This window comes from Clarias gariepinus, chromosome 7, assembly GCF_024256425.1.
Source record: "Clarias gariepinus isolate MV-2021 ecotype Netherlands chromosome 7, CGAR_prim_01v2, whole genome shotgun sequence".
Lineage (NCBI taxonomy): Eukaryota > Metazoa > Chordata > Actinopteri > Siluriformes > Clariidae > Clarias > Clarias gariepinus.
Genome location: NC_071106.1, coordinates 6,302,157 through 6,363,104, shown reverse-complemented (window position 1 = coordinate 6,363,104; position 60,948 = coordinate 6,302,157). Strand labels below are relative to the sequence as shown.

General features: G+C 40.0%; 3 protein-coding genes across 3 annotated transcripts; all 3 read left to right on the top strand.

The window, feature by feature from the left end:
- The first annotated feature begins 18,899 nt into the window (after positions 1–18,899).
- LOC128528310 (extracellular calcium-sensing receptor-like) lies at positions 18,900–22,627 on the top strand. Its single transcript, XM_053501101.1, has 5 exons — positions 18,900–19,184; positions 19,576–20,388; positions 20,461–20,688; positions 21,468–21,591; positions 21,720–22,627. The coding sequence occupies exons 1-5, from the start codon at positions 18,927–18,929 to the stop codon at positions 22,625–22,627; spliced, it is 2,331 nt and encodes a 776-aa protein (XP_053357076.1). The 5' UTR covers positions 18,900–18,926.
- A 5,199-nt stretch (positions 22,628–27,826) lies between these two features.
- LOC128528161 (extracellular calcium-sensing receptor-like) lies at positions 27,827–30,618 on the top strand. The gene is made up of 4 exons (XM_053500916.1): positions 27,827–28,084; positions 29,145–29,372; positions 29,466–29,589; positions 29,711–30,618. The coding sequence occupies exons 1-4, from the start codon at positions 27,827–27,829 to the stop codon at positions 30,616–30,618; spliced, it is 1,518 nt and encodes a 505-aa protein (XP_053356891.1).
- A 23,751-nt stretch (positions 30,619–54,369) lies between these two features.
- On the top strand, positions 54,370–57,307 carry LOC128528160 (extracellular calcium-sensing receptor-like). Its single transcript, XM_053500915.1, has 5 exons — positions 54,370–54,378; positions 54,773–54,862; positions 55,863–56,090; positions 56,166–56,289; positions 56,400–57,307. Exons 1-5 carry the CDS (start codon positions 54,370–54,372, stop codon positions 57,305–57,307), a joined length of 1,359 nt encoding a protein of 452 aa, XP_053356890.1.
- The last annotated feature ends 3,641 nt before the right edge of the window (positions 57,308–60,948 follow it).

Below are 60,948 nucleotides of genomic sequence, written 5' to 3'. Positions count from 1 at the left end.
TGAATACACACACGCTGTGTGTGTGTGTAATGTGCGCGCACACACTTACACACATGCTGTGTGTGTGTGTGTGTGTGTGTAATGTGCGTGCGTGCGCGCACACACATTAATGGAGAGACCATTTTTAAAACCGTTAAAAAATTAGCAAGGAACATCGCTAGTCACACTCGCGTGAGCGCATACTAACAGGATCACTACTGTAAAATAAAACAACAACAACAACAACAAAAAATTAAACAGCTCCTCACCTTTGAAAACAGTCGCGACAGAGAAGAGTTTGTGTGTTTATTTGGCAACCTGAGAGGAGGGGAGCTGTAAAGCCGAGACCTATCGTCTCCCCTGCTGGGTCTTAGTGCTTGGAGTGTTTTTGTGTCTGTATAAGGCAGAGAGTTTGTGTGTTTGTTTGGCAACCTGAGAGAAGGGGGCTGTAAACGCGAGAGAGCCCACCTTCTCTCAGGTTGCCAAATAAACACACAAACTCCTCTCTGTCGCGATTGTTTTCAAAGGTGAGGAGCTGTTTAATTTGCTTTTTGTTGTTGTTTTTGTTGTTGAAGTTTTACAGTAGTGATCCCGTTAGTATGCGCTCACGCACTCAAGCGTTTTTTAAACGCTTTTAAAAACGGTCTCTCTGTTAATGTGTGTGTGTGTGTGTGTGTGTGGGCGCGCGCACGCACATTACACACACACACCCTGCGTGCACAAATGGAAACACTTATCTGTCGGGATTTATTTTTACATTTTTTAAAATACTTTTAAAGTAAAGTACAGGTTAATTTGTTTTATTTTTACTTTATATTTTGTATTAATAATTTTTATGTATTTATTTTTTTGGGCTGTAGAACAAATTATTTAAGTTTCTATTATTTCCTATGGGACAATTGAATTTGGTTTACGAGTGTTTTGGAATACGAGCCCACTTCCGGAACGAATTATGCTCGTAATCCGAGGTTACACTGTACCTAGTTAGAGTACTTTTCCACTGCAGAAAATGAAAACTCATTTGTGATTCCTTATGCATGTTGTTTTAGTCGAGACCTTTATAATTATTCTACCATCATTACTCAGAAAAGTTTCATCCATAATCTGTTACCTACTAATAGCAGGAATAACAGAGGGGGGCGGGTTATCGGTGGCAGGGCTTGTAGGAGAACTTTCACACACTTACACACAAACACACACACACACACACACACTGCTGTCTTATATATATATATATATACGCCAAAGGGCAATTTGTAAACAACGAAACAGTCCGTAAACAACTATTCAGCTGTCTGTGTTAGTGTCTTGGTCCCACTTCACCAAAACTAAAAATCTGTGAGGGAGGGGAAGGTCACATGGACAGTTTCTGGACGCTGATTGGCTCAGATGAACTGGTCTCTTTTGTGTCATGAGCCTCATCATAAAGAAACACAGAATTAAAGGGAAAGGTTAGAAAAACACACCATAACTGCTGCCTTTTTTATAGCCACCACCAGATTTATGTAAGGAGATCTCCAGAAGGCTTCAATTCAAATGTGGGGCTTAAAATGACTTAATCAGAAATTGCAGGTAATTTTATAAGGTATATGACAGGTCAGGTGTAAGTTTTGTCACCCACCTGAACTTTGGCTGTTCTCACTTTGGTGTCTCAGAGGTATACTATTGACATTTTGCCCACGGGCCAGAGAGCTCTAGGTAGCTGCCGGTCAACGATCAGCACTGCAGTGCCAAACTGAATGTCTTTTTGGTGACTTTGAAGGCCAGAAAGATAGAATTTGAGGTAGTGTCTCCAGAACTGGTCCGCCAGGATCTGGCTGTGGCGCCATATGCGTCTACTGAGTAACTCTCAGTATACTAGGGGTATACCATCAGGGGGAGTTAACCATCTGGCCGCCCAATTAGGAAACATTTTGGAATAATGGGGTCACGACTGGATGCATCAGATGCTGTAAATACAAGTGGTTTGGAATTCAGAATTCCTTCCATTTCTGCCAGCACCAATTGAAAGACCTCAAAGCACGGGTTGAGTTCTGAGAGTGACCATGAGGGCGTTCCTAAGGGAGCAAAGTGTGGTGAATCAGGAGAATTGAAATAAAATTCAATCTGCTGTCTGGCCAGCTGACACTGCAAATCTGGGGCAAGGGCTGTGAAGGCCTCTAGCGCTTCTCTGACGTTTGTGCCCTGATCTGACATGAGCTCATGTGGGTTCTCTTCTAGCTGTAAACTGCCTGAAGGCCATAAGGAAAGAATTTGCTTCCAACTATGAAGTATATCAATGTATAAAGCTCTGGTGGTGAGGCATTTTAAGATTATTCCCCATTTTTTTTTTTGTTATGCTGGCCCATTTTGACAACATAAGGAGCAAAGCAATCCATGCCAGTCAAGTAGATGGCAGGTTTAAAGAGTCTTGGTGATGGCAGATTCGTAATTTTAGGTACAGTAGAACCTTGGATTATGAGCATAATTAGTTTTGAAGCTGGTTCATATTTCAAAACACTCGTAAACCAAATTCTCCCATAAGGAATAATGGAAACTCAAATTATTCGTTCCACAGCCCCAAAAAATAAATACATAAAAATAAATAACGCAAAATACAAAGTAAAAATAAAACAAATTAACCTGCACTTCACCTTTAAAAAATAATTCCCGACAGATAAGTGTTTCCATTTGTGTGCTTAGTCTGTGTGTGTGTGTGTGTGGCACTAAGAGCAGACACAAAGAGCAGGCTGAACCTTAAGCAGAGACAGAAAATGGATGTTTAACCTCTCTAATGAGTTTTGGTTTTGCTTTACACATGTGCTGTACACACACACACACACACACACACACACACAGACACAAAATAAAATATGTTTTACGCACACAAACGTGGTCACAGTGTTATAGTAAACAGTACACGCGTGCACAGATGTTGATTATACTAGTAAGAGACGCGCACTGAGTCCTAGCAGGGGAGACGACTACCCACAATTCCGTAGCGCAAGAGAGGAAAAAAACGTTGGCTTAGTTATGATCATGTGATGTTCAGCGTCACACAAGAAGTGCATATGTGCTACATGATACTCTGTACTTGTGTTCCTTTTCCTAGTCAAAATTCATGAAAAATCTTTGCTTGTTATGGGAAACGCTCACAAACCGTGTTACTTGCAATCCAAGGTTTCACTGTACTTCCGGTTTCTTCCTCTTTTTTTAATAGTGTGTACACTGTCGCAAATGCTTGACTGCTTATTGTCCATGCAGAATCCAATATTTATGGCGGAGTTCTGCGAACACCCTCTCAGGACCTTGATGACAAAGTTTTGTTGTAAATGTCTGCCGACTCTAATTAAGTTAGATTCTGCATTGAATTCTGGGGCCAGGGCGCCTAGGCCCTTTGGTTTCAGCATGTCAATAGTCACTGTCTGTAGGCTTACCACTGAAGAGCTGTGGACTCAATTAGCACTTCCAGAGACTTAAACTGTCTAAGGTCAGATGATCAGATGATCAGACAAAAGCACAGGTACCAACTTTGCAAAGTTTGTCACTGTCGTGTTCCTCAGGACTGGGACTTAGGCCACCAATTGGGATTCTGGACTGAGGTCACCAAGACTTCTTCCTCGAGTAATTTCATCAGCTGGATTGCTTGCAGAGGGTACATATCACCACCTGTGTTGCTCTGTAAGGTCCTGGATCTTGGCTACTCAAGTACCAAGGAATACTTTAAATCAGCATAAGTCAGACTGTAACCATGTGAGTGCAGTGGTAGAGTTGGTCCACAAGGTCGTTTGGCAAATCGGCAGGTTCACCTCAGTTAGGAGTACTTTGGAGACTGGCCTCCTGTCAGTGCAGCACACAATTCCAGTTGAGGGATAGATTGTAGTTTTTTTTTCGGTGCAACATGGGATCTAGCAGTTAGAAAGGTTATCTTGGAGTCTTCTGTTCAAAGATATGCTACTGAGCCATAAGCACGTTCAGAGGCATCACAAAAGACGTGTATGGCTCATTTCTTTGTCTTTGTCGGAGCTACAGTAACATAGAGGAAAAACAATATTTTGTAGGTCTGGTAACTCCTCTTCCCACTCAGTCAAAGTTTGTAGCAGATCTATTGGCAAGTGTAGATCATTCCAATCCCGTTTTTTGTCCGACAGGCACTGTACAGTAGGTGGCCAACCAGAATGCCTAGTACCGTCGCACTCACCGCCGTCGGAAAACGGCAGCGGCCAAAATAAATCAGTTGCATTTTAAAGTCATTCGTGAAATGACCGCCAGGTGGCGCAAAGTGACATTTTTTACTCTACGCAGTTTAAAATATAATTAAGTCAATAAAAAAGTCATAACAATATGTTGTATAGAAGAAATACTACAGTGATGGTAATTTCCACATCTGAGAACTTTATACAACAAAAATGAAAAACCTGAACCAGATATATTGATATTTATTGTATAATAACAAGTAAAAAAAACAAACAAACATTGGTTAAATGTTGTTTTAACAGACGATCAAGTTCACTAGCTGATAATTTTATTTGTACAAAGAATGAACTGTTATATCTCTGTTTGTATCTGTTTATTGTTATGTTAAAAAATAAATTCAAAAATACATCAAACTTTAAATATAGAAATAACTAAAGGGCCAGGGGTAGCTCAGTGGTTAAGGCATTGGACTACGGTTCGGAAGATCCCAGGTTCAAACCCCACAACCACCAAGTTGCCACTGTTGGGCCCTTGAGCAAGGCCCTTAACCCTCAACTGCTCAGATGTATAATGAGATAATAATGTAAGTCGCTCTGGATAAGAGCGTCTGCCAAATGCCTAAATGTAAATGTAAATGTAACTGGTAAAATAGACTTTCAGAATAAAACATTACAACAACTAAAAATGCTGTGTTGTTTCTGTAAACACACCGTTGGGTGGTTTATGCTGGGTCAAAATTCTGGGTTATTTCGGGTACTTTAAACACATTGTTGTGTTGCTCATGTTGGGTCAGATGTAGTGAGTCATTTACAAATGAACACCTGGTTGGGTTATTTTGACCCAACAACTGGTTTATTCTTTATTCTCTGGTTTCTCCAAACGTCAGCCTGCAAAATGTTTGAAATATTACTGTTATTGTGTCACAGGTGTAGTTTTCGGAAATTTGAGCTTTAGTAGGCTACATCCCCCGGCACTCTGCACATAACACCGGTCCAACGCAGCCTTGTAAAGAATTTCTAAATGTGGGCTATTGTTGTTTACTTACAATATTTGTTAATTTAATTTGGTGGCAGTGGGCAGAGTGGCAGAACAGAGCACGCGGAGGCAGCCCGCCTGCACGGAGTGAAGGCGCCGCGAGAGCGCGAGGATCAAAGGGCGGACTTCCAGTGTCCTGTTTGAAGTCCCTGAACCGCGTCACATTGCCCCGCTCACATGCCACTCTGTCACTCTGAGTATGCAAGACCTCTCGACACCTCTCTCTCTCTCCCACACACACACACACACACACACACACAGCAGACACATTCAAATGCAAACAAATTACCCTCCCCAGGTGTGAATCAGCTGTTCTCACCTTTACACATTTGGAGAAACTACATAAAACAATATAAGGCTTGTTATGATAAGGAAACTTTCTATCTCTTCCATTCCAGTGATTAAAAAACGGTAAAAATATCAATTTTGGAATCCACAGACGCTTATGGTCCGAGCACAACGTAATAATGTTTGTATGATAAAATGACTCGTGGCATGAATCTACACGAAGCTGAACTCAAACAGCAAAGAGAACATGGCGCGCGTGCGCTCTTTCACGTCGAATTGAGAGATTTATAAGAGATTTCTCTTTCCCAGAAATACGACAAACACACATCTATACGTGTTAAATAAGCGCTGTCTTTGCGGAGCTGTGCAAAACGCACGCCGGTGTGAGCTGCTTTATTATATATTAACATATGTTTGCTTTGAAGTGGACCGCGCGCGCACAACCTCTCGCTGGCGAGCGTCTGAATACGACGTTTTAACGGGGGTGGGGATAAGAAAACACCACACTGGCAGAAGTAGACTAATTATTATGAATGCATCGGGGAAAATATCAAGGAAACTGACTGGCCATTTTAATAATTTATTGATAAGTTGACACACACAAACACACACTTACTCTCTCTCTCTCTCTCACTCACACACACACACAGCAGACCAAATCGTCATTAGCGCGTCCCTCCCGAAACAGCACAGCAATGAGAAACATGCATTTAAACAATTTATTCATACAGACGTACCTGTATGTGTATGTATGTGTGTGTATGTATGTGTATGTGATCCTACATCAGCGCGCGTAAAAGTTTTCCAGAGCGCACCGGCAGAAGTAGAGCAATGATTATGAATGCTTCGGGGAAAAACAGCAATGAAACTCACTTTGACCATTCTAATAATTAATTAATAAATTAGTGATTTCTTTGGTTTAATTTATTTCAGTTAATAAATCTACTACAAATTTAAAGAACACAAAATAAAAGATGACGCAAGACCCTACACGTGTAGCTTTTCTAATTACACATAAAATCTAAAGGCTTAGTGTGTTAACGTTTACGTTGGTTAAATTCAATCCTAAAAATATTTTTTAAGTAATTGTAATAAAAAATTTGTACTGTAATGTTAATACTGTGATTATGAATTCGTTTAATTACAATGGTTCACTTGATTTTATCTGCAACTACGTGCGACTATAGCCGAGCTGCGACTCATTCATCCTGGAGAGAACGAACTAAGGCCTGAGGAGTCAGTCTGTAGTTTCATAGCGCCACTCAGCGGTAAAAGCCAGCAAACGTGCGAACCCAAATGCAGTTGCCGTGCGCGACGACGGTAAAAGTCGCAGACTGCCTGGCCACCTACTGTATCTTGGCATGAGTGTCATAAGGGATGAGGTAGCCTAATGGATCATACTGTCTGGCCAGTACTCTATATATGCTGTGCATTGTAGTCTTACTACTGTCTTTGGTACGGTATTTGTAGAAGATTGTGTCTGACTGATGGTTCCAGAGGAGCCCCAATGTTGATTTCTAAATGTCCATTTGACCTTGTGAAAGCCATAGTTCTGCAATGTTTAATATGGACTCAGGTGACATATAGTTGAAGGGACATTGCTGAATCACTGCCTTAGATCAAAGTTTCCATCTGCCAGCAGTTTCCCGATTCTATTAATGAAACCTTTTGCTGCATCTGCTAAAGTGAAACTCTGGAGGTAGCTGTCTACATAAAAAAGATTTTAGCACAGAAATAAAGACATCATCACCAGGCTGGCTATGATCTAGAATGTGTTTCTGAAGTGCAAAGATAATGCAGCTCAGGCTGCAGTTGGTGGCGAAAGGGAGGACCCCTAGGAGGTCTCTCCAGGGGAAGCATAAAAGTGGTTTGTCTTCTGGGAGCAGGCTAACTTGGTGGAACATAACCTTAATATCGCTGCTGACTGCCATGGAGTGTTCCCTAAATCTGATTAACACAGCAAATAGGGATGGCCCCAACACTGGTCTTGGAAGCAAAAGGTTCAGTTTTTTTCCCCGATACTAGAACAAGCATTTGAAAACAATGCACTTTTTTTTATTGTGCTGGACAATAAGGTGCGGGATGTATCAGGAGCAGGACGTGTTGGTCACTTAACATTGTTCCAATTTTTTCCAAAAGACCTCTTTAGGTGCATTGAGTTCAGGCATATTCCTGACACCCAGGAGGGGGGTTGCATATTGCTTGACACCATCCGACTCCACCCTTATTGTCCTACTTTTCAAAAGTTCTACTGCCTTCTGATCCTGTCTGGATCTGATGCAATTCTTTTCATTCCGCCAAAGCAGTACATCTATCTACCATAAATTCTTTACTTGTTTGGGGAGATCCGATTCCGGGAAAGAGACTGAAGTAAGGTGGCAATGCTGTTCAGTCATGTCCTTTCAAAAGTGTTGCACTGGACTCTGTAATGTCTAACCAAGAGAGGTCTTTTTAGCGACTGGACCTCCGGTCTGACCTAGCTTAACTGGTTCCACTGAGTGTGAGTGTTCTGCCAAGCTTAGCTGTTGAGCAGTAAGGCACCTTTGACGTGAAATTGTTTGGCGGGCTGGGCAATTAGCGGGATCACAAATTAAACAAGCTGCCCCTTTTAGCACTTGTAACTCCTGTCTGATTGTTCGAAGTGGGAGGTCTTAAGGCTGACCTATGAGGCCCAACTGCTAAGCTTCACTTTGGAGGAGGATTGTTCTCTCAGATCCATTATCTTGGATCGCATATGCATTCATTTTTCTCCTTCCGTTAATCTGAGAATCACTTTACTGATTTTTAGAAAGTCCGTCCTGCTGGTGGGCAATTTATGAATCAGGAAAATTTAATTCATAGCGTTAAACAGACATGTGTTGGTATTGGCTGTTTCTTTTTTGACTAGCTTTAAATACTCAGGTTTCCCAGCACTGATGTCATGCAGAGTCATGAGGTGGCTTCATATTACAGTCTGCTGACTTATGGCTTTTACCGCAGTGCAAGCATCTGTTGTTATCCTTGACCCAGCTTTGCTTTTGGTCTTTTGTGAGTTGCTTAAAGTTACTGCAGCCAAGTCAAGTCCTCAAAAAACAGCTGTCAACACCAGTCGAGGCCAGAACTGTCTTTATGGTAGAGTGAAACCATCCCCAGACACCAGACGCATCCCAAAGAGACACACTAGGCATCCAAGCGACGAGATCTCCAACCAGAAGCGGGGCACCGGGATGGGTCAGACAGGTCTGGAGGGCAGAGGGAGTCTGGATCACTGGCAGCTCAGAAACGAAATGTGTAGTTGGCAGAGAGAGGGAAAAGAGAGAGGGGGAGATAGGGAAGAGAGAGAGGGGGATAGAGAGCAGAAGAGGAGAGATAACAGTTAGGTATGGTCGCAGTCACATAATGTATAATGTATAATGTGTTCAAGCGGCGGGGACGGAGATTCTGACCTATGTGGCCTTTGTGATATACAGTGGGTAGACAACCAGAATGCCAATTACCATCGCGCTCACCGCCGTGGGAAAACGGCAGCAGCCAAAATAAATCAGTTGCATTTTATAGGCACACAGCTGGCGAAATGTGGCGGTGGGCAGAGTGGCAGAACAGAGCATGCGGAAGCAGCGCGCCTGCACAGAATAAAGGCGCCACAGGAGCGCCTACAAAGTCTAATCAGCGCTCAACCATACGCGTAAAGTTTTCCCTGAGCGCGAAGGAATTTTGTTGTAATATTTTATAATATTTATGCCGTATAATCAGGGGCTCTTATTTCTATTTGTCCTGGGATGTTGTTTTTTTAGTGTTACTGTGTGTGCTTTACAATGGCATTCAGATAATACACATTATCTGAACATTCAGATAAACTGAAATGCACCCCTCCCCACTTTAAGACCTGGATTTTGAAAACCTGCAGTGATTCAGGCCTCTTTTTAAATTTCTGCAAATTTCATCTTCTGAATTCTAAATTCTAAAATTGACATAATTACTGTTTTACTGCAATAGAAGAAATGGAGATTTTCCTTATCATAACATAAATTGTATTGGTTGTAATCACTCTATACACAATCATTTTCTTTGGTATTTTTATAAAATATTAAAATTTAATATTTTATAAAAAAAAAAAAAGATTCCATTTTTATTTCTTACCTTTAAAATAGCATAAAAATCCCGGGGTGTGTATAGAGTGATTAAACAATACAAGGCATGTTTTGATAAGGAAACTTTCTATCTCTTCCGTTCCGTCATCTCCGCAGCAGTGAACGCGCCAACAATTCACTTTTCATATGAATTACATAATCTAATAATTAGTTTTTATTAGTTTATATAAAATCAGATATTTCGCGGTCAAGTTTAACACCTCAGAGCCCACCCTGAAAGAGGTCAAGGAAGCAGTAATGGCCTCCAGATCAAGCTCCTCTCCAGGACCCAGCGGAGTCTCATACAGAGTCTACAAGCAGTGCCCCAAGCTCCTCTTATGACTCTGGAGGATCATCAAGGTGATCTGGCGAAGGGGAAGGGTCGCTGCCCAATGGAGGTCAGCCAAAGGAGTCTGTATTCCCAAGAAAGAGGAGGCCAGTAACATCGAGCAGTTCCGCATCATCTCATTGTTGTCCGTCAAAGGGGAAATCTTTTTTAAAATTCTGTCCCAATGGCTAATGGAATTCCTCCTGAAAAACGGTTACATCGACACTTCAGTGCAGAAGGGGAAGTTCCAGGCAACCTGGCATGCCTGGAACACACTTGAGTGGTATCCCAGCTGATCAGGAAGGCAAGGGAAAACAGAGGAGGCTTGGCAACATTCTGGCTGGACCTCACAAATGCCTATGGATCCATTTCTCACAAGCTGGTCGAAACCGCACTGACAAGACATTATGTGCCAGAGAACATCACCAACCTCATTTTGGATTATTACAACAACTTCCAACTGAGGGTAACATCGGGATCGTTAACATCTGCCTGGCAACGCATTGAGAAGGGCATTATAACATTATACATGATTGTGAAATCAGCAGAGGTGGAGTGCAGAGGACCCTTATCAAAATCTGGCACTCGTCAACCCCCTATACGAGCCTTCATGGACGTCCTCACAGTGACTACAACCTCTGTTCCAGGCTGCAGATGGTTACTCAAGGGGCTAGAAAGACTCATCTCTTGGGCGAGGATGAGCTTTAAGCCTGTCAAATCCAGGTCTCTGGTCCTGAACAAAGGCAGAGTGGTTGACCGGTTCTGCTTTCCCATAGGAGGGACACCAATTCCATCGGTGATGGAAAAACCTGTCAAGAGCCTGGGCAAGGTTTTCAATAGCTCCCTAAGAGACACAGACGCACTACAGCTAACCAGGGCTGATCTGACAATATGGCTTGCAGCAATAGACAAGTCGGGACTACCAGGTAAATTTAAAACATGGATCTATCAACATGGAGTTCTGCCAAGGATTCTTTGGCCCTTACTTGTCTACGAGGTGCCCATGTCCATTGTGGAGATGATGGAACGTACCTTAGTCTTGGATGTGTGTTTAACCTATCTCTGTCAGTTATTACAGACCAAGATGCTTTTACTCACACAGCAGAGGCAGATCTCCTAGAAACCTCATCTACCCTCCAGTATTGTCTCATTGCCCTGCACTGGTGGTAGGTGGGCTCTGGAACTGCCAATCTGCTGTGAAAATAAGCAGATTTTGTCTTTGCCCTAGCCACCCTTTGCCCTAGTCTTTTGACTTTCTGGCACTAACTGAGACCTGGATATCTCCTTAGAACTCAGCTACACCGGCTGCCCTATCCTATGCCCTTGTATTCTCTCACTCTCCACGAGAAACTGGCAGAGGTGGTGTTACGGGACTCCTGTTGTCTAAGAGATGGTCCTTCTTGCCTATCCCCCTGTCTCATCTCAGTTTTTCATCATTTGAATGTCATGCAGTTAAGGTAACCTCTCCAAATAACCTCCACATCTTAGTTATTTACCGTCCTCCTGGCTCTCTAGGAAGCTTTCTAGATGAAATGGACATCTAATGGACAGCTTCTTAGTCTTTTTCCTTCTGCTAACACTTCTCTCACTGTTCTAGGAGATTTCAACCTTCCATCTAACAAACTTCAATCCTCTTTCCTTCTCCCTCTTCTTTACTCTTTCTCTTTAACTCTAAACAGCTGCCCTCCCACACACAAGGCAGGGAATTCTCTCGACCTCGTTTTTTGCCGCCCTTCCCCAGTCACAGATATTACTACTATTCCTCTTCATAAATCTGATCATTACCTGGTATCCTTCACCATAACCATTCCTATTCTATGTAAACCCAACGACTAAAATGTCTCTTTTACCCACAGAAACCTTCACTCTGTCTCCCCTTCCTCTGTGTCTTCATGCACCCTATTATCTCTTCCAGACCCAGACTCCTTTTCCTCTCTACCACTAGAGACTGCGACTGAAACTTTCCTCTCCTCTCTCTCCTTATCCATAGATTTCCTTTGCCCGCTGTCATCTAAACCAAGGAAGACGTCTTGTCCTGCTCCTTGGCTATCCGATGTACTACGCAACAACAGAAGAGAATTAAGAACTGCAGAGAGAAGATGGTAGAAATCGCAGCTTAATGCAGATCTCGTCTCTTATCAGACTTTTCTCTCCAAATTCTCATGTGATGTTCTGCCAAAACTTCCTTTTACAGAGAAAAGCTGGAAGCCTCTGCACATGATCCCAGCAAACTTTACAACATCTTCTCACTACTCAACTCCTGCCCCTTCCTCTCTGACAGATGATGATTTTGCCACATTCTACGATGGGAAAATTGCAGCAATCCGCCAGTCCTTCGCTCCCAACCAAACTCCTACAGCAGAACCTCAGGACCTCTTCCCTCCCTTAGCAGAATTCTCCAACCTGTCATCTGATGAGATTCAGCAGATCATCTCAACATTTTAGCCCACCACCTGTTCATTAGACCCAATCCCTTCCACAATGCTCAAGGCCCTCTCATGAGACCTCCTTCCCTTCACCACAACCATCATCAACCATTTCATATCATCTGGTCATGTTCCTGCTGCTTTTAAGAAGGCAAGGGTTATTTCCATCCTCAAACCCTGTCTGGACCCATCAGAAGTTAACAACTATCGTCCAGTATCACTTCTCTCTTTTATTTCCAAAATTCTTGAAAGAACTGTTTATAACCAAAATTCTCTTTATCTCTCACAGAACAACCTTAATGATCCCACCTAATCTGAATTCAAAGTGACACATTCCACAGAGACTGCCCTTCTATCAGTCATGGAGAAGCTCCATGCTGCTAGATCTGCTAAACTGTCATCTGCCCTCATCCTCCTGGACCTGTCAGCTGCATTTGACATGGTGAACCACAAGATTCTTACAAGTCTTGGAATTTGTGGAACAGCGTTGCAATGGTTTGCCTTTTTACCTAGAAGATGGGTCATATGATGTAACATGGAAGGGATCTACATCTGCCCCATGTGGACTCTCTACTGGTGTCCCGCAGGGCTCAGTACTTAGTTCTCTTCTGTTCTCCCTCTATACCTGTTCTCTTGGTGAGGTCATATCATCACATGGATTTTCATACCATTGTTATGCAGATGACACCCAACTTACTCTCTCCTTTCCTCCCTCTGACACTCAGGTTTCCACCCGGATCTCAGCATGTCTGGCAGACATCTCATTCTGGATGGCAGCTCATCAGCTGAAGCTCAATCCTAATAAAACTGAACTGTTGTTCATCCCTTGTGACTCATCCCCAGGTCAAGACCTTGTTGTTTCCCTGGACAACAACCAAATCACTCCTCCAGCCACCGCCCGCAATCTTGGGGTAACCGTGGACAATCATCTGTCATTTTCCTCACACATCACTAACCTTACTCGCACTTGTAGATTTATTCTTTACAATATCAGAAGAATCTGCCCATTTTTTTTTTCACAGGCTACTCAGGTGCTTGTTCAGCCCCTTGATATTTCAAAACTGGACTACTGCAACTTACTCCAGGCAGGCCTGCCTCTGTCCATGATTCATCCTCTGCAACTGATCCAGAATTCAGCAGCACGTCTTGTTTTTAACCTTCCTAAGTTTTCTCTCACCACCCCACTCCTCCGCTCCCTGCACTGGCTTCTGTGGCTACCCGCATCAAGTTCAAAATGCTGATGCTTGCCTACAAAGCTAAAATGGCCCAGCACCCACCTACCTCTCTGCTCTAATCACACTACGGTCTGCACCACGTTCCCTCCGATCCTCCAGCACTGCTCGCCTCATCCCAACATCTCCCAGGAATCGAGGGCGGCACTCATCCAGACTCTTTTCTGCCCCCCCAAAAGAAAAAAAAAAAAAACTCTTCCCAGTTGTTTGACTAATGGCACTCAGTTATTAACCTAGTTAATCCAGTGTAAGTATCTATCCAATTATGTAAACTTTAAAGCACTTTTAATAAGTCGCTCTGGATAAGAGCGTCTGCCAAATGCCTAAATGTAAATGTATTTCAGTTAATAACTCAAATCTACAAATTTAAAGAACACAAAATATAAGATGATGCAAGACCCTACACATGTAGTTTTTCTAATTACACATAAAATTTAAAAGCTTAGCATGTTAACATTTACGTTGCTTAAATTCAATCTCAAAAATATAAAATGTAATTTTAATTATAAATTTGCACTGTAATGTTACTACTGTGATTAGGAATTCATTTAATTACAATGTTTCACTTGATTTTATCTACAACTATGTGCGGCTCTAGATAAGCTGCGGCAGACAATAGCAGCCAATGGCAGACAATCCTGGAGACAACAACCTGATGCCTGAGGCATCAGTCTAAAGTTATATAGCACCATTTAGCGGTAAAAACCAGCAAATGCACAAACCCAAATGCTGTCGCCATATGCCACGACGGTAAAAGTTGAATACCGCTTGTCCACTTACTGTAGGATCTTGTATGTCCCAGTAGGATGAATTTGACATCTCACGTCTGCAGGAGTAATTTATGTATGAATTCTCATCTCTCTGTGGCACATGGTGATAGAAGGTTCATTCAGGCGGAGGGGGTGGAGTATTGCTGTATGACAGACTTCGAAGCTTGTCCCCTGTTCTATGCTGTGTTTGACATCTGAACCGTTAAGCTGGTATGGGCCTAGCACTCATTACACTAGGACAAGCCTGTGGCTGGACACAGGTGGTGGTGCAGGTACAGGACAAATAGAGCCATACTCTCTTGGTGGGGCGACAGGTTGTTGCGGCTAACTTACATGACTTTGCTGCTCCACCTGAATTTGTAGTTGTTGCATTTGGTGCTTAAGCTGATCTAGCTTCTTCGTATATTGATCATTTATGCTCTGAAATGTGTCCCTCTGATGCTACATCAGCTGCAGAGCGTTGCGGAGATCATTAGTCCTTCTCCTTATGATGTTAGAAAGAGACTTATCCTAATCATCAGACCACTGTAGTGGACTTCCAGCTTTATAACCAGCAGTGGACTTAAGCCAGTTGCACCTTTCTCTGCTCCATCGCCTTCAACCAGTCTAGTTGAATGAGTGAGTGGTGACATGGGTTGTGTTACAGGGAGGGTAAATTCAGTGAGATCATACTCATTGTAGTGTGCAGGAAGGACCGTCTTTCTTTGGACGCTTACAGCAGGCTCATTCTCCATCTGTTGTGACATCTATTTCTCTGGTAAATTCATTATCCGGCTTAAAGGACCATGAAAAAAATGTGAGTTTAGTAGCTCTTCACTGTATATAAAATTTGTTGGTTCAGGGTTCTGACCCACCAAACACTGTCTGAAAAGGGTGTAGGTGAACAACCCATTTATTGTCACCACTCAACAGACTGGTTTGTAGGATAGCAATGCATCAAGTTGTGTTTTTTCTTAAAATAAAAGCAAAGACATAAATATGAGTATACAGAATAATAATTGCAATAATCACAATAAAATATGCAGGCAATAGCATAACCCAATCATTAAAGCTTAATAATTTAAACACTCTGCAAGGGGTTGTAGGCAGCTTAAGGCAGGCTCAAATGTCAACATCACATGCATTGCATAGACGTAACATAACACCTTGTTAGCACGACAAAGAAGGTACATGAAAGTTGTTTACAACAGAAATACAACAAACTTGGTTCAAATGAGAACATAACATGAAATAATAACAGCAAACGTAACACTGACACTCACAATAACTTATGGGTTATAAGCATGCTTATTATGAATACAGGCACACGCATACATACACACACACATATATTATATATACAGTCCCTGACAAAAGTCTTGTCGCTTATCCATTTTGTAGAAACACCTGCTATCAACCTGACTTTTAATTAGTCTATTGGTTTCAGAAATAGCTCATATGAAAGCTAAAACCCTCCCAAATAATGTTCAATGCACTAAAATAAATTAGTTTCAATGAAAAAAAGATTTATCATTTAATGAATACAGAAAGGTAAAATTTTGGCTAGACAAAAGTTTTGCTGCCTACAGAGAGTAATGTGAAAATTGAACAAATAATTTACTACAAATACAAAAATGTGTTACATATCTTCAGCAAATTAAATTTAATATCTTGTATGACTTGCATGAGCTTAAAGGACTGCATCCATGCGGTTCATCAAGAATTCATACAATTTATTAATGAAGTCATCTGGAATAGCAAAAAAAGCAGTCTTGCATGCCTTCCAGAGTTCATCAACATTCTTTGGTTTTGTCTTCCATGCTTCCTCTTTCATTCTACCCCAGACATGCTGAATGATGTTCATGTCTGGTGACTGGGCTGGCCAATCCTTGAGCATCTTGATCCTTGAGGAACTTTGATATGGAGATGGAAGTATGCGATAGAGCACCATCCTGCTGCAAAATTTTGCCCCTTTTAAGGTTGGGAATATAAGAGGTAGCTAAGATTTCTTGATATTATAGACTATTGATGTTGCCTTTTACCCCGCAGATCCCTTGCACACCCCCATACTGGATGTAACCCCAGACCCCATTCACTGTTTTCTGGGTGAATCTTTGATCCATGTGGGCTCCAGTAGGTCTCCTGCAATATTTGCGGCGATTGTGATGTAATTCAAGGGAAGATTTATCTGAAAAATTCACCTTTTTCCACTTTTTCACCCTTTCCCATCCTTTTGGCAGGCTTTGGGCCTTGGCAAATGTCACACGTTTTTTTATTTGTCTTTTGTTGTGCTGGCTTCTGGGCACTGATTCGACCATGGAGGCCATTTCGTGACAGAATTCTACATAACTGTTCTGGTTGACACGAGGACTTCAGGTGATCAGGTCATGTGGAGCTCTGCTGCAGTGGAAAATGGGCTGGCCTTGGATTTTTGAGCCAACAAACGGTCCTCCCGAGCAGTTGTCTTGCGGAGTCTGCCTAACCTGGACTTGTCAAAAATGTCTCCGGTCTCTTCATATCTTTTTCTTATCCTCTGTACTTGACACTGAGACACATTGCAGGTGTCTGCCACATCAGCAATGGATCTGGTCTTCAGCCTCTTGATAGTCAACACTTTAGTTTTAGGGTGAATCTTAGGGATGTTGTTAGAGGTCTAGTTGCAGTTGATGTGAAGGTCTCTAGTGTACTGGGCTCTTTTTATACCCACCTGAAGCTTAATTGATCCATTATTAGTCTCAGGTGACAAGACTTATGTCTTGGCAAAAATTGACTCAATGGGCTTAACAAACTGTGAATATTAAAATACTTTTCAACAGTTTAGTTTTGCTCCAATTACAAAAGCTGCTCCATTACAAAAGCTGTTGGGATTAAAGTGAGCCATTTCTTGTAAAAAAAAAAAATATTAGTAATATATTTGAGGGGCACTTCAGGTCAATTTGTCCTATGCGTATATAAAACGCAACATCACGGGCATGATAACTTGTGACCAGAACAGATTAAATGACCATTGTTTATATCGGTAAAACTTACACACTTACTCTTGCATTCTCACACCACATTTGATCCAAAGGGCGATTTGTGAACAACTAAACCCCAGATTCACCAAAACTAAAATCTGTGAGAGAGGGGGAGGTCACATGGCCATTTTCTGGACATTGATTGGCTGAGATAAACTGCTTTCTTGTGTGTGCATGTGACTCATCATAAAGAAACAGAGATTTAAAGGAAAAGGTTAGAAAAACACACCATAACTCACTGCTTTTTTTTTTTTTTACATAAACGGTGAAAAAGCAGTATATTTTAGGACAAATATGATGAACCTTAACTGTAAAGGATTCAAAAACAGGAAGCTTTGTCAACAACTGAACCAGTGAAAGAAAGTGTTTTTTCTTTCTCACTTCTGGACTTCATTTTAAGTAGTTAATGTTGTATAAGAATTTAATTGCATAAAATAATATTTTTTTTATGTTATGGATGAATGGTATATATAAATTTTATGGTCAAAAGTATTGTGACAAAAGTAAAATTCAATGTTTTAACTTCATTATCTATTTTTTTATATGCTAATTGAGATAATATAAATAATTTATTATTTTATGCAATTAAATTGTGCTTGATTGGCCAGCCAACTGACCTGAATCCCGTACAAAATCTAAAAGGTGAAGGCTTCTGTCAAAGCAACTTCACTAATGCCACATATGACCATAAATTAACATACCACACAGAAGCTAGACATTTCTGTATTGTAAAACCTTTTTTCTTAGGCAATGTTGTAATGATGCTGATGGTTTTTTTTTTTTCCTTTTATGAACTGTAACATGTAATCATTGAAATAAAAAAATGCTTACATTTAGTATGTTACCTAAATTTAGTATTTTGGCTAAGTGTAATCGATACACTTTTCAAATTAAATTATGAAAAAATAATGTATTTTTACAGTGTTTAATATTTTGAATGCTTGGTAGAAAACAATAGCTCTATTGAGGGAGACTAATGAGAATATAGACTGTACAGTACATAGATTTACACAATAGCTGTATAGAATTAGAAAGGTGTCCCCCCTAGTAAGCAGTGGAAAATAATTAGATAATGCATGTCTTAAATACCAACCCAAGGGTCTGGCCAATTTGGGAGTTAAAGAGTTTTATAAAAGCCTTAAACAACAGCAACAAGAACATGGCATTTAGAGAAGTATAAGAATGAGGTTACTGTACATGTGTCTTTTATTTACTCAGGTGAGAACAGCTGATCTTCCTTGTAACTTATTAGGTCTGCATAATCCTCCACACCTCAGCAAAGATGGAGATATAATGATTGGTGGTATCTTTCCCTTACATGTCAAATCAGACCAGGCAACACATGTGTTTATGTCTGGGCCTTGGCAACCAAAATGTGCAAGGTGAGGGCACATTAGAAGAATTTCTTTTTTGTTGAATTTAATAACTGGACTTCTAAACTTCCGATCAGAAATATTTTTGTTTAGTAATTTGCATTATATAATACTACTTATCAACATGTTACTGTATTATTGCTGTTTAGGTTCAAAATGTGCTTTTTGTTGATCCTGTAGTCTAAGCCTCCGTGAATTTCAAAATGCACAAACAATGTTATTCGCTATTGAGGAAATAAACAACAGAACTGATATTCTTCCTGATATTAAACTTGGATATAAAATCTATGATTCCTGCGGAGCAGTAGATATAACTACAAGAGCCTCCTTGAACTTAGTTAATGACCATGGACCAAATATATCTCCAATGTCTTGCTTTAAACCTGATTCAGTGCAAGCAATCATAGGTGAAACATCTTCTAGTGCCTCTATTGCCATTGCTGCTACTGTGGGACCTTTAAAAATACCAGTGGTAAGAATTCTGAATACAAAAAAAAAAAACACTTTTTTAAAAATTTAAATAGTCCTATGTTTTTAATGGAAAAATAAAGAACATGCCTAAAAATTAAAAAGTAGATACAAATTAAATTACTTCTACTTCTTGTTGCTCTTGTTTGCACATTTGAACATGCACTTTATGTTGTCTGTAGGAAAAAAAAAATCTGTCTTGTCTCCGCTAGCCAGCTAACTAGGCCTCTTAGTTAGCTAGTTTAGTTTTTCTGTTCATTTATGTTGTGAATTTATGTTGCATGTAGCACCTTGGTCCTGGAGGAACGTTGTTTCGTTTCACTGTGTACTAACTGTATATGGTTGAAGTGACAATAAAGCCTACTTGAACTTAAACTTCAATCTATGCATTGCAGGTTAGTCACTTAGCAACATGTGCATGCTTAAGTGACAGGAAGAAATTTCCATCTTTCTTCAGAACTGTTCCCAGTGATTACTACCAGAGCAGAGCTTTGGCTAAGTTGGTTAAGCATTTTGGCTGGACATGGGTAGGGGCCCTATGTAGTGATAGTGAATATGGAAACAATGGCATAAATCAATTTATTATTGCAGCTAAAGAAGAGGGAATCTGTATTGAGTATTCCAAATCATTTTTTTGGAGAGACCCCAGAGAAAAACTTCTGAAAATAGTTGAAACTGTCAAAACTTCAACCTCCAAAGTTATTGTAGCATTTGTCTCATACTCTGACCTTGGTGTTCTTCTAAAGGAAATGGCCTTACAGAACTTGACTGGGTTTCAGTGGATTGGAAGCGAGTCCTGGATCTCTGCTATAAATCCAGCTAATGCTCAATGGCAGCATCTTCTAATAGGATCTATGGGTTTCGCTATGCCAAAAGGCCAAATCAAAGGTCTTGGGGAATTTTTGACAAACGTTAATCCAGCTTCTGATGCATCTATTTACAAAGAGTTGTGGGAGACAATATTTAAATGTAAGCTTGCTACACAAGAAAATATTGATCCAAATACAATGTGCAAAAACAATGAAAGTCTCAGTCAAGTTCAAAACCTTTATACAGATGTTTCAGAATTAAGAGTTGCTAATAATGTTTACAAAGCTGTTTATGCCTTGGCTCATGCTCTGCATAGCAGATATAGCTGTTCAAATAGGGATAGTGGACACATTGGTTATACCGCATGTGCAAACATAACAGATGACAAACCAGGGCAGGTAAGTGCAGTAATATAGCCTAGTGAAAAGTATGTTCTTATATTAATGACAAATTTGCAATGCTTTATTTAGGTTGTCAATGAGATGACAAAACTCCATTTTACAACTACAGCAGGAGAGGATGTATTCTTTGATAAAAATGGAGACCCAGCAGCAAGGTATGAACTGCTGAATTGGCAACAAGATAAATATGGTAAAATATTCCTTGTTAAAGTGGGCTTCTATGATGGCTCTTTGCAACCACCATTTCAGCTTTCATTTAACAACATCAGTATAGCCTGGGCAAACAACAAACCACAGGTAAACTATTATATCTATATGCACAAATAATCTGTACAGTATATATTTAAAAATATATTAAGAAATGTCAACATTTCTGCAATTATAGTTTTTGCTAAACAAACATTAAAAGCATGGCAAATTGACAAACGTGTTTATATATTGAAAATCATGGAAAACATTGAAAATAATAGCAAAAACTTAAAATCGTCTGACTAAATGTACACCACATTTACAAAATAGTAAATAATATAATAGATAATGGGGTAAACAGCTGGTTTCTGCACTCAGTGTTTCTCTTGTATACAAAACGATTATGCTTCTCATGATTGTTGTAGACCTATCTCTCTGCATAATTTTCTTTTAAAAAGAATAGCAGAAGAAGAATCATGACTCAAGAATGCAGCGAAACCAGGGTAGGTGAGAAGGGGAGTGATTGAGTTATTTTTTAATATGTGTGCACAACATCCAAATCACAATCTCCTGTATCTATGTTCGTTAAAGCTCAGTGATTGTGATTTCAGAACCAGAGTATACAAATCTCATTTCATGGCTTTAACATTCTCCTAAATTCTATAAATTCTATGAAATCGGGCTGCTCTATATTGTGTTTCGCCTAATGAATGAAACCTTTAAAAAAGAGGCCCATATAGTATACTAGAGGTCAGATTATTATTTTTTTTATAATGAACATTGTGCACCAGAGAAAAATAATTTTGCAGAATAAGTAAAGTCTTGGCATTTATCACATATCACATTTATCACAACTGTCTGTATAAAATAATAAAAATGTTTTTTAGGTGCCAGTCTCAATGTGTAGTCCAAGTTGTCCCCTGGGCACAAGGAAGGCTGTGCAGAAAGGAAGGCCTATCTGCTGTTTTGACTGTATACCATGTGCAGAGGGGGAAATAAGTAATTTCACAGGTATAATGAACAGTGACTAACTTAAATTATGGAGATAAAACAAAAAAAGCTTTAAACTATTTTATTAAGTTAATAAAGACAGTAGAATTGCAAATTTATAAACTGCGCTTCGCTTTTCATTTATTTAGATTCTATAACTTGTATAAAGTGCCCACCTGAACTGTGGTCTAATGCCAGGAAACATGCCTGTGTCTTAAAGCTGGTGGAATTCCTGTCATTTGAGGAAATAATGGGAATCATTCTTGCATCATTTTCTTTGTTAGGAGCATCATTCACCATCTGCATTGCTGTAATCTTTTTTAAACACAAGGAGACCCCGGTTGTTAGAGCAAATAATTCAGAACTAAGCTTCTTGCTGCTGTTTTCTCTGACTCTTTGTTTTCTCTGTTCTCTTGCATTTATTGGTCAGCCTTCTGCATGGTCATGTATGCTGCGCCATACAGTGTTTGGGACCACATTTGTCCTTTGCATCTCCTGTATTTTGGGAAAAACAGTAGTGGTGTTAATGGCCTTCAGGGCTACACTTCCAGGCAGTAATGTCATGAAATGGTTTGGTCCTCTACAGCAGAGACTAAGTGTACTCATCTTCACTCTTGTTCAGGTCATTATTTGTGTGGTGTGGCTAACAATATCCCCTCCATTTCCCTACAAAAATATTAAGTACTACAAGGAGAAGATTATATTAGAATGTGATGTAGGTTCAGCTATAGGTTTTTGGGCTGTGCTGGGTTATATAGGATTGCTGGCTGTTTTGTGTTTTATTTTGGCTTTTCTGGCCCGCAAGCTGCCTGATAATTTCAATGAAGCCAAATTTATCACATTTAGCATTCTTATATTTTGTGCAGTTTGGATCACCTTTATCCCTGCTTATGTCAGCTCTCCTGGAAAATTCACTGTAGCTGTAGAGATATTTGCCATTTTAACATCCAGCTTTGGTTTACTTTTTTGCATATTTCTTCCCAAGTGTTATATCATCATATTGAAGCCTGAGAAGAACACTAAGAAGCTAATTATGGGTAAAGGAACTGCTAAATGATTTCAAGTATTGTTTGTTAAGTATGTACCTTATTTAAATGGCTCATTTTAGTATGTATAAAAGAATTTAATCGAATTTGTGTAAAAGAGCAGCTTTGTAAATAATTGCAATAAAATAAACTGCCATGCACTGTTTGACTTTGCTGTACTATTTGTATATGGTTTGTGGTTAGAGGATTAAGTATGATTACATAACTTGTCTGTTCACATATGTTTTGAAACAGTTTTTCATTTTCTTTCATGATTATAATTAAAAAAACAATTCAGGCATGGAGAGTAATGAGACAGATAAACTTATAATAGCAGGGAAAGCGTCGCCTTAACACTGTCTAAGGGACTCTATGATGATGATGTAGCACCAACATTTATATTACCCTATGAAGCTAACATATATTCGTGAATATCAGATGTGATGTAAATGTTCATAATGTATTTTGTTTAGCTTGCATTTACCATCTGATCAGGTGTAAATTTTTGGAATGTGTTAAATACTGTATACGTGTATATACAAAATGTTTAAGATGTCATTGAGATGTTCTATGGCCCATCAACAGATATTTGTCCAGCCTATTGCCCATCAACAAATATAGAGGAGCCCAAAAAATTTATACACACTTTAACAGTTGCCTGTTACCTATGTACTTTCTTAAAACTCATATTGAAATATGGCAGCAATGTGTCAATGGAATATTGGACTGCGAGCATAATTTGTTCCAAAAGTGGGCTTGTATATTAAAACACATGTAAATCAAATCGACATTTCCCATAAAAAATAATGGAAACTCAAATTATTCGTTCAACATAATTTAATAATTAATTTGATAATAATTAATTTGATAAGTTAAAGTAAATTTTACTTTATATTTATACGAAATATAAAGTAAAAATAATACAAATTGACCTGCACTTTACCTTTAAAAAAAGTAAAAATAAATCCTGACAGATAAGTGTCTCCGTTTGTGTGTGCAGGCGCTGTGTGTGTGTGTATATGTGTATGTGTGTGTGTGTGTGTGTGTGTGTGTGTTTGTGTGTGTGTGTAAAACTAAGGTAAGAGGAGAGAAGGAATGAGACCCTCCCCTCTCACTCTTCTCCTTTTAACTTAAGTAACCCTTAAAGGGGTCATCCAGTCCCATTTTTCATTAAATGTTAATATGATTCTTTAGGGTCCTAATGAAAAATTTGTTACATATCTTAATAAAAAATTCTCAATGGTTGTGTAAAAAAAACCCACTACTTTTACCTGGTAAAAACTAGCTCTGTTCTCAGAAACCTGTTTCAGTACATGGTCCTTTAAATGCTTATGATCTCTGCTGAGCCCGCCCCCCAGTTCTGTGGGGCGTGTCTTCACAACACATGTGGGGTATAGCCACGGAAGTGTAGTCCAGAGTGGGCAATGTTTTGTGGGTAATGCAGTCCAAAGCGTGAAAACGCTGGAATATAGAGCCTGAGCCTGTTTTCTTAAGTAGTTTTTGGTTTGATTAAGGAAGTTTGGAAGTTTGGAATATCGCCTGACAATGCAGAAATTAAAAGAATGGACATGCATCGACCCATTTGTCTTTCTCATTACTGCATGGGCATGAATTAACGGACTGTTACGCTGCCGTGAGCAACAACAACAAAAGCGGAGAAGCTTATTCAGAGAGATACAAACGCGATGTGTTTACTGATGTGTTTACATGACTTCTTTGACAGACACCGTTATAAACCATCTAGCGTTACAAAGGTAAGCATAATATCGTTTTTCGACTACGTACACAGTTTGCAACTAGACAATCACCTTAATGCATTGTTTTTTTATAAACGTGCGATTTGGAATTATATAGAGACGGATGTACATAGAGAAGACGACATAACCATGTTCTATGAGAGTGTAAGTTAACTTACACTCCGCATTCATCGTGATTATTAGAAAAGGCGAACTGCAAAGATTAATAGAAAAAGAAATCACACTTACCGAGCCTGGTAAAGATGAAGCAGGAACACAAAGCGTTAGTACAGATCCATTTTTTTAGGAGCAGCTTCCTAGCAAAACCTGCTTTATATTGACCCGCAGTATAAAGCAGTCTGGTGAAAAATGATTATCACAAACATGAACGCATTTAGCTAGATCGGCGGGGACGTTAGCTTCGAAAACAAAATTCTGCCACTGATGTCGGTAGTGAATGACGACTGCTGCGTTCGCTATTACACCCAACAACTGCACACCACACTCGCTTAGGCGACATTTTGCTCCAGCGTCGAAAAACAATGGCCGACAACTGAGCGACCTCTGTCGGTGTGGCGACACATCGACAGGCATTTGACATTGGCCTGATTTCAGAAGGGGCATTTTATTTTAAAGGGGTCATACAGGCCTACATGCACTTTTTTAGGCTGTTTGGACTGAACTGTGTGTTAGGAGAGTGCGTACACAACCACTCTACGATGATAAAGAGCCGCCCAGTGGTTTTCTTTTCATTTATTACAATAACATGCCCCTTCTGAAATCAGGCCAATCGCAAATGCCTGTCGATGTGACGCCACACCACAAGAGGCCGCTCCTACACTAGTTGATTGACACTAGTGTTTTAGCGAAGACCCGCCCCGAGTGAGAAGAAGCTGTCGGCCATTGTTTTTTTCGCCGCTGAAGCAAAATGATTTCTTATTCTTTTGCATGTTTGTCACACAAAATTTTTCTGATCATCAAACACATTTAACTATTAGTCAAAGATAACACAAGTAATCACAAAATGCAGTTTTTAAATGATGGTTTTTATTATTTAGGGAGAAAAAAAATCCAAACCTACATGGCCCTGTGTGAAAAAGTAATTGCCCCCTGAACCTAATAACTGGTTGGGCCACCCTTAGCAGCAATAACTGCAATCAAGCGTTTGCGATAACTTGCAATTTTGGCCCACTCATCTTTGCAGAATTGTTGTAATTCAGCTTTATTTGAGGGTTTTCTAGCATGAACCGCCTTTTTAAGGTCATGCCACAAATCTCAATAAGATTCAGGTCAGGACTTTGACTAGGCCACTCCAAAGTCTTTATTTTGTTTTTCTTTAGCCATTCAGAGGGGGATTTGCTGGTGTGTTTTGGGTCATTGTCCTGCTGCAGCACCCAAGATCGCTTCAGCTTGAGTTGGACGAACAGACGGCCGGACATTCTCCTTTAGGATTTTTTGGTAGTCAGATGGAACCATGAATTCTACTATCACAGCAAGCCTTCCAGGTCCTGAAGCAGCAAAACAACCCCAGACCATCACACTACCACCACCATATTTTACTGTTGGTATGATGTTCTTTTTCTGAAATGCTGTGTTACTTTTACGGCAGATGTAACGTTTTTGCCCAGTCTCTTTCTTATGGTGGAGTCGTAAACACTGACCTTAATTGAGGCAAGTGAGGCCTGCAGTTCTTTAGATGTTGTCCTGGGGTCTTTTGTGGCCTCTCAATGTTGTCTCTGCGCTCTTGGGGTAATTTTGGTCGGCCGGCCACTCCTGGGAAGGTTCACCACTGTTCCATGTTTTTGCCATTTGTGGATAATGGCTCTCACTATGGTTCGCTGGAGTCCCATAGCTTTAGAAATGGCTTTATAACCTTAACCATACTAATAGATCTCAATTACTTTTGTTCTCATTTGTCCCTGAATTTCTTTGGATCTTGGCATGATGTCTAGCTTTTGAGGTGCTTTTGGTCTACTTCTCTGTGTCAGGTAGCTCCTATTTGAGTGATTTCTTGATTGAAACAGGTGTGGCAGTAATCAGGCCTGGGGGTGACTACAGAAATTTAACTCAGGTGTGATAAACCACAGTTAAGTTATTTTTTAACAAGGGGGGCAATCACTTTTTTACACAGGGCCATGTAGGTTTGGATTTTTTTTCTCCCTAAATAATAAAAACCATCATTTAAAAACTGCATTTTGTGTTCAATTAGGTTTACTTTGACTAATAGTTACTGGTTTTTGATGAGCAGAAACATTTAAGTGTGACAAACATGCAAAAGAATAAGAAATCAGGAAGGGGGCAAATATGTTTTTTCACACCACTGTATATATATATATTTATACCCCATAGAAAATCTTTTCAACCTTTTTCATCATCAGGCTCCCATTCGAACTGATAGGGTATTGTATTGACAGGTCTCCAGAGCTGTCATTCAGTTATGGTAATGGCCGTTTCGTTTTCAGACACACACTGTAGTGGTAGACCAATCATAAAGGGCAGTGCCATCTGACCAATCACAGCAGTAAGGGCTCACGAAAAGGAGGGATTTAGACAGACTGATACTGTACTTCGAACTGCTTCACACAAGTCATTTACTAATCATTTAAAAATGGGTTCAATTAAATCTATTTTTGGAGAAAACTAAAGTGTTTTTTAGACCTTGCATACATGTAAACCTGTTTTAAAAGACTCATAAAGAAATATTAGCAACCTTTAAAATGGCATAATAGGGGCACTTTAAAAATCCTACAATGTGATTTTCTGGATTTTTTTTTTCTTATATTGTCTCTCATAGTTGAGGTATATATATGATCAAAATTAAGTACTGACTAAATACTTTTTTGCCCCTCCCACTGTATGTTTTATGATCATTCCTCCCCAGAAAAACTCTGTGTGTGTGTGTGTGTGTGTGTGTGTGTGTGTGTGTGTGTGAGAGAAACATAAATGGCACATAAATGGGCCTTCTGGAAGGCATTGGAACTAAGGAAAGTTTTTCTTAAACCCACACCCAAGGGTCTAATCAATTTGGGAATCAAAGTGTTCTATAAAAGCCCCAACAGTGATCATCATATTTAGGGAGATATGAAAATGAGGTTTCTTCACACATGGCTTTTATTGACTCAGGTGAGAGCAGCTGATCCTCCCTGCAGCTTACTAGGCATGCCCAGTTCTCCTCAACTTAGCAAAGATGGAGATGTACTGATTGGTGGTATTTTTGCCCTCCATTTTAAATGGGACCAAACAACACACATCTTTACATCTAACCCCTGGCAACCCCAATGCAGTAGGTGAGGACACATTAGAAGAATTTGAATTAGTTAAATTTTGGTAAGTGTAATAATAAAAGTGGTTTAAGATGTATTAGTTTTAAAAAGATCAGAAATATTATATAGAATTTATTAGCATTACAGCACACCACAAATTAATTTATACTTAATAAATGCTGGTTCTTAATCCTGTAGTCTAAGCCTCCGTGAATTTCAGAATGCACATACAATGATATTTGCCATTGAGGAAATCAACAACAGAACTGATATTCTTCCTGATGTTAAACTGGGTTATAAAATCTATGATTCCTGTGGATCGATAGAAATAACTACAAGAGCCTCCTTGTCCTTACTTAATGGCAGTGAAAAAAATGCATCTGCAAAATCTTGCTCTAAGCTTGATACAGTTCAAGCAATCATAGGTGAAACATCATCCAGTCCATCTATTGCCATGTCTGCTACTGTAGGACCTTTGCAAATACCAGTGGTAGTATGTTTTTTTTTTTTTGTGTGTGTGTGTGTGTGTGTGTGTGTGTGTGTGTGTGAAAACGTAGTTGTAAAAACAATCTTATGCCTTGCATAAGTAAATAAGACCATGTCCATTAATGCAATTAAATTATTAAATAAATTTCATGTCATATTACATCTGTGCATTATAGGTTAGTCACTTTGCAACATGTGCATGTCTAAGTGACAGGAGGAGATACCCATCTTTCTTCAGAACTGTTCCCAGTGATCACTACCAGAGCAGAGCTTTGGCTAAGTTGGTCAAGCATTTTGGCTGGACATGGGTAGGAGCCCTATGCAGTGATAATGATTATGGCAACAATGGCATCAGTGAATTTATCATTGCAGCCAAAGAAGAGGGAATCTGTGTTGAATATTCCACAGCATTCTTTAGAACAGACCCCAGAGAAAAAATTCTGAAAGTAATTGAGATTATCAAGGCTTCAACCTCCAAAATTATTGTAGCATTTGTCTCATATACTGACCTTGGGGTTCTTCTAAGGGAAATGGCCTTACAGAACTTGACTGGGTTTCAGTGGATTGGAAGTGAGTCCTGGATCTCCACTACCAACCCAGGTAATGCTCAGTGGCAGCATCTTCTGATAGGATCCCTGGGTTTTGCTATGCCAAAAGGTCATATAAAAGGCCTAGGGGAATTTCTAACCAAAATAAATCCAAGCTTGGATCCACCAATTTACAAAGAGTTGTGGGAGACAATATTCGAATGTAAGCTTCGCATGCAAGAAAATGTTGGGATGAAAAAAATGTGCAAAGGCAATGAAAGTCTCAGTCAAGTTCAAAACCTTTATACAGATGTTTCAGAATTAAGAGTAGCAAATAATGTTTACAAGGCTGTGTATGCTGTTGCTCATGCTCTGCATAACAGATATAACTGTTTAAGGAAGGAAAGTCGACAGCAGGGTCCTACTACATGTCAAGACATGACAGAGAGCAAACCATGGCAGGTAAGTTTAACATACAGATAAAAAAAGGTATGTAATGTATATGTATGATGGAAGGATCTGCAATGATTGCTTTAGGTTTTTAGTGAGCTGAAGAACCTCCATTTCACAACTACAGCAGGAGAGGATGTATACTTTGATGAGAATGGAGACCCAGCAGCAAGGTATGAACTGCTGAATTGGCAACAGGGGACAGATGGTACAATAGTACTTGTTAAAGTGGGCTTCTATGATGGATCTTTGCAAACACACCTTCAGCTTTCAATTAACAACATCAGTATAGCCTGGGCCCACAACAGTTCACAGGTAATATCTGCAATATCTACTACATTCACAGATACCTTGTTTAAAACATATTTCAAAATAGGAATATATATGTACAATAACAATGGTTTGCAGGTCCCAGTCTCAATGTGTAGTCCAAGTTGTCCGCTGGGCACAAGGAAGGCTGTTCAGAAAGGGAGGCCAATCTGTTGTTTTGACTGTATACCATGTGCAGAGGGAGAATTCAGCAATATAATAGGTATGAATAATAGTGGTTAACTTTAAGTATGCACATACACAAGTTTTGGTATATTAAACAGCATGGTAGAATTTTAAATGCCTTAACTGCTTTCTCACTTTCTCACTTTCTCTTGATTTAGACTCTATAACTTGTATCAAGTGCCCAACTGAACTGTGGTCTAATGATAGGAAAGATGCCTGTGTCTTAAAGCTGGTGGAAATCCTGTCATTTGAGGAATTAATGGGGATCATTCTTGCATCAGTTTCTTTATTAGGAGTATCATTTACTATCTGTATTGCTGCAATCTTTTTTAAACATAAGGAGACACCAATTGTTAAAGCAAATAATTCGGAATTGAGTTTCTTGCTGCTGTTCTCTCTGACTTTGTGTTTCCTCTGTTCACTTACATTTATTGGTAAGCCTTCTGCATGGTCATGTATGCTGCGCCACACAGCATTTGGGACCACATTTGTCCTCTGCATTTCCTGTGTTTTGGGGAAAACAGTAGTGGTGTTAATGGCCTTCAGAGCTACACTTCCAGGCAGTAATGTCATGAAATGGTTTGGTCCTCTACAGCAGAGACTCAGTGTACTTGTTTTCACACTTGTACAGGTCATTATTTGTGCACTTTGGTTAATAATATCCCCTCCTTTTCCATATAATAATATGAATTACTACAAGGAAAAAATCATATTAGAATGTAATGTAGGCTCTGCTGTAGGTTTTTGGGCTGTGCTTGGTTATATAGGACTCCTGGCTGTTTTGTGTTTTATTTTGGCTTTTCTGGCCCGGAAGCTGCCTGATAATTTTAATGAAGCCAAATTCATCACGTTCAGCATGCTCATATTCTGTGCAGTTTGGATCACCTTTATTCCTGCTTATGTCAGCTCTCCTGGAAAATTCACTGTAGCTGTAGAGATATTTGCTATTTTAACATCAAGCTTTGGTTTACTTTTTTGCATATTTGTTCCAAAGTGTTATATCATTCTACTGACACCTGAAAAAAACACTAAAAAGCAAATTATGGTTAACTCACTTGTAAAATGAAGGGTCTATTTAGCCTTTATTAAAATGATTTGTTTAAAATGTGTACTTTATTTAAACAAAAGTCTAGTTTAAATGAAAGCCATTAACATTGACTTGAGAAAGGGCTATTATATCTTTAGTTGAAATAAATAAACTGCTATCGTTCTGACTTGGCACTAACATTTGTACATAGTTAACAGTAATGCATTGAGTATAACTAATTAATTTTGTGAGTTATTTTTCCATAATTGTTTTTTTCCCCTTAGAAAAAAGGCATACCCCATTTAAGTCATAAAGGGGCCACATACATGCTACATGTGTATTTCTGTACAATATAAGAATTCTGACAAGGCTTATCATCAATAAATGTAGCTGAACCAATGCTGTGTAGCAAATGGTGTTTATAACCTTTTGGTATAACCTTTTGACCAATTGCATGGACCAGTCTTTGGGCGCTTTGGCGCCCTCTAGGGGTTAACCCTTACAAGTATATACAATGCGACAGCGTGCTTGGTTACTGTAATCCCATTTCTTACCTTTCCTGTAGGTCAGCTCTGACTTATTAATTTGTTCAGGAAATCTCTTGGCGCTCTGCGGATAACACCGGGCCAACTCATTCGATTCGGCGTCATGATTCTCCTCTTTAATTTACTACATAGTTTTAATCAGCGCTCAGCTGCATGCATAAAGTTTTCCACAGCGCACCGGCAGAAGTCGACTAAAGATTATGAATGTGTCGGGAAAACAGCAAGCAGACTGACTCTGACCATAAAAAAAAACGTTTTCGTTCATTTTCTGACGCGCTCAAGTTCACCAAAAACAATACAGAACAGCGCACCTTATTTGCTTTCAAACATTTACAAAATCACAACGTTTTTTCATTATTGTGAGTGCGCTGTACGTTCATGTTATTCACAAGTTCTGACACGTGTCTTTTGTTACACAGTGTCACTGACGACTTCAGACGTTTCGTTGATTTCTTTGTCTCTTGTTTATTTTTGACATCAAAGTACAACGGTTGTTGCAGTTTCTTGCATAAATCCACTGTAGTCACGACAAGTCGCTTGCTGTGTTCTGTAGCTTCGATAGATTACAGCAAGCGACTTGTGGATTTATGCAAGAAACTGTAACAACCGTTGTACTTTGATGTCAAAACTACAACGGTTGTTACAACTCATTTTACTGTATTCCTTTTAGCTTACTGTCTCACGGTCAAAAGCTTGTGTGCTCCACACCTTTCTGTATCCTTCCGTGTCTCAACAACAACTAACAACCAACGTGCGTGATAGACATGCAGCTACATAACTGTGAGATGATGTCACAGAACTACTCATGAAATTATGTCACAATACAAATTATGAGTATGATACTTAATGCTTAACTAATAGACTGAAATAAAATAAACACAACAACAAATCACAAAAATGAAATATGGCCCTTACATTTCTAGCCCCTAATTGACAGGCAGGAAGACTGACAATTACACACATTTTTTTTTTTTACAATTGGGCCACAACATTTAATATTAGATTAAAATCGAAATAACCTTCTTAACACTTTAAACATTTGTTAACGGTTTAACTTAAGGTATTCATATCGTTGCGTACCAAATGAAAGGAACATGACTACTTTATAAGGTAATTAACAGTCCATTTCACATATGAGGCACAGCTTATCGATGGGTCTTTCCAGGGTACTGGTTTTAGTTTTGACCAGTACACGTCTCACTAGTCCTTTTTTATCAGGGAACACTTTCGTGATCCGTCCGACGACCCATGAATTTCTTGGAGAAGACTCGTCAATTATTAGGACTATGTCTCCGATCGTGAGGTTTTTTCTCACTTGAGACCATTTTTGTCGCTCCTGAAGCAAGGGCAAGTATTCACGCACCCATCGCTTCCAGAATAAGTCGCAAGGTATTGAATTTGCTTCCACTTGCGACGTATGTAAATGTCCTCCTTTTTGAAAAGTCCAGGGAGCAAGTTTGGCTGTTTTTTCATCAGCAGCATGTGGTTAGGTGTCAGGGGCTCCAGGTCTGTGGGGTCGTCTGTAGCAGTGGTAAGGGGACGGTCAATCATTATAGCTTCCACCTCACACAGGAATGTCTGCAAGCTCTCATCGTTTAGTGTTTGTTCTTTTAGTACGGACCTCAAGATTTTTTTAACTGATCTTATCTGCCTTTCCCATATTCCACCAAAGAGAGACCCAGCAGGAGGATTAAATATCCATCCTTTTGCATGAGGACGCCTTCAATTTTTGACTGATTCCACTGTTGAATAGCTTTACGCAATTCAGTCTCAGCACCTATAAAGTTTGTTCCATTATCACTTCTCATAACTGACACCTGGCCTCTTCTGCACATGAAGCGTCGAATAGCATTTAAGCAGGAGTCTGTATCTAATGACTGTGCGACTTCAATGTGCACGGCTCTTGTTGTCAGACAAGTAAACAATACGCCATATCTTTTATCGTTACTTCTACCCTGTTTGACCTCGAAGGGTGCAAAATTGTCTACCCCTACGTTAGTGAACGGTGGGTGATCTGGTGTTATTTTATCATGTGGCAGTTCAGACATTTTTTGTTCACTATTCTTTGCTCTGATCTTTCTACATGTCACACAACTGGACAGAAACTTTCTCACAAGGGAATTTGCAGTCGGAATCCAGTATTTCTGCCGCAATTTTAAAAGCATATAATTCCTTCCACAATGTCCGACCTGTTTGTGAATGTTTCTGGGTATAATGACAGGGTGTTTTGCATGCTCAGGCATTGCAGACCTACCAAGATGCCCTCCAACTCTTAGCACTCCATCCTGCAGTACTGGATCTAGTTTGGAAAGACAACTGTTTCTTTTTACGGATGCATTACCCTTTTGTAACATGGAAATCTCGTCTTTGAATTTTTGGTTTTGAACGAACTTAATGACTTCGTTTTCTGCCATTGTTAAGTCCTTAATTGTTAGAGACCTATGGTTTTCTGTTATTGAGTTGTTTGCCTGTCCCTTAATCTTTTTTGTTCTCTGTTTAAGCATGTCCTTAACGCAAAGAATCCAGTCAGAGTGATAGTTAGTCAATTTACTCACGGCATTTGTGCTCTCTGTAGTCTTTACGAGATTCACTGAGGCTGAGTTTTTAATCTCAATGTCATCCTCTTTCGTCGACAGATCGTGAATGTTCTCAGGCCATTTACTCTCTGTTTTTTTAAGAAAGGAAGAACCATGGATCCAATTGTTGTTTTTCATGAATTTTTTTACAGGAAACTCCTCTGGAAGCAGCGTCAGCTGGGTTTTTTTAAGTGTTGACGTACCTCCACCGCTGTGGCTTGGTTGACTCTCATATGATGGAAATTCTGTTAGCGACGAAGGTTTTAAAGCGAAGTTTTGCATTGACAATGTATCTTAACACAGTTGTACTGTCGGTCCAAAACACAGAGTCCAGCAGTTCTATTTCCAGTTGACCTTTCAACATTTTGTGGTTGTTTACAGCAACCACAGCCGCTGTCAATTTCATTCGGGGGATAGTAGTTTGTTTCAAGGGCGCTACACAAGAATTCCCCATCATGAATGCACAGTGTGTGAGTCCATCAGCATTTACTAACCTAATATTTGAGACAACTCCATATCCCATTTCACTTGCATCTGAGAAGTGGTAAAGTTGTGCTGTAGTTGTAACTCCAAAGTCAACTGGTTTTACGCATCTTGCTACACTAAACTCTAGGCCCTTCATCTTTTTATAAATTGTTCGGGAATGTCATGGTCCCAAGGGAGTCTCTCTTTACACAACTGCTGCATTAAGATCTTAGCTGGCAGTATGACTGGTGCAAGGAAGCCTAAGGGGTCATAAATTTAACTAGTGACTGACAGGATTCCTCTTCTAGTCACAGGCCGCTCTTTTAAACTAATCTTGAACTTGAGCGTGTCTGAATTAATACACCACAACACTCGTAGAGCTCTCTCAACAGGGAGTGTGTCTTTACTCAAATCTAAGTCCCTCATGTCTTCGTTTTTTTCACACTCAGGGATGGAAGTTAGTAATGTACAACTATTACTTGCCCACTTGGTGAGGTGAAACCCTACACTTGCGCACAGTTTGGTGAGATTACTATATAGCGCAACTGCTTGATTCAAGCAGTCATCTACATAAAAGTTTTTAAGTACTGTTTTGACTGCCTCGGCAGATGCATTGCTGCTGTTTTCCTAAGGGCGAAGTTAGCTACACTACATTTTGCACCAAACAAATGAACAACCATGTTATACTCGACCAAGTCCTGACTCATGTCTCCATTCGGCCACCATAGGAAACGCAACAAGTCTGTGTCCTTTTCCGGAACTCTAAACCGATAGTACATGGCTTCCACATCTGCCATCATGGCAACTTCCTCTTGTCTAAAGCGTGTGAGCACCCCAATGAGTAAATTTGAAAGGGCGGGTCCCTGCAGAAGCTCGCTATTTAATGATATTCCCTGATAGCTGGCAGCACAGTCAAAGACTACCCTTAGCTTTTTCTTTTGAGGATGGTATACACCATCGTGAGGTTAAAATTTTATATTAACCTTTTTAATTATTATTATTATTATTTATATGCAAACTAAAATAAAAGAAACACTCTGCTTTTACTTCTTTGCTACTTCAATTTGCCTATAGTGGAAGCACACAGCCATCTATGTGAATGGAGAAAAGATTTTTAAAAACTGTGGCTGTGACTGAAATTAGTTAACATTATGTAGCTTACAGTCAAATGGTCAAATTAGCAAAACTTGAATAATGTTTTTCCAATCATCTCTCTTGCTGAGCAGATATCTTCGTTTTTTTTCACACTCAGGGATGGAAGTTAGTAATGTACAACTATTACTTGCCCACTTGGTGAGGTGAAACCCTACACTTGCGCACAGTTTGGTGAGATTACTATATAGCGCAACTGCTTGATTCAAGCAGTCATCTACATAAAAGTTTTTAAGTACTGTTTTGACTGCCTCGGCAGATGCATTGCTGCTGTTTTGACTGGATAACACACAATCTTACCACTGGAACACGTCCAGGCATGTCCTGTGGGTAGGATATAACTAAAAAAAAATTAACTTACAGATCTGTCCTTTAAAAACGCACGTTTTCGGAAAAGGGATCCCACGACTTTGTGAAAATGCCCTTCAATACCTTTAGGGGGCAGTCGTGTTTCAGTCTAAAGTATTGTGTGTCTGCTGAAGCCGAAAAATGTTGTCTCTTAGGCGCCCATTGACAGCAAGCGACAGAGCTCATAAACGTGTCAAGCTCAAACTGATATGTATTTATTCTTCATTTTCATTCAAAATTATTATTATTATTAGTAGTAGTTCTTCGAATTTATTTATTTTATTATTGTAACGCACCCGCGCGTGTGCAAAAGGGCTACAACGATGTATGATGTTAGCTTATACCAGTATTGTTTTATTGTTTTTATGAGCTTCGAATATATAGGGGTACTGGTGGCTCAGTGGTAGGTGATTCGTCTGCTATGCGGGAGGCCCGGGTTCGATTCCCAGCCAGTGCTCAAAATGCCGGTGCTATGCGCTAAAATGCCACGATATAGCCATTTCATTATCAAATTATGCTTCATGCTTTTTTCTTAAACTATGAAACACATTAGCACTTACCTTACAGTTGCTATGATTTAATGATAATCATAAGCAAAAAGTGTAAAACAAAGGATTCACATTTATTACATTTTCACCCATAGTGGGATTCGAACCAGGGTCTGGACGAGTTTATACTATTATTTAATCAACGCCACACGACGTGGAAAGCAGCAAAAATGCTTTAATTTCATTGGCTGTCACTGAGTGTCAGCTATTCACGACTGCCCCCCCGGGGAACGCAGAATCCCCGGGCTTTGACTGCGCTTTCTCCATTCGTTATTACAGGGGCAGACTGGGACCAAAAAGTGTCCCTGGTCTTCCTGGCCCACAGCAGCCCACACCATAATACATTGGCTCATTAATGTGGAAATACATTTTTAACACCAGTTACTAATATAAAAATATAACACAATACAGAAATCAATGCTATTTAAGCATATTATTTGAAGTATCACTGAACATATATTGGGTCATATTAGTAAAACAAAGAAACGAAGAAAAGAACATCAAGACAAACAACATATAAACCTATAAAGACAATATTTTAAAAGGAATGGCAATAAAACTGAACAGGTGAGCTTAAATAAAATCAGTAGCAGCAGTAGCTCACGCTAGTAAACTTGTTACTTATTTTAATTATTATGGTAGTCAATAATAATACAAAATAATGCTGAGAAACATTATTTCAATTTATATTGACCACCATAATTACTAGCAAAAGTTTATGCTGCTACTAATTTTATTCTGTTTGATTGCCATTCTTTTTACTTGGCTCTGGTAGATCAGGGGAGACGTGTTGGTCATCATCAGCATGTATTATGATGTGGGATGTGGTGCGCTGCTGGATCCAGCCTCACTGTCCCTGACCTGTTATAGGCAGAATGAGAGCGCCGGGAGATTTCCTGAAGCTTTGAAATCACTGGGGCATTTTTTCTAAATAGATGCTATCTTTAATAACTGATGGAGGTTTTGAGTTGTATACACACGCATTTTTAAGGGGTTTAAAACGAATTAATAAGTCCGAGCAGACCTACATGAAAGGTGAGAAGTGAGTAACGCTGTCACGTTGTATATACTGTACAACACACGTTTATCAACCTTTTGATAAAATTGCTGCCTTTTGTAAAGTGAAAGTACTTTACAAAAGACAAACAGCTTTATTTCAGTTATAAATTCACAATCACATCACATTCCAGCTATTATTTCCAGCCGTGGTTAAATAATGGATGAAATAATTATTAAATGCTGGACACAAACAGCAAATATGATGATTATTATAAAAAGCCAGAAGAAGTTCGTGTTCATAAAATAATATTTACTTAATAATATAATATATATAGTTCATTCATGTTTTCTGATGATGTCGACACATTTTTACGTTTTAAATAAGATATGTTGGCATATTCACGAATCAGGACATTCGCATAGTTAAGACTATCAGATAGCCTACTATCAGGAAATTAAATTAATTTCAATACCATTTAAACCGAGACATTGCCATGTCTTTCACTGTTTTGTCCCTGTTAAAACATTACAAAAAATATATAAGAAACTTATTAGGAATTTTAAAGCATGAATTTGGGCAGCTCATTTCATTATTATGAAAATAATAAGAAGCACATATACACGCATTTATCATAAAAGATCTGTTGTAAAGCAAAATAAAATTCATGTTTGCTTCAGCATTGGAAACAATATTGTTTTAGGCTAAGTAATTATACACAGTTCTTCGTTGTACAGTACTTGATCCGGCTTTTAGATAAAGTCCTTCCACGCGCCATCTGGCGGATATTCAGCGAAGCACAATACATAATTAATGAATTGTTCACATAATTAATGAATTAGTTCATAAAATGAATTATTTAAATTCAATGTATTAAATGTATTAAATCAAGTAGTGGTAAAAGGTCCTCTGAGTTAGTTTTTAGAGTGATGGAGAAACACGACTGTGGACAGACAGGGAGCTTCGGGTTCGACTGGCTTAAATAGGGGAACACACGGGTCAGTCACAGGTGCACTTAGTTTAGTGATTACGTGAAACATGTACACACATAGACACACTGGAGGGTGGCTCAGTAACCCGGAGAACTAGATCTTATTTCCTGGGATCGAGATGGCCCAGGCGTGACACCTATCAGCGAAACCGGTTTGATAACTTCACACCTATTGTGAATGAAAGGTGAGAAGAGGGATTACAGTAACTGAGGGTTCTGTGGGTGTTCACCTCGGAGCATGCTATTATGTGATATTCAGCAAATAGATTAAAACAAAAACAAAATCATGTTTGCTTCAGCATTGGAAACAATATTGTTTTGGGCTACCTTTATCAAAGATTATACACTTTTGTATTGTTTTGTTGTACTTTGTCTTTTTGCACACACGCGTGGGCATCTTTAAATTAGGACAGAAAATAATAGTAGGCTGGTAGGCGCGTTATTTTTCATATAACTTAAACGGCTGAATGAAGTTAAATATAAAAAAAATAATAATAATTTTGTTTGCTTAACATTTGAGCACTCATGTGTAAATAGATTCTTCATTGTATATACTACCTTATCATACATTTGTGTCTAATACTGTTTTATTCATATTTTACAACATTACATGCAGTTTGTAATTTACTTGCAATTGTACTTTTAAAATGTAACCTACGTATCTACAGTATATGTATAAGCATATTTATCTACTTCAGCAGTGAATAAAAAGTTTGGTCTGGCTTTTAAATAAAGTCCTTACTTAATATAATTTTATTATTTAATTAATTATATTATTATAAATATAATTCTTATTCTCTATATTCTTGTCCACTCTTCAGAGCAAGCATTGTGTCAGATGATTCTGCAGAATCGTTTCTTACCTTTCATTTACGATAGGTGTAAATTTATCAAACTGTGTGCACTGTTGACAAATACTGTATGGGGGTTTTAGATGAATTAACAAGACAGAGCGGACGTCTCTGCTTAAATTTTATTTTCACAGCAAAACATAAAAAAAAAGATTATTAATAGCAATTAAATCAGACCTAATAGTTAAATTGGATGTTTTTCTTTTTATTTAGTGTTTGGGGGAGTATGTCTGCAGTGTTATACATAAATCTGCTCATATCTGCGCACGCGTTTATCAGCCTTTTAATTAAAAAGCGCGCATGCGCAACTCACGTTCACTTTGCAAAAGGCAGGGTTTATTTTGTGCATATTTTAGTGCATATACGCAATAAAACAATATTGTTTTGGGCTAACTTATCATACATTTTTGTATTCTTTGTTGTACTTTGTCTTTTTGCACACAGTGGTGCGTTACAATAATAATAAGAATAATAATGTTAATAACAATAATAATAAATTTTGAGCACTACTACTACGACTAATTATAATACTGAATGGAAAAAGCGCAGTCAAAGTATCATCATTGAGGGAGCAAAGAAAATGAAGAATAAATACATATCAGTATTTGCAGTTTGAGCTTGACATGTTTATGAGCGCTGTCACTTGCTGTCAATGGGCGGCTAAAAGAGATAACACATTTTCCGCTTTAGTAGACACACAATACTTCAGATTAAAACATGGCTTCCCCCTACAGGTAATGAACAACAATTTGCGGCAGCTCGCAAGATTCCTTTTCATGAAATGTGCGTTCTTAACTGACAGATTTGTACATTTTAACAAGGTATTGTAACTGGAAACTAAATGTTCACTTGCACTTTAACAATATATTATAACTGTAGTTACTGTAACATTTTGTGATGGCTTGACAACTGGGCCAGAGCAACTCCAAAACTGTGAATCTTGTGGGATGTTCATAGTCTGCAGTGGTAAGGATTGACCGTAAGTGATGAAAGGAAGCAAAACAGATAAACTCGCAAATGGTAATAATTGGGCAAGGCTCACTGATGCACATGGGGAGCAAAGGATGACCCATGTAATTTGATTCAATAGAAGAGCTACTGTATAATGTTGTTTATATATTTTTTGTCATTTTTTTTTAACGGAATGTGCACTACCTGGCCAGAAAAAAAAAGTTCCACACTAAAATTGTTCGCACATTTATCTTATGCTTTGATTACATCTCACAATATGGTGGCTACCTATAATGGAACCATCACCTGGTGGAGAGGTTTGCATGCTCTTATAAACCCGGGAGTGGTGTTGTCTAGAGCCATGTGCTCCTGGTAGGACCTCCCAAGGCTAATTGGTCTCAGGCGAGGGGACAGACTATGAATGGTTTAAAACCCTTTAACAAAAAAGAAGAAAGAGAAAAGTGACCCTGCCCGGAGGAAGCCCAGGGGCCATGTCTGGAGCCAGGCCCGAACAGAGGGCCTGTCAGCAAATGTCTGGTTGCCGATCTGACATGGAGCCTGGCTGGGCAGAGGCCTAAAGAGCAATATAAATACATATCATCCCCCACCTCGTGGGCCCAGCACCTGCAAGAGGGGTCGTTGTCATTTGGGTGGCAGTGAAGGCTGAGGAAACGTCACTTCTCTGTGGGGAAGAAAAAGGAAATGGGGTGTTATCAGTTAGATTTGTTGGGGCTTACCTCTATGTACAGCCTTGGCTCTGGAGTACGGGTTACTCCGTAACCCTGTTCCGGGAAAAAAAAAAAGATAAATAATAGCAATTAAATCAGACCTAATAGTTAAATTGGATGCTTTTCTTTTTATTTAGTGTTTGGGGGAGTATGTCTGCAGTGTTATACATAAATCTGCTCATATCTGCGCACGCGTTTATCAGCATTTTGATTAAAAATATATATAACCTCGGTCAGGTGATGTCCCTCGATTAGGTGCACCTGGAGGTTGAAAAAAGGGCATGAACCGGAAACATCCTCAGGTCAATTTCGTCTGAAGGATGTCCAGTCACGCATGCAGTGCGGCATTGGAGCGCAGCATCTCGTTTCCGCTTTTTCAGGGAACAGGGTTACAGCAAAGTAACCCGAGACGTTCCCTTTCGAAAGCTACACTCGATGCTGCGCAAAAGCACTATGGGAATGAGAATACACACTCCGCCGCACTGCAAGTGTGTGGACCCCCAGAGTTGTGTAGTGTGCGCACAGTCCCCCCAAGGAGTCTTAGACATAATTCTGGAATGCTGACTCGAGGACCCGCGAGCCTGGCATTCAACTATGAAGCCTGACAGATGTCTTGTGGAAAAGGCAGCCTGCCGCATGACATACTTGGAAACCCCTCTTGCCAGAGCAATTGATGAGGCAAGCTTCCTGGTCAAATGGGTCCTAAACACTAGAGGCGAAGTGTGCCATGCGCCTCATAGGCTAGGGCACTAGCATCTCTCACCCGACTCATCCCCATGTCATATGAAAACTGCTCTGATTTACGCCACTGGCTAGTGCAGTGGTGTGATGTAAATTTTGAAAAGGCATGAAGTAGACACAGTGAAGGAAGTCTTACTGCTCCAGAGCTGTAACGGCGGAGGACAGAGGCTTCGAGAACAACTGCGGAAGCTACTTGAGCAAGGATGCAGAATAGCTCTAGCTAGCCAATTGGCACAACCTAAGCACCATAGAAAGGCTGATGAGGCCCGCGAATAAGCCATCAACTAAGGGGTGCTTTCCACAAACCTCATCAGTCAGGACATAGGCCGAAATAGCGGCTGCATATGTTCCGAGTGTACTAGGGCACAAGCCCGAGGTTAGTTGTCCCTGCAGAAACTTCCAGCACTGAAACAGTTTGGCTGTGGACTGGGTCTACATGTTTTTTGTCCTGGAATGTAAATGACCCTGAGGGACAGAATTGTCCTGTCCTTAAAGCATAACCTAGTGCGCTAGTTTCCCTAACGGCGCAAATCTAGTCTGCCCGGGCGATATTTACAAGACTACCGTGATGTTGTCCATCCGTGGAGGGAGTATTTCAGGGACAGAAATAAAGTCATCAATTCGAGTCGGTTGATATGCCACACAAGAAGATGACCTCTCCAGAGCCCTTGAGCTGGATGGCCATCTAAGGCCACGCTCTGGCCCATAAGGTAAATCCGTCTGCCATTAGCAACTTGCAACAACAGCATGGACCTAAAGTGGGACCCAGAGTCAAGGACGAGGGTCTGAACCACATAGAGAGGGTACGAAGCTCTCGGCGCGTAACCCTTATTGCCTCTGGGGATTGGCCCTTGAATTAAATCCCCCGGCACTTAGCCACCACTGAAGCGGTGAAAGCTACTTTCTGGCTTAGCTTGAACTCCTTTAGAGTGTTTAAAATATATTCGACGTGCGCAGGAGACAGCTGTGCCTGCATTGTGGTCGAATCCCACATGACACTCAATGTCATACTTTGTGTAGGAAAGAGAAAGCTTTTCGTGGCATTGAGACTCCATCCTAAAGAAAACAAGGTGAGCTAGAACGACATGTCGATACTGAGGCGCTAGCTCCATAGAGAGGGTATAAAGCTCTCGGGGTGTAACCCTTGTTGCCTCTCAGCTGCTGGAGCGAGTATTTCAGGGCCAGAAATAGAGACATCGTTTCGAGGCAATTGATGTGCCATGCGAGAAGATGACCTCTCCAGATCCCTTGGGCTGGACGGCCATCTAAGGCTGCACCCCAGCCTGTGAGGAAAAATGTCTGTCTGTAGCAATCTGCGATGACAACACAGACCTAGAGTGGGACCCAGAGTCAAAGACTGGGGTCTAAACAATAGGATGCATGTTGGCAAATGTGTGCGGAGAGGACCAACCCTCCGCGTCACATACTTGCTGCAAGGGAATACCTCTTGCTAGTGCAAGAGATGAGGCGATTCCCCTGGTTGAATGAGCCCTGATTCCTAAAGGCGAAGTGAGCCCACGCTTTTTTCTGCAGAAACTCCAGCACTGAAACGATTCGGCAGTGGACTGGATCTACCTGCTTCGTCATGCACCAACTTTCAAATACATTCCATTTGAGGGAAGGCAGCCCTAGTACTTAGAATAGTCTTAATTACGCTGGCTGGAAGACCAGCTTGACTTAGAGTCAGAGAGTATTAAAGGGGACATTTGCTGATCTTGCGAGGCAAAGAGGTCCACCTCCACTACATGAAATTTTCCCAGAATGTAAATCGCCCTGAGGGACAGGAACCTGGTGCGCTAGCCATTTAGCGGCGCGAGCACAGTTCGCCCTGGCGATTAATATATGAGACTGCCATAGTGCTGTCCACCCGCACTAGGACATGGTAGTCTCAACTGCTGGAGGAAGTGCTTTAGGGCCTGAAATAGAGCCATGATTTTGAGGCAATTGATGTGCCGCGCAAAAAGATGGCCTCTCCAGCTCCCTAAGACCGCACCCCAGCCCATGAGGGAAGTGTCTGTCGTTAGCATCTGCAATGACAAGACGAACTTAGAGTGGGACCCAGAGTCAGAAACCGGGGTCTGAACCACATAGGAAGGGTACGAAGCACCTGGCGCGTAGCCCTTATTGGGGATTGGCCCTAGAGTAAAATCCCCTGGTTCTTTGCCACAACTGAAATGCTCCCATGTGCAGAAGGCCCAAAGGTGTCACCGTGGATACAGCTGCCATGAGAGCTAAGATCTCTGAAAGTGATGGTCACTTTCTGGTCTAGCTTGATTTCCTTGACGGTGTTGAGAATGGATTCGACACAAGCGGGAGACAGCTGTGCCCGCTTATGCTCAAATTCCATGTGACACCCAAAAATGTTGTCCTCTAAACAGAAAAGAGCATGCCTTCATGGCATTGGATCTCAATCCTAGGAAACAAAGATTAGCTAGAACGACATGCTGATGTCGAAGCGCTAGCTACTGAGACTGGGCCAGCCAGTCATGTAATTCAATACGAATGCTCTGGAGTCGTAAGAGCCAGAACTACATCCATGTATTTTGTGTATTGCGGGTGAAAAAGCTAGACCAAATGGAAGGACCCGATACTGGTAAGCTTCGCCTCCGAAAGCGAACCTCAGGAACCTCCTGTGTTGTGGCAATATTTCTATTGATTTATTTTTAGATAGCGGTAAACAAAAATTAAAAAAATTGGACGTCACCCCCATTCCTCTTGCACTTTCCGGTTTTATGGAAGTGGAGACCACGCCATTGAAACGCGGAGGGTGATGTGAGAACTCAATCCTGTGGTTTCTCTGTACGGTGCTTAGTACCCAAGAAGATATACTTGGCAGTAGCTTCCACACTGCCAGTTTCTCAGAAAGGGGCAAAGCTCAGTGGCTTGGTTAAACGAGGGGGATGTTAGATGTTCGGCATCCTGAAACATGGCAGGAAAAAAACAGAAGAACTAACATTTTATTGGAGATTGGAGTTGCCCGAAACACCAATGGTGGCGGAGCAAGAACACCAACCTCGTAGGGGTGCCAGGAAGAACACTTCATTTTTTAAAAGAATTCTGCGTGCCTCTCCCCATTGGGGGGCCACCCCCCACGTCCTGGGCACATGAACCTCGGGGCTTCTTTGTGAAGACAATATGCCAGTCTGATCTCTTTTAAGGCGGATTGCGTGACGCACCCCAATCTTGCAAGGGAGTGCCCAGCTTAAAAACACTCTCCTTGTGTGTTTCATGCCTCGCAACAGTCAGACCCGGTCGAGATTGGGTGGCCGACAGTCCCGACTCTTGAGCAAGGCGGGGAAGGAATTTCCCGTAGGCTTGTTATATAACTTCGCCTCATGAACCTAGTGGCGACCGAGTTAATGACATCGCCAAGTAGGCCGGTGGAGGAAGGAGGAATACACGATCCTTCTCCTTGATGCCCCTGAGATTCAACCACAAGTGCCTCTCTGCGGAGACCATAGCGGCCGATAGCACGAGCCGTCTGCTTTGTTGCACGAAGAGACAAGTCTGTGGCCCGGCGTAAGTCCAATACGCCTTACCTTGCAGAGCCCCGCCAGTACTCAAGTCTCTCAGCAGGTCAGCCTGGTAGGCGTGCAAAACCGCCATGGTGTGCAATGGAGCACCAACCTGACCTGCTGCCTGAAAAGCTTTTCCCTCCAGGGAAGATAAAAAGTCTACACAGCTTGAAAGGAAGTAATAGCTTTTCAGGAAGGATGATGTCCCAGAAGAGAGATAGCCTGGAAGCGTCTCTTCTATCTGGGTGTCATCATATAACTCCGCGCTTCTACCTCAACTATATTTAAATAAATAAATAAGTTGATGGCAAGAAAACACGGGATGAATACAGCTTACTCCATGAAAGGGTTAACTCATATGGAGATTGCTAAGAAAAGGGGAGAGAGCGTCGTTGAGGCTCCGCCCCCCGGCCACCCGACAGAACCTGCCGTCTATGTTTTTATTTATTTATTTTAATTTATTTATTTTTAAGTGCTTAGAGGCTATTACCATCTCCGCGGAAGCAAGAGAGGATGTTTATCCTTGCCCATTCACAAGAAGCGCCAGGGCGCGCTTGAGAGCGGACAGAGGAATTTCCCGATCCGATGAGAACGCGAAAGAAAGGAGTTTTTAAATCCGTCTCTCACAGCTCTGCCGGATGCACGAGTTTAAGCCCCAGGAATGCGTGGCGGCTCGAGGCTTCTCAAGGAATGCGAGGCGCGCGCGTAGCACTTAATCGAAGCAGTAAAGTGTAGAGATCGCCCTGCGATATGGATTATACACACGGAGGGACATCTCGTTTAAACTCTGCCATTATCGGTGAGTTAAACACTTATTTTGCGTCCTATCAGATGATGTCACCTGACCGAGGTTATAAAAGCCAAAAATTTGGCGTGTTTGATACACACATGCTTCACAACCGGCAACATGACAAGATGTTCCCATAGCGTTTTCACGCAGCATCGAGTGTAGCCTTTGAAAGAGAACTGAAAAGACTTCACAAATACAAGAGGTTCATCTAAACGGTGCTTGCGTGTCCTGATGTGAGGTGCTGGTGAAGGCAAGGGTGATGCAGACACATTCCTAAAAACAAATAATAAAAAAAATGTTAGCCTATACTGTTCAGAGTAAATGGATGTGCAGTTAATGGGTATGGATCTATACAGAGTGGCCCAAAAAATGTATCCACACTTTAACATGAAAAATATACACCTGTCTTCTGTACTGTAGGTCACATGACAGCATCAATGATGGTGATACAACTGACATTAGATAATACTACACACTGCTGCCATAATTTAATTTGAGTTTTAAGAAAGGCCATAGATAACAATTGTGAAAGTGTGTATACATTTTTGTGCCTCTCTGTATTTGTTGATGGGCAATAGACTGGACAAATATCTGTTAATGGGCCATAGACCATGTAGTGCATCTCAAACATTTACACCAGAGACATTTACAAAAACCATTTACTTGGCATGCTTTACACACATATTTAACACATTCTAAATGTTTACACCTAAGCAGGTATTTGTAAATACAAGCTAAACAAAAAGAATTATGAACATTGGTTACAACTGGTTACGTTCACTCATGACATAAAGGCAGCAGTTCTTGCTTAGTAAGGAAAGACCAGATTCTCATTTCAAAAAATATTTATTGATTTTAACTTTTCATCAATCACTATGCACATCAAAAACATGTAAAATAAACAGACCTGCAAAAAGGTTTACCACAGACAGTAACAAATTAGTAAAAAAACTCTTTCAGTCGGTGTGATATTCCAGATAACAGTTTCTTCGTTCATTGAAGCAAAGAGGAACGTTACACTTCTCACAGTTGGTGTCTGTCTTTATTGTCTTGCACACAGCACAGCAACGTCGTTTCTCCACCTTGACAGGCCAGTGGGCCAATTGATCATAACGAGCATCATTGCTTGGTTTCACCCTCAACATTTTTGGCAGCCTTGAAGTGCTAGCACTGCCATCATCTTGGGAAACCCGACACCTTTTTTTGGCTGTCCCCACTTCAATCAGGCCTTGGGCTACCAATGCTTGGAATCTCCTCAGCTTGTGGACAGTACTGCCAGTGACTCCAAGCAACAGACAGTCTCTCCTGTACAGCAACCAGGCATTTATTAAACCTAGAGTGATGAAATGCCAGAACAGTATGAGGTACCAACGCTTTGACCTAATTGAAAACTTGCAGCGGGAGACATGTGCGTCAAGCATGTCCACACCCCCCATGTTGGTGTTATAGTTCTTGATAATGTATGGGCGGTCTACCTCAATGTAGTCTTTCTTGGTCTTGTTCCATCTTCTTGCTTTGTCCACGGGGTCTGGGCCAGCATGCGATGACATGAGTGTCACTGGATTTGTGTCCTGCCATCTCAGGCAGATAATATTGGTTTTAGACTCCACTTTGTATTCGTAATATCCTCGACATTTCTTCTTCATATCCTTCTTACTTGACAATGGTCATTTAGCAAGTCTGCGCACATTAACGGTGAACGTAAAGCCAAATTCTGACAGTTTTTCTATTAGTCCCATTGATGTGAAGAAGTTGTCAGCAAATATCTGGTACCCAACATGTTTCTCAAGTGTCTCGCACAATTGGACAACAATATCGCCACCCAAGCCAAGATTACCTTGCCTTTAATCTACACCACCCCTACCCTGGTACACTGAGAAATCATGCAGGAATCCTTCCACTGAACACCGTGCCCAAACTTTAAAACCCCAAGGATGTGGTTTTCCTTTGATATACTGTCTAATCTGACTAAATTTTTCTTTGTAGGGACTCATCATTTTATCAATTGACTGCTGACAGTTTGGTGTCACTTTCAGGCACTGTTCACGAAACATGACAAGTAAAGGCCATAGCTTCCACAATCTGTCCTTCTTTGTTTCCTCATTTGCTGTCTCATTGTCTACAAAGTGGATGACTGAGAGAATGAGTTGGAAACGGTTCCTGCTCATGATGTCTTCCACTGGAGCATATCTTGATTCATTTTCTCAATACGTTCTAGTTCCAGACATTTCCACAAGTCCCATCCGAGAGTACATTCCCAGCAACTGTTCCACTTCCTTTACATTAGTGTTCACACACTTGCCGAGCTTTTGAACACTATAGCAATTGGTATATTCTGCTATAAGCTCAAGCATATCATGGGTGACAAACTGGCGGAAGTATTGCAAAGGTGTCTGAGTGATGCCAGTTGGGTCTGTTGGAAGGATGGGTGGGCCATGAAAGTTTACTTAAGGTGGATTGTAAGGTCTGTTTCACCACCTGTATGCCCTCTGCACAGTTTTTGTCTGAGACTGATGTTGAGCAAGTGGAACATTATCATCACTTGAGTATATTTCCTCACTCGTTGCCTGTCTAAGTATATTTCCTCACTCTCCTCCTCACTGGTATCATCAGCAATATTATTACCAGGAAAGATGTAATCCTCATTATCAGAGTCATCATCTGTCCCAAAGTCACTGTCATCGGCATATACCTCATCTAGCACGTCTTGTATGGTATAGTGGCGTTTATGGGGAGCGGAAGCCATTGTTTGCTAGTTTACTGAAAACCAATTAAACAAAATAATAATAATAATAATATATATATATATATATATAATCACATATACATAAATATACATATATCACATATACATAAATATACATTTACACAAATTACACATATATACTTGTTAAAATACAAGAAAATATACAAAAAACACCCCATGACTACTCGGATGATAATATCCTATGTTACTTAACATCATAAATTAGCATGCTAAACCTGCAAACCAATCAAAAAGCACAGTAGCAGCCATGATTGATGTGATAAAAAATCCGGTTAGTTCAGTCAGTTACCACTAGATGTCAGTGTTATGGGTTCACATAGGGCACACTGGGTTGTAATGCAAAAAGAAATCGTTACTTTGGTGAGTGGGTTGAATATGACGGTGAAGTAAATGTCTGGGTCAAATATGACCCCAGGGGTGCTCCAATATATATATTAGCAACCATATTCTAAAGCTATCCAAAACGAGGTGAAATACATTACAAACATTTCTAAACTCAATAAGTCATTATCTTAGCCACCGGGAAATAACATGTTTGCTCCATAAGGCAGCATGTTAGCACTGTTATCTACATGCTACACTAAACTATGTAAATTGGATTGAAAGCCGATGTTTCACATAATCTGACAAGAGCTAGCTGAAGTGAGGAAAATATTTACTAAAATTAGTTTAATATGATCAGAATAAGAGTTATATAAGACTTAATAACTTACACATTATCATAACAGCTTGCTTGAATGTCCTCTGCTGGATCTGTTCTCTCTTCAAAATGTATCAGTCACACAGTCTTCTGAGGTAAAGTTAAACTCCGCCCACTGTCCAGAACATTCTGAAGAATCTGTGTGTACACTGTGTTTTTAAGCTTGTCTGTGTGTGTTTTTCATGCTGGTGTCCGGGGTGCGTGGCTTTGTATGTAAATTACCCGGAATCGCGCCAGAAAAAATGCAAGTTTTGCCGCCGCCGGCAAGTCAGACTCCTAAGGGTTAACAGAGGTGCTCACTGTGTTTTCACGGAAGTGGAAAACCCACGGCAATAATTAAATCCTGTAGCCAGGGAGATATGCTTGGCAGTAGCCTACACGCTGGCAGCTTCTCCGAAGGGGAGGTAGCTTTGTCGTTTAGCTAGGCGGAGAAGTGGTGGTGATGGTGGTGGCTGTTAAATGTTCGGTGTCCTAAAACATGACAGGAGGGAACCGAGCACCTAACACTTTGTCTCCTGAGGGTGCTGGTCTTCCACAGTGCTTCGTACCTAAAGAGACATTCCTGGCAGTAGGTTCCTCACTGCCGGCCTCTCTAAAAGGTGCACAAATTTTTACACTTTGACTAGATGGGTGTGTTAGATGTTCGGCATCCTGAACATAGAAGGAAGGGACCGAACGCCTAACATTTCGCTGGAGACCGCTGCTCCCCGAAACACCAGTGGTGGCGGAGATTGAACCACGGCCTCTTGCCAGTGCTCAGCTCTCAGTAGGTCAGCCTGGTATGCCTGCAAAGCCCTTGTGTGCATGACAGCACCAGCCTGACCCGCTGCCTGAAAAAATCTCCTCTTACCAACGAAGATGTTAGTCTACACGCTTGGTAGGGAGTGTGAATTTTTCCCGGGAGGATGAGCTCCCAGGAGAGAGATAGCCCGCAAGCGTCTCTCTGATCTGGGCCATCATCGTAAAGGACTGCGCTTTCATCAATGACATTGGAACAAATCGATGTCAATAGCACAAAAACACGGGATAAATACGGCTTATTCCATGAAACAGTTAACTCATGGAGGTCGCCAGGAAGGGAAGGGGTCATTGTTGAGGCCCCTGCTCCGGCCACCTGACAGGCACATGTCGTCTAACCTTGAGCGTTTAGGGGATTTATTTTATTTATTTATTTTAATGGCGAATCGAGGTGTACGCGTTAGACCGCACGTTACCACCTCTAACAACAACTAACACACTGGCTCTGAAGTGATAGTTTCTATCTCCGCAGAGGCGAGAGAGAAAGTTTCTTCCGCCCACTCACAAGAAGCACCGAAGCGTGCTTGAGAAGTGAAAGGTAAAGGCAGATGATCCAGCGAGAGAGCGAGATAAAAGAAAAAATTCTGTCTCGTCCGCTTCCGCCAGATATGCACGCGAAAATGTGTCGCGGCTCGTGGTATCGTTTTAAAAAACGGCGAACCCTAATGCAAGGGACTTTAATAGGGAGAAATCGCAATACTTACCTGCTCCCTCAAGCCCGAGATAGCGTGCTCTTACCCCAAACGCTGAAAACAGAAAGCAAGGAGATCGCCCACAGTGAGATATTCTTTTACACGGAGGGACGGGCTCGTGTCTAACTCTGCCAACTTTCTGGTGATTAATAAGACACTTTCTATTTTCGCTTTTTTCTTTTAAAAAAGTGCTTGCACAAACACACACTCACAAATTGGATCCTGAAGACGAAAAGATTTGAGAATGTTTCTGGTTCATGCCTATTTATAACCTCCAGGCACACCTAATCGAGTGACATCACCTGACCGAGGTTATATATGCCAAAAACTTTGGCGTGTTTGACACACACATGCTTCACAACCGGTCAAGACGAAACGTTTCCCATAGCGCTTTCGTGCAGCATCAAGTGTAGCTTTTGAAAGGGAACATAATATTCTGCCTTCTCCTGCATCAGACCCCAGTAGGGAATTCCATAGTCCTGCTTGGGACTTAAACACACATGTGGCAATGATGGAGAACAATGGACCAGTTTCCAGTGGGTGTTGGCCTCTGCCAGGGCTGTTTGTGATTTTCATGGACAGGATATGAAGGCGCAGTCATGGAGGAGACGAGGTTATCCAGCGCTGATTTCTTCCGGCTTATAAGGAAGCGCAGCACGCTATCTCGCCGCTGGATTATTGTGTGTTGTTTCGCCACAGTTTTCTCGCGTTTCAGTTTATGTTTTTTTCACGTTTTTCTTTTTAAAAAGTGCTTGCACACACGCACACTCACAAAGCGGATCCTGAAGACGAAAAGATCTAAGGATGTTTCCGGTTCATGCCTATTTATAACCTCCAGGTGCACCTAATCGAGTGACATCACCTGACTGAGATTATATATGCCAAAAATTTTGGCGTGTTTGACACACATGTGCTTCACAACCGGTCACGACGAAAAGTTTTCTATAGCGCTTTCGAGCAGCATCGAGTGTAGCTTTTGAAAGGGAACATAATATTCTGCCTTCTTGGAGACTCTGAATGGAGTCCTGCATCAGACCCCAGTAGGGGATTCCATAGTCCTGCTTGGAACTTAAACACACATGTGGCAATGATGGAGATACTTGACTGGCAAAAATGGCCTTCTCAGTCTTAACCCGAGAGCTGTTTTGTTACTAGATTTCTGTGCTAGTCATGGATTGTCTATAACTTATACCATGTTCGAGCATAGGGAGTATAAGTGTACTTGGTACTAGAAGCCAAAGGTCATTGATCGATTTTGTGATCATATCATCTGATCTGAGGTTGTATGTCTTGGACACTCCAGTAAAGAGTGAGGCGGAGTTGTCAACTGAACACCATCTGGTTTTGAGTTGGGACAGGTTGCAGGGAAGGCCAATGTACAGACCTGGTAAGCCCAACCAAGTAGGGGCGAGTAAATTGGGACTGTCTAGGGGAGGCCCCTCTCCAAGAGGCCTTTAACTCCCTTGAGACAGCATCTCTGTCCCCAGCTTCCACAGGGATGCTTTTCCAGCATCCCTGTGAAAGCTGGGGACATTGAATCAGGGTGATCAATGTTCAAAACTTCTATTGTTAACTGTGAGCTGTGAGCTGTGGACTTAAGGTTCTGGGTGCCTCAAGGGGTGGTAACCCTCAAACAGTGTGATGGACATGTGTAGTTAGGGAAGCTGTCTGAATGAAAAAGGAGGCTTTGTTATCCTGCGGGACTCTAGATGCAGTAAGAAGGTACCGGCAGGCTGAATGGATAGCAGAGACTAAGCAGCGGATGTGGGAGGCACTTAGAAAATCCAAGCAGAAGGACTTTCAGGTGGCACCAAGGTGCTTCTGGGCATGGAACAATAGGCCAGCTTTTTAATGTTGCAGGAATCCTGGAGGGGGCTTGGGAATATGCCCATCAAGTCCACATTTGTGTTTTTTGGATTTGGAAAAGGCATATAATTGGGTCCCCTAAGATTTTTTATGGGAGGTACTGTGGGAGTATGGGGTGAGGGGGTCACTTATCAAGCCATCCAATCCCTTTATGCCCAAAGTGAGAGCTGTGATTGAGTTCTTGGCAGTAAGTCAGAATTGTTTCCAAAGGGTGTTTTCCTCTGCCAGGGCTGTGCTCTGGCACCAATCCTGTGTGTGATTTTCATGGACAGGATATGAAGGCACAGTCATCGAGGAGAGGAGGTTATCTAGCGCTGATTACTTCCGGCTTATAAGGAAGTCCAGCATGCTATCTCGCCGCTGGATTATTGTGTGTTTCGCCGCAGTTTTCTCGCGTTTCAATTTATGTTTTTTTCACGTTGCCGATTTCGCTTTGTTTCTCGTATTTGCCTCTCGTCTCACGATTTGGATTTGTCACTATGCTCGAATTTATCGGCTTTGAACTTTTGCTTTCGTTTCTTGACTATGGCTCTGCTTCGCGTTTGTTTTGGCTCGAAGTTGAAGTATATCAGGGTCTTGTTTACGAATAATGGAACATTGGAATGTGAGGTTAGCCGGATAATCGGAGCAAATGAAGTCGATCTTCATTCTGACCCTCACCTATAGTTATGTTGATTTTAAAGAATAATAATAATAATAATAATACTGAATTAATACATTCTTTGTCCTTCTTGTGGCAGAATCCTGCTGCTCCCTTTCAGGGATTCACACTGAATCATCTGCCTCCATCTAACTCTATCGTCTGCATCCTCTTCTCTAACACCAGCTAACTTTATGCCCTCTCTCATTACATAAATTAATCTCCTTTTTGGTCTTCCTTCAGACCTTCTGCCTAGCACCCTTCTACCAATATATTGTACTCATTCTTGACCCTATCCATCCTTGCCACTTTCAAAGAGAACCTAAACATATTTAGTTCTGCCTCCACACTCTCTGTTGCTCTGGACCATTGACCCTGAGTACTTAAAGTCCTGCTTTACCTAAACCTTCTTTACCTCTTTTCCCTGTAGCCTCACCATTCCACTTGGGTCCCTCTTTTTCACACATGTATTCTTTCTTGCTGTGGCTAATATTCATTCCTCTGCTTTCCAGAGCATACCTCCACCTCTCTAGATTTTCCTTCATCTGTTACCTGCTCTCGCTAAAAAGCACAATGTTATCTGCAAACATCATAATCATATTCATAAATAAATGAATAAATATGTGAATTAACAATTTTGACTATTACAGTATTTCATGTATTAATGATGTACAATTTATAATTATTTCTCCCCAGAAAAGTGTGCTTATGTGTGTGTGCTAAACTAAGTCCAACTAAACTCAAGATTGTAGAGAAAATAAAACACAAGTAAAGGGAAGATTTAAGAATATAGATTTATACATGTGATGATATATAAGTGCCTTCTACTAGACAATGGTGGTTATTCTTAAACCTATTCCTATGGGTCTGATCAATCTGGGAATCAAAATGTTCTATAAAAGCTTAAACAATTATCCTCCTATTTAGGGATTTTAAAAATGAGGTTTCTGCACACATGGCTTTTGTTTATTCAGGTGAGAGCAGCTAAACCTTCATGCAGCTTACTAGGTCTACACAATCCCCCTCAACTCAGCAAAGATGGAGATGTACTGATTGGTGGTATCTTTAACTTCCATGTCAAATGGGACCAGACAACACATGCCTTTACATCTGAGCCCTCGCAACCAAAATGCAGAAGGTGAGGACACATTAAGATAATTTTAATTTGCTTTTAATTTTTTAAGTGTAGCGATAACATTAGTTTACTATATATTCATGTTAAAAATCAATAACTATTAGCATTACAGCATACCACATATGAACTTGTCACTTTATTATTGCTTGTGGAGTTCACTGAAAAATAAGTTTTTTTGGTTTCTTGATCCTGTAGTCTAAGCCTCCGTGAATTTCAGAATGCACAAACGATGATATTTGCCATTGAGGAAATCAACAACAGAACCGATATTCTTCCTGGGCTTAAACTTGGTTATAAAATCTATGATTCATGTGGATCAATAGAAATAACTACAAGAGCCTCCTTGTCCTTAGTTAATAGCAATGGAAAAAATACATCTGCCATATATTGCTCCAAGCTTGATACAGTTCAAGCAATCATAGGTGAAACATCATCCAGTCCATCTATTGCCATGTCTGCTACTGTGGGACCTTTGTATATACCTGTGGTAGGATGACATTTTATCTGTAACAACTTCTAAAAACTCTAAATGAATAAAACCATGTCTAATAATGAAATTAAAATATAAAATAAATTTGATATCAAACTAAATCTGTGCATTACAGGTCAGTCACCTTGCAACATGTGCATGCCTTAGTGACAAGAGGAAATACCCTTCTTTCTTCAGAACTGTTCCCAGTGATTACTATCAGAGCAGAGCTTTGGCTACATTGGTCAAGCATTTTGGCTGGACATGGGTAGGGGCCCTATGCAGTGATAATGACTATGGGAACAATGGTATTAATGAATTTATTATTGCAGCCAAAGAAAAGGGAATTTGTGTTGAGTATACCAAAGCAATCTTCAGAACAGATCCCAGAGAAAAAATTCTGAAAGTAGTTGAGATTATCAAGGCTTCAACCTCTAAAGTTATTGTAGCATTCATTTCATATTCTGACCTTGGGGTTCTTTTAAAGGAAATGGCCTTACAGAACTTGACTGGGTTTCAGTGGATTGGAAGTGAATCCTGGATCTCCACTATAAACCCAAGTAATGCTCAGTGGCAGCATCTTCTAATAGGATGCATGGGTTTTGCTATGCCAAAAGCTCAAATCAAAGGAATAGGAAAATTTCTGACCAAAATAAATCCAACCTCCGATGCAGCAATTTATAAAGAGTTGTGGGAAATTATATTTGAATGTAAGCTTTCCATACAAGAAAATGTTGAAATGAAAGAAATGTGTAAAGGCAATGAAAGTCTCAGTCAAGTTCAAAACATTTATACAGATGTTTCAGAATTACGAGTCGCAAATAATGTGTACAAGGCTGTGTATGCTGTTGCTCATGCTCTGCATAACAGATATAACTGTTCAAAAAGAGACAGTGGATACAATGATCCTATTACATGTAAAGACATGACAGATAGCAAACCTTGGCAGGTAAATATAACTATATAAAAAATAAAAAAGTACTAATATGTATGATGGAAGTTTGCCATGCTTCTTTAGGTTTTAAGTGAGCTGAAGAACCTTCATTTCACAACTACAGCAGGAGAGGATGTATACTTTAATGAGAATGGAGACATAGCAGCAAAATATGAATTGGTGAATTGGCAACAAGATAAAGATGGTAAAATATTCTTTGTTAAAGTGGGCTTCTATGATGGCTCTTTGCAAACACACCTTCAGCTATCATTTAACAACATCAGTATAGCCTGGACCCATAACAGATCACAGGTAAACTACAATATCTACATGTTCAATTTATATTTTGAAGTACGAAGACCCATACAAAACACAAATGGTTTTTAGGTGCCAGTCTCTGTGTGTAGTCCAAGTTGTCCACTGGGCACAAGGAAGGCTGTTCAGAAAAAAAGGCCAACCTGCTGCTTTGACTGTATTTTATGTGCAGAGGGGGAAATCAGCAACATAACAGGTATACATAATAGAGAATAACTTCAATGATGCACAAAGCAGTTATAAAGTTAAACACCAAGGTAGAATATTTCAAATGCCTAAACTGCTATTTACTTCCTCTTTATTTAGATTCTATAACTTGTATCAAATGCCCACCTGAACTGTGGTCTAATGACAGGAAAGATACCTGTGTCTTAAAGCTGGTGGAATTTCTGTCATTTGAGGAAATAATGGGAATCATTCTTGCAATATTTTCTTTGTTAGGAGTATCATTCACTGTTTGCATTGCTGTAATTTTCTTTAAACACAAGGACACACCAATAGTTAAAGCAAATAATTCTGAACTGAGCTTCCTGCTGCTGTTTTCTCTGACTCTGTGTTTCCTCTGTTCTCTTACATTTATTGGTCAGCCTTCTGCATGGTCATGTATGCTGCGCCATATAGCATTCGGGACCACATTTGTCCTTTGCATCTCCTGTATTCTGGGAAAAACAGTAGTGGTGTTAATAGCCTTCAATGCTACACATCCAAGCAGTAATATCATGAAATGGTTTGGTCCTCTACAGCAGAGACTCAGTGTTCTTGTCGTCACTCTTGTACAGGTCATTATTTGTGTACTGTGGTTAATAACATCCCCTCCCTTTCCATACAAAAATATGAAGTACTACAAGGAAAAGATCATATTAGAATGCGATGTCGGTTCACCTGTAGGTTTTTGGACCATGCTGAGTTATATAGGACTCCTGGCTGTTTTATGTTTTTTTTTGGCTTTTCTGGCCCGGAAGCTGCCTGACAATTTTAATGAAGCCAAATTCATCACATTCAGCATGCTCATATTCTGTGCAGTTTGGATCACCTTTATTCCTGCTTATGTCAGCTCTCCTGGAAAATTTACTGTAGCTGTAGAGATATTTGCTATTTTAACATCAAGCTTTGGTTTACTTTTTTTCATATTTATTCCAAAGTGCTACATCATTATACTAAAGCCTGAGAAAAACACTAAAAAGCAAATGATGGTTAAAGTACCTGTTAAATGAAGCGTTTGTTAAGCTTCTATTAAAATAATAGTTGTGTGCCCCTTTAAAGTAAAGCCCCATTCAAATGAAAGCCTTTAAAATTGACTTCCATAAAGAGCTAATGTTCAAGTAACTAAATTAAATAAACTGTGTTCTGTCTCACTTAACTCTTCACTACATGCAAATAATAAAGTAAAGTGCATTAAGTATGATTCCATGATTAATTAATTTTGTGAGGGTTTTTTTCCATTTCCTGTTAAAAGTAGATGATTAAATCTGCTATATAACTATTCATACCATCACTTTTACACAACATTTATCTTTTAGCACATAGCACTAGGTTCTTAGTTAGGGTATTTTACGCACCCTCATCTCAAACTGCAGCGGATATATTTGCTCTGACGACCTAAAATTCCGGTGTAATAACTCTCAACTTTTATAAGTGAAGCAATATTGTAATGGAAGACAAAACCACTTGCCTCAGATGTTTAGAGTTTTTCTGAAAAAGGTTCTAAAACAACATTATACTTACACTTAGCCTTGACGCTTAATAGATCTTTCATACAATTAGGTTTAGGGATGGACAACACAAACAATTCCCTCAGATAAAGTATGCTGGTAAAGGTTTATGAAAAAGAAAAAGACTGTGTAGTCAAAATTGCAATGCATATAAACTTTAATATTTACATTAAGCTACCAGGACTTTCATGAGTGAAGGCATAGTGACACAGGGACAACAAAGAAAAAACAAAGAACGTTGACATAGATTTTTTTTTTTTATTCACCCTCTTTTTGCATCCCCACAAACACAGGTTTGCAGACACACCTACTAGAAAACAAGACAAAATTATAAAGGACATCAGTTTTTTTTCTTTCTCAGACACATTGTTTAATAATTTGTGTAGCTAAAATCCGGTGCATTTACTTTCAACTTTCATATGTAAAGAAATATTGTAATGGAGGAAAAAAAAAATCAACAACTGTTGCCTAGGATGTGTTAGAGGAGTTTTCTGAAAAATTTCCAAAACAACATTATAAATAACACATAGCCCCGATGTTTAACAGATCTTTCATAAAACCCTAACGAATGCTGACTTTTACCTTAGATTTTTAAGAAAAGTTTCTAACAGAAGTTTAGCATCTCCTCTAAACTGAAAGTTGTCTGGCCAAGCTTTTTACTACATCAGGACACAAGGACACCCACGGGTCGTAAATGCTCCTAAACCCATCACCCCTATGACCCCTGACAGAACTTTCAGGCATCAGTGACAGAGAAAACATGAAAAAACCAACAACAATTCCCTCAAATAAAGTATGCTGGTAAAGGTTTATGAAAAAGTAAAAGATTGTGTAGTCAAAATTGCAATTCACATAAACTTTAATATTCACATTAAGCTACCAGGACTTTTATGACTGAAGGCATAGTGACACAGGGACAACAAAGTAAAAACATAAAGAATGTTGACTTTTTAACTTGGGGCCTGTCCACACGGAGACGCGTTTCGCTGTATACGTATAAATTTTCTATCGTATTGGCGTTTCGTCCACACGGAGCCGGCGTTTTGGGAGACTGAAACCGCTATTTTTTAAAACTGGGTCCCAAAGTGGATAAATCTGAAAACGACAGCCTTGCGTCTTCGTGTGTACGGCCAATTCGTATATTTTGTGAAACGATGATGTCATCACATCACGTGTCGGCTGCGTCACACGTAACAGCAACAACAATAATGGCGGACTACATGATTGTGTTCGTGTTGCTACAAAGCCTACTAGCTTTATTACAGCAAAATCTATTGCTTCTATGCAGCTGTTATGAGCAACAAGCAATAATGGACAACACAATCTTGGTTCGTATACAGCGCGCAAGGTTATGCGCATGCTTAAAGTCTTCTTCTCCGTGTACAGTATAGTGTATCTCTATGACAGAATTACAGCGCCCCATACTGGTCTGGCATATATAATAGTGGTTTCGTGTGTACGCAGATATTTCTTGAGACGACGCCGTGTTCACGAAAAAAAATGATCGGATAGGGAACGCACCGGCTTCGTGTGGACGGAGTATTAGATTTTAGAAAAAGTTTGTAACAGAAGTTTAACACCTTATTGTGCATTTGTTTTTTTAATCCACCCTCTCTTGTTGCATCCCCACAAACAAAGGTACGCAGACAATAAAAGAAAACAAGACAAACCATGAAGGACATCAACTTTTTTTCTTACTGTAGATACGTTGTTTGATTTTTTATGAAAAAAAAATAATTTGTGTAGCTCGAATTCCGGTTCATTAACTTTCAACTTTCATAGCTGAAGAAATATTGTAATCAAAGGCAAAACTACCAAGAACAAAAACTGTTGCCTAAGATGTGTTAGAGGTTTCTGAAAAGTTTCTAAAACATTATACTTACACATAGCCTTGATGCTTAACAGATCTTTCAAGCGTGAAGGTTTAGTGACTAAGGGATCAACTCTAAACAATGACTAAGTAACAAATCTAAACAACTCTAAGTTTCTAAAATAAAATTATTACTCACAACAATTACTAAAAAAAACTAAAAGAAATTTCATATGTGTAAGTTTAATGACAGAGGAAACAAGTTTAATCATTCAATAGTATCATCTAACACAGATACAGTATGTTGTTAGATTCTTTATAAAAAATAAATTTGTGTAACTTATATTCCAGTCTAATTACTTTTAACTTAGGTGAAGAAATATTGTAATGGAAAACTAAACCATTAAGAACAAAAACTAATGCCTAAGATGGTGTTACAAGAATTTTCTGAAAAGTTTCTAAAACGACATTGCACTTACACTTAGCCTTGACGCTTAACAGATCTTTCATACATTTGGGTTTAGTGACAGAGGAACCAAGTCTAAACAATCAAGAACCTCTACTTTTACATTTTGCTGGATGTTTTTTTTTTTTTTTATAAAAATATTGCTCACAACATTTACTAACTGAACCTAAAAGAAATTTTATATGTGTAAGTTTAATGACAGAGGAAACAAGTCTAATCATTCAACAGTATCAACTTCTAACTTAGATACAGTATGTTAGATTATTTACAAAAACATTCCAGTCTAATTACTTTTAACTTAGATAAAGAAATATTGTAATGGAAGACAAAACCTAAAAGGAAAAGAAGAACAACTTTTACCTCAGATGTTTTTGAGTTTTCTGAAAAGTTTCTAAAATTACATTATATTTACATCTAGCAATGACAGCTAACCGAACTTTCAAATATGAAAGTTTAGTGACAGAAAAAAAAAAAGACTAAACTCTCAAGAACAACCCAGGAACATTTACTGATCTGTTTACTTTAGATCAGTTTTCAATACGATTTTGAAAAAAATACTTTGTGTAACTCACATTACCAGTTATTTTGAGAGCATTGAGTGCTAACTCAACTTAAATGTTAGGGTCTAGTGAAACATCAAATTTAAACTGCAAGGCATTCCTATCCTTGTGTGAATGTTTCCCTAGATATTTATACAACCCCATGTGTGACCGGTTTGTCCCAAACTCTGCATTTTGTTGTGAATTGAAGGAGACCTGACAACAAATATTCCACAAGCCACTCATTTTTATTCTGAATACATAAAAAAACAAATTAATAAAAACGTTTGCTTGTAAATGACCTGTGAGTCAAAATAGAAAATTTTAG

Coding starts and splice junctions, on each gene's coding strand:
- LOC128528310 (XM_053501101.1), top strand. CDS start 18,927: ATGTTATTCGCTATTGAGGAAATAAACAACAGAACTGATATTCTTCCT. Junction 20,689..21,467: donor GGGCAAACAACAAACCACAG/GTAAACTATTAT, acceptor AATGTTTTTTAG/GTGCCAGTCTCAATGTGTAG. Junction 21,592..21,719: donor GGAAATAAGTAATTTCACAG/GTATAATGAACA, acceptor TCATTTATTTAG/ATTCTATAACTTGTATAAAG.
- LOC128528161 (XM_053500916.1), top strand. CDS start 27,827: ATGATATTTGCCATTGAGGAAATCAACAACAGAACTGATATTCTTCCT. Junction 29,373..29,465: donor GGGCCCACAACAGTTCACAG/GTAATATCTGCA, acceptor AATGGTTTGCAG/GTCCCAGTCTCAATGTGTAG. Junction 29,590..29,710: donor AGAATTCAGCAATATAATAG/GTATGAATAATA, acceptor CTCTTGATTTAG/ACTCTATAACTTGTATCAAG.
- LOC128528160 (XM_053500915.1), top strand. Junction 56,091..56,165: donor GGACCCATAACAGATCACAG/GTAAACTACAAT, acceptor AATGGTTTTTAG/GTGCCAGTCTCTGTGTGTAG. Junction 56,290..56,399: donor GGAAATCAGCAACATAACAG/GTATACATAATA, acceptor CTCTTTATTTAG/ATTCTATAACTTGTATCAAA.